This window comes from Oncorhynchus mykiss, chromosome 20 (genome assembly GCF_013265735.2).
Source record: "Oncorhynchus mykiss isolate Arlee chromosome 20, USDA_OmykA_1.1, whole genome shotgun sequence".
In the NCBI taxonomy this organism is placed as follows: Eukaryota; Metazoa; Chordata; class Actinopteri; order Salmoniformes; family Salmonidae; genus Oncorhynchus; species Oncorhynchus mykiss.
The window spans coordinates 25,775,833-25,836,780 of record NC_048584.1 but is presented as its reverse complement, the minus strand read 5'-3'; the positions used below and the strand labels follow the sequence as shown (position 1 = coordinate 25,836,780).

The 60,948-nt window shown below is 43.5% G+C and overlaps 1 protein-coding gene across 1 annotated transcript; it reads left to right on the top strand.

Annotated features, from left to right (window-relative positions):
* The first annotated feature begins 450 nt into the window (after positions 1 to 450).
* On the top strand, positions 451 to 28,806 carry hs3st3b1b (heparan sulfate (glucosamine) 3-O-sulfotransferase 3B1b). The gene is made up of 2 exons (XM_021576251.2): positions 451 to 1,360; positions 24,784 to 28,806. The coding sequence occupies exons 1-2, from the start codon at positions 777 to 779 to the stop codon at positions 25,400 to 25,402; spliced, it is 1,203 nt and encodes a 400-aa protein (XP_021431926.2). The 5' UTR covers positions 451 to 776; the 3' UTR covers positions 25,403 to 28,806.
* Positions 28,807 to 60,948: the final 32,142 nt, after the last annotated feature.

Genomic DNA, 60,948 nt, shown 5'->3' with positions numbered 1-60,948 from the left:
TATAACTTCACAGATATGCGCTTCAGTGATATGCATAATAAATCATTTATTCTCGTAGGCCTATAGGCTATATGACACAGAAGCAGAAAATAGTCCCCTACCCAATCCATTGTGTTAGTTAGTATACACATTAAATAATGCTCAAAGATAAAAAGGGAATAGCACAGCAGGTGGACTTCGCAGCTGCCTCACCAAAAATACAGTTTTAACTATAGAATTTCCCTAGTGATTATATAGAATACCGTTCGTCTCTTCATCCAATAAGAGCGTTTCATCTTTATGGCGAGAATCCCAACGCGAGCGCCCTCCCACACTCACCTGTGATAGGTCCGTTTCTACGAACAAACAACTGATTATTTAGCGTGCGTGAGTCAATTGGCCATGGTGATTGTCAATCAGATGTATCGGTACGCCCCCTCGTGCTGTAAAAGGTCTAGTCCTCGAGAGAAGGCTCAAAACTAGCAGTTGTTCGAAGGTTTGGCAACCGCGATGCGTGTGAAGAGAGACGGCTAGGGTGTGGAGTAGCACCACTGAAGTGCACCAGTCGTTCGTATCATTTTCCGAATTCTTTACTGTGGCTCTGGTGAATGACGATTATAGCATGCAATGACTTTGCACCAGTGGATACATCCGCTTTAGTTTATTTGCTTGCTTTATAAAATTGTCCGCTTTAAATGAATGGCATGTGCATTTTGCGAGGCTCCTTGATGTGCCATCGGGAGTGAGTGGTTTTGGCAATATGTGTCGCTGGAATATGGTATGCACTCGCAGGGCTTATGGAATATAGCCTGGTTTGTCACAATCTGTATGCGTTCTCATTCAGCCCGGTGAAAAATAAACTCTTTCTGCTCGGCATCATGTTTTTACTCTGGGTATATATGCTCTACTCCTGCGTGGGCTACTGTGCCACCATGCCAAGTTTGGTCGTGGACAATTACCGGGGAAAGGAGACAGGGTCTGTGGTCGGCAAAAGGATAGAGAATAACGGCAGAGTGGACCTCATGTCCAGACTGCTCCCTAGACCCCAACCCTGGGTGGATATAGAATCCGATTACGACGAACCCTCTGTCCGGACCTCCTCCAGAGACTTGCTCAATAACGATATAGACGCGTACAGAGGAGCGGAGGACTGGGACGAGATGAGGGGCGAGGGGCAGAGAGCTCCTGAGCCCGGTGCGATGTCAAGTTTCTCCAACGGATCAGGGAGCAAGAAGCTTCCCCAGGCGATCATCATCGGTGTAAAGAAAGGAGGGACGCGCGCGCTGCTCGAGTTCCTCCGCGTGCATCCAGACATCCGAGCTGTGGGAGCCGAACCGCACTTCTTCGACCGCAACTACGAGAATGGACTGGAGTGGTACAGGTAAATTAATCTACATTATATGCTCTCACATTCAATGTGCATTAAAGATGATAGGTTATCATACATACATCAATGATTCCCATAGATGAACCAGCGCTATACAAGAAACGGTGAGAGAATATGTATGACAGTCAAAGCTACTCATCCAGTTACTAGACGTTGACGTTCCAATAGTTGTCCATAGCAGCCTATTCCTTTCGTTTCGTTGTCTATATCTTCCACAAACATTATATTGGATGGCAAACGGTGGAGGGTTTCTTTGCATTATAACAGTCTAAAATGCACTTAGACTAGCATAGTTGATCATATTAAAATCACAGGAAAAGTTGTATCATCTTATATATCATAAAGCTAAAACCAGTACATAATTAAACAATGCAGTGTATGTAAAATTATTCGATAGTATAATTCAGGATAATTATATCTCTACGTTTTTATAATACGATTTGTATTAATCACATATCAAATAAAACGAAATATGTTCAAAAAGTCATTTTAGTTAGTTCCATAATGCATATTAATATGCCTAGATCATATCCTATTCGCTATTTGCCACATACGTTTATTCTGCATAAATGTTTAGAGGTAACGTCAGTGACCATATTTACGGTAAGGTCAATAGAAAATATGATATCTATAATCTACAGTACAGACTATTATTCTAATAGATTTTTAGTTATGTATAATGGTATGGTGCTTTTCCAAACTCCAATCAGTTTTGGGGTCAACGTGGACATATAATCGAATATTCAAACATGCGTAAAACTGTGGGGTCATTGAATAGCATTAAGAGATAACAAATGCATATGTTTGTATTTTTATTTCTTCAGTTTATGATCCAGTAGTAGGCTAGAATATACCTTGAATGAACATGCACTGTCTTAGTATCGCCTGGGCTGAGCCGTTTCCACGTCGTACAGTGGTCTCTATTGGACACAGTGCAATACTGCAAGTTAACGGGTTACTTTTCATAAATAATTAATTAAATAATTAGTGATTATAAACTGAATATAAGTTACTAATATGTCTATTATACTACAGTCTGAAAAGGTCAGGTAATGTGCAAGTTGTGAATTCGAGATCGATTAATTATTATTAGCCTTTTATTGGATGCCATATAGGCCCTAATATATTAGAAATAAGATGTGCTTGATTACTTTAATGATCAATTAAATTTGTTTGTATATTTCAAACTTTCAAATGTAAATAAATATGCAACGTACTTACTATTATAATTAGGCCTATTTGAGTTGGGAAAAAAATGATGTTAAGCTTAAATACATTCTAAGCTAAGCGGATTTGTCCTAGCACTCTCCTTCAAAATGTATACATAATAAATGCACTCGAAAGTAACAGTAATCTACAACACAATAGCGCTGGGCTACTCGGAGAACAACAGTAAAAAAAAAAAAACGATTCAAACGTTTCTTAAGAGGGTATACTACCAACTAACCTTTATACCAGTCATTTACATTTTGAACGGATAATGAGTGGGAGGAGGACTAATACACTAGGCTAAGTAGGCTACTGTAGGATAATGAAAGAAAAACGTACCCCAGAATTAATTCAAAAGTAAATCAAACAAAATCCCACCAACAGTATATGAGCTATTCCTTGATCAACATTTGGAAATACATGACAAACCCCCTCCTATATAAGTCATGCATAATTAAACGTTATAAACAACGTGCTCTACCTCACGTTGGATTCTCTTAACTTAGCCTAGAAAAGTAATAGGGCCTATTAACATAATTTAGATGTCATATTCAGTATCATATTCAGCAACGACGACTGAGCAATGGCAACTCATATCGAATTCATATGAGTGGAACATTATGTAGCCTAATCCGTTTACCTGAATGAATTAGTCAAATGAAAACTTTAAAATAATGAAGTCAGTGCATGAAATGCAGCCAGCCTATGTGCGTTTTTAATTCCAGTTTAACATCGCAGTAAAATGCCGAAAATAGCGTAGCTGTTGAAGGTCTTTGCAGGAAAATCAGGGACCATGCATAGTGGTTGGTTTTCTCCTTGCTTAAACCCCGGGGACATTGCTTTAGTTTAAGGAGAGTTTCTCCATCTCTTTTCCCTGGACGGCGAGCAGAACTAATAGCTCATCTGACAAGTTGATAAAAACAATTGCATGCCCCTCTGAATAATCGGATTTGGTGCTGTGTGTAAAGAGCCGGGCTGTTAAATATGCGAGGCAGTTGAGGGCCCCCAACTAAAGTAGAGCAGTGAAATGAAAGAAAAGCGGAATGAGAAACCTGTGTGTATGGAGTGGGTGTCCGGCTATATGGATTTGATTCAAATAAAGACACTGTCTTTATGTTGAATTTATTATTCAGAGATCCAACATGAGCATTTGAATTGGCTTTGATAGCCTACAATTATTTATTAAACTTTGCACACTTTGAAATAAGTTATCCAAATGGTAAGCGCTAATTCTAGCTCATTTTATTTAGATTTCCCATGAACCCAATTTCCTCTTCATCATTGCATACTTTTAGAAAGAACAAACACGAGCAAAACGGAACATTGAGCAGTTAATGATAATGGTAATGAGGAAAATAGCTGCGGTGAATTCCTTTGGGTCGATGTTTCAACCCTCTCTCTGGCCGTTGTTTACAGAGAAAACACGACGCGAAGGTTGCCTGCTGGCGGGCACCGTGTGAGGAACGGATAGAATAAACACACATGACCCAGCGTTTTATCTGCGGTTCTGGCTGTGTGGCCCATAAACCCGTATCTGTACCTAGAATGAGGCTGGTTCTTAATTTAGTATTCTCCAGGCTTTTCTCAGGCCTCCGGTTATCCTTCAAATCTGCTCAAGAAATCATACCCTCCAGCCAAGCCTCTCTTTTGGCTTATCATTTGATGGGACAAGAGTAACAATATTGGAACACAGTGTAGTTTGATCTGTGGACAAATGTATGTTTAATATATCGGCCAACACACACACACACACACACACACACACACACACACACACACACACACACACACACACACACACACACACACACACACACACACACACACACACACACACACACACACACACTGTTCAGCTGAGCTTTTCCATCTAACCCAGTTTGTCAGAAAGCATCTCATGTTTTAGTAAGCTGTACTGACTTCCCCTCTCATGCAGTCACACATGTTGTGTGTCAAACACACCATGCCACGCTCAAATTCTATATCTGGGCACTGGTGTTTTTGCCCGAGACACAAACGCCACGCAAACAAAGTGAAGAGTTGTTTTGTTGCTTTCCCTCTGTCTGTCCTGCTCTTATATAACTTTATTATGTGAAACTCACACACATGTGGATGCTTTAACAGTAAGATAAGCAGGGTCAGTAAAACTGACCCAACCCCTACTGAAGTAAAGGAGAGTGTGTGTCAGAGTGAACCGGCTGGCTGTAGTTCTGAATGTAGTTCTCCCTGCATGCTGCTCATGGAGCGTTTTGATAAGCTTTCTTTTTTTGTCTTCAAGGAGAAGATCAACTAAATAAATGAAATCATACTTCATGATTACTACTCCTAACTTTCCCATTAGTGTCACATACTGGACTTTCCAAATGAGAGAGAGCTCACACCGGATGTATTTTGAAAGTCATAGATCTTGAAAACTTGATTGCTGACATATATCAACAATGGACTAATGAAACACATACCAAAAAAAATAGTTTTTGGGTGGAGTTTTCCGTTAAATCGTAGTTTATTGTTGCGTTATGTGTGGGCCATTTACAAAGTCTTTTGCAATAGTGTAAAGCGATCTTCTGACGCCACGATGTTTATTGACACAGTACTACTGTGCCTTCCACTCTTCTTCTCTGGCTAGTTTGCACCATCTTTGTCTCCGCGGGCTAATGGTCACACAAACGTAGCCTTGGAATTCACCAACTAAATGCAGCCCGGGAGAGAATAGAAAAGGAAAGAGAGTGGGAAGGAGAGGGCGCTGCAAAAGTAAAAGAGAATAGAGCAGTGATAACAGGATTATTGTGATTCTCTGATGTACTTTGACAGTTTTTATTTGGTGTCAAAGACAAAACACAAGGCTTGTGCAAGGGGGGCGCTTTGTATCAGGAGGTACACATTTCCACTGTGAGGTCATGCATGAACAGCCCCTAAGGAGTGTTTGTGAGAGAGAGAGAGAGCAGGTCAGGGCAGTCTGTGCTGTGTGGACCAACCAGTTCAATTGAGAACGAAGATACTGTATGCCCTGTCAGTTGAAAGTATCAGTGTTATACTTTCTGGAATAGAACATGGATCACTCATTGTTGTTCTACCCATAGATATCCTTCATTCCTAATTCTATGGTTCTGCCTTATTAGTTCCAAAGGTACTGTTAGCACCTGCTACAGTGTGATCGGAATGCCGATGAGTTGGCCGGTCCTTTCAGTTGGACTGTTTTCATTAGCTACTCAATGAATTCTTCACACTTTTTCAGTCTCTATTTCTTGCCATTTTACTGCACTGAACTCCCTGTTGCCTCCATCATGTCAACGTTTTTACATATTTTGTTATTTACAACAGCCTTTTTGTCGAGTTGATTTTAAATCTCCGTCATTCTGACAGTTTGCGGTGGTGTTACCTCCCTTTCTGTGTTCATATTCCATATAGATGTATTGGTCATGATGGGGCTCTGATATATCATTTATGGTTCTGTGGTTTGCTTATGGGTGATGGGCTTTCGTCTCAGCTGCCTGTCAGATCCATGCAGTAATGTACTGTGCTCGTTCACTGCTCCTCCCTAAGAGTGTTTTTATGGTTTAAGGAGTAGTTCTGAACACTTCTGGTCGCAAGGCTCCTAACTTTCACGCTCTCTATTTGGAGTCTGTCACTCTTGTGTGAATAACTGAGGAATGATCGATCTGTGCTTGTTCACTACATAATCACCATTCTCCCCAGAATCTCCCCATGAGAAAGATAATTGTTGAGCTTTGTTTGAACAAGATTTTCTCTTGAGTTTCTGGCAAACTTTTTGTCATGAAGAAATGTGGAGCCTTGCCTTGAACTGAAGTGCTTGGGGAAAGTTCAGCACTCCTTTGTTGACATGTACTATATTTGGTTAATGATTGTGCTTATGATACACTACATGGTCAAAAGTATGTGAACGCCCCTTCAAATTAGTGGATTAGGCTATTTCAGCCACACCCATTGCTGACAGGTGTATACATTTGAGCACACGCCCATGCAATCTCCATAGACAAACATTGGTTGTAGAATGGCCTGCATTGATGAGCTCAGTGACTTTCAACGTGGCACCTTCATAGGATGCCACCTTTCCATCAAGTCAGTTCGTCAAATTTCTGCCCTGCTCGAGCTGCCCCGGTCAACTGTCGGTGCTGTTATTGTGATGTGGAAATGACTAGGAGCAACAACAGCTCAGTCACAAAGGGGTGGGGTATACAAACTCACAAAATGGGAACAGAGTGCTGAAGCGTGTATGGTGTAAAAATCACCTGTCCTTGGTCGCCACACTTACTACAGAGTTCCAAACTGCCTCTGGAAGCAATGTCAGCACAAGAACAGTCAGTCGGGAGCTTCATGAAAGCAGCCACACACAAGCCTAAGATCATCATACGCAATGCCAAGCGTCAGATGGAGTGGTGTAAAGCTCGCCGCCATTGGACTCTGGAGCAGTGGAAATGCATTCTCTGGAGTGATGAATCAAGCTTCACCATCTGACAGTCCGATGGACACATCTGGGTTTGGCGGACACCAGGAGAATGCTACCTGCCCCTATGCATAGTGCCAACTGTAAAGTTTGGTGGAGGAATAATGGTCTGGGGCTGTTTTTCATGGTTTGGGCTAGGCCCCTTAGTTCCAGTGAAGGGAAATCTTAATGCCACAGCATGACATTCTACATGATTATGTGTTTCCATCTTTGTGGCAACAGTTTGGGGAAGGACCTTTCCTGTTTCAGTATTACAATGCCGCCGTGCACAAAACGATGTCCATACAGAAATGGTTTGTCGAGATCAGTGTGGAAGAACTTGACTGGCTTGAACAGAGCCTTGACCTCAACATCATTGAACACCTTTGGGATGAATTGGAATGCCGACTGCGAGCCAGGCCTAATCGCCTAACATCAGTGCACGACCTCACTAAGGCTCTTGTGGCTGAATGGAAGCAAGTCCCTGCATCAATGTTCCAACTAGTGGAAAGCCTTCCCAGAAGAGTGGAGGCTGTTATCGCAGCAAAGGGGGTACCAACTCCATATTAATGCCCATGGTTTTGGAATTAGCTGTTCGACGAGGTGTCCACATACTTTTGGCTATGTAGTGTGCTTGTAAAATGTCACTTTTATTATTGCACATTATGAAATTAGGGCTGTTTAATGTGATATATAAGCTGAAATAGTTGATCCTTGAGACCGCAAAAGATCACCAACATGGATGGGCTTTCTCAGCCATGCCAAGTTAATCTGGCTGCTGTTTTGTTTGCAGTGGTTGATCAAAGGTTATGCTTCAGTCTTCTGTTAAAGGAGTAGTTGGACTGAAATGGCGCCATCCCTGAGTGGGGTGTCTTTGTGGGCCGGTGAACCTTTGTATCCCTCCACCCTGTGATAAAGAACCAAAGAAAAAAACGCACTTAATGGCAGCTAGTGTCGGTTAGCTAGCTAGGGCCTGCTTAGAAGCTCCACCACAACAAATGGACAAGTGGAGCATTGTTCAAAAGGGGAGTTTCAGAGGGGGTCAAAAAATCCTGTTGCGCTATCAAACTGGAGATGGCTGCGAAAGGAAGTCAGTCAGTGTAAAGTTGTTATCTATGGGCCTGCCGGTCCCCCCCCCCCCCCAGCTCCCTGCTTCCAGAGACCAGACAGGGGCTTCTGTCCGTGTCAACGACAGTTCTGGTTGGATGCCTCTTCTTTTTAACTCCTCACCCCAGGAGCACCCCTGTTTCCATATAGGTGACGTGACCCTACACATCTGCTCTCCACTGACCTTTCCCTCCTTCCTCTCACTGGCAGGCAGAATGTAAGAAAGGCCACCTGGTTGTAGTGCCACACTGGCAAAGTTCAAAATAACATCATCAACAACAAAATGTCAATTGAATGTGTGCTGTCCAAAAAATAAAGACTAAATGGAGAATGAAGGAGTCAACCAGTTTCACAGAGTCTTCTCCTGTAATGACTTACAGTAGGGCTTTTATATTCAGCTGTATACTCTTCTTCTCAAGTCAAAAGAATGCTCAACACACACAGAGATGGACACCATACACACACAGATGACACAGAGCCTTGTCCCTGGGTCCTTAGGGAGTGGTGTGTATTGATTAGTCAGGCCTGATTGGAGGTAAAGCGTGTGGAAAGGTTAGATGGGTTAAGGGCCTTTGACTGGGGTTTAGTGTGGCTGTGTGCTGACTGACAGGGTCTGTGTGCTGACCATCTGCAGAGCAGGAAAACGCTTCTGTACCCTACAGGGCTACTGGACCCTACAGGGCTACAGGTCCACACAGGGAAATACAGTTAGTTATGTTGATTTAGAGACTAACCTGCTAAGAGCATCCCCTGTCAACACAGGAAAACATGATTTGTTATGTCGATGTATAAACCAACATGCTGATTTAAGGAACCCGACTTTTCAACTGTCCAACTGTGAGATAGGAAATATATTCACTATAAGAGTTTTGTCTGATAAAGTCATTGACAGACAGTACAATATCTGAAATCTTCTGTGAAACCTCCCAACTGGAGATGGATGCTATTATGTTGTAGTTATAGCTAGAGAGGAATGTTGACTCTGTGGCGATCTGATACTTTGGCGCTGTGATGGCTTCCTGTATCCTTGCCCTGGCCTTCCCTACCTCCACAGCTCCCCTCTTCAGGGGCCAACATGGCCGACCAGCCAACCGTACCGCTGACAGCAGGTTGACATCCCCTCCTCAAAGAGCGGGAGCCGCAAACATAAAAACAAGTCGCTCGAAACCATTCCTCTGTGTTGGGTAAGCTTCCCCAGCGGTCCCAAATGAGAGCAGATTATTTTCTTTATGGTCAGGCTTCAACCCTCAGCCCTGGCTGCCCACCCCCCGTTCTTCTCCCCCACCACCCCAAAACAACCTCTTTTATGAACCTCCTTTCTCCATTCTTCAGCTGTGCGCTCCGCCTATTGGCAAATAAGAATAGTGTCACATGTCGTGCTCTGTTCGCCCGATCCTGGGCGGGTCTCCCTGCAGGCCTCAGTGACCACGAGTGGTCAGCACGGAAGGGGAGAAGAGGCCCTCGCTCCCCGCTGCCTAAGCTGGCATGGCCCTACCGAATGGAGGGGAGAATAGGGAGAGACTGGGGGTGGATGAGGTGGAGGTGGGGGCTGGATGCTGGAGAAAGGCAGCTTTGAGCATTCATCCCCAAATTACCACCAGCTAATTGTGAAAGGGGTGACCTGTGGAAAGGGGAGTGGCAGCTAGCTAGCGCAGCACTGTGGTGGCCTAGTGGCCCATGTGAGTGGCCCATTCAGCACTTCCCACAAAAGTGGGGGGAAGATGGCCGCCGCAGCAGGAACCTACTGCTAGAACTATGGATACAGGAACTCAGTGTCACACACACACACACACACACACACACACACACACACACACACACACACACACACACACACACACACACACACACACACACACACACACACACACACACACACACACACACACACACACAAAATTAAGTTTGAAAAACTCTGACTATTGTATACGCTCATTCATTCACTCTGGCGGAGGAGAGGAGACACTTGTGTGTCTGTCTGTTGATGCCATTTTTGTTCTCCCTTTTGAGAAATAATTTATGTATTCCCCCCAGAGCTGGAGTCAAAGCAAGACAAGGAAGGCAATGATGAAAAGAGTTGGGAGAAGAAGAAATAATCCAAAAAGAAGAAGAAAAGAAGCTATGGTCTTCTGAGATAGTGATGTTTTCCCCCTCTCTCTTTCTCTCTCCTATAGGCCCTTGTGTACTGACCCTCCTTCTGTGCCACTAGTGAATTGGGTCCTATTTAACGAGGTGATAATTTGGATGTGGGAACACATGTCAGAGCAATACCAGACCTCCCTCCTGAGTTAACGCTCATTCATTGCTGCTAAATAAACACTGTTTGGCACATTAAAAGAGCCCAGGGGCTTGGAATTAGAGAAAAAACACACACAAGCGTTCCTATGCGTTGTTAATCATTAGCCTCCTTCTTACTCAATTTTCCTTCCAACACCATGGTCAGTCAGTGTTCTGTTGGTATCGCTCCCCCAGATATTGAGAGATGAGAGAGTGGTAGGTGAGAAAGGGGTGGGCGTAAAGTGGAGGAGGGTGAGGAGAAGGAGAAAGCGATGACATTAGACCTGGACTTGTCCCAGGTATTAAGTCTCGGTTGTCCCCATTAAGGTGTGGGTAGGTGTGGCAGTGGATGGGGCTGCGTCTGGTGCTCAAACCAGGGCTGGGGCTGTGAGAGAGAAAGTAAGAGTTGGGTAGTGGAGACTAGGAGGCCCCCTGAGGTGTTCTATTAACCCTTGGCCATAAAAGAGCACAGCTCATTAGGAGCCCTGAGTGGTCTCCCTCTCTCTCACTCTCTCTCACTCTCACTCTCTCTGTATGTCAATGGGCCTCAGAGGAGAACAGTGAGAATAGCTCAGCTCCAAGGCAACCCAGCAAGCCAAACCCAGGGGACAAACTCCCTCTGGCTCTCTCTCATTCTTTTCCACTCTGTCTATTTTGTCTCTATCTTGTCTTTCCTACTGATCGAAGGTACTGGGTGTTTGGAGCTTGTACTCTTCGCTTGTGGAATTATAAAGCTATACAATAGCAGTTGTCCAAACTGAACATTTCACGTAAAAAGTTCAGAGAAATCATTTTACGCTGCAGCCAGGTGTGCACCTTTTATCTGCAAATCTCCACCAGAACAATTTGATTATGTCAGCTATGCGTAAATGGCTGTAAAGGAGTCAGGTGCAGGAGAGCAGATGTGGTGTAGCCTTTTATTTAGGCGAACCAAAAACACACGGCAAAGTGAACACGGAATAACAATATGGGTTAACATAACCCAGCGCAACAGACTAACCTGCGCAATACATGAAACAGAATAAACAATAGCACACAAAGACATGAGGGAAACAGAGGGTTAAATACACAACACATAATGAGGGAAATGAGAACCAGGTGTGTGGGAAAACAAGACAAGACAAATGGAAAATGAAAAATTGTTCAGCTATGGCTAGAAGACCGTCGACGTCGACCGCCGAGCATCGGCCAAACAAGGAGAGGCATCGAGTTCTGTAGAAGTCGTTACAGATTATGTGTTAAAGAAATACACAAATAAGATATGGCATGGGTATTAAACCGGGGGTCCGCTTAGATATTGCAGGGGGTCCGCAATTTATATATATATATATATATATATATATATATATATATATATATATATATACAGTACCAGTTAAAAGTTTGGACACACCTACTTATTCCAGGGTTTTTCTTTATTTTTACTTATTTTATTTTTACTAAATAACACAAATGGAATCATGTTGTAACCAAAAAAGTGTAAAATAAAAAGATATTTTATATCTTAGATTCTTCAAAGTAGCCACCCTTTGCCTTGATGACAGCTTTGCACACTCTTGGCATTTTCTCAACCAGCTTCACGAGGTAGTCACCTGGAATGCATTTCAATTAACAGGTGTGCCTTGTTAAAAGTGGATTTGTGGAATTTATGTCTTTCTTAATGCGTTTGAGCCAATGAGTTGTGTTGTGACAAGGTAGGGTTGGTATACATAAGATAGCCCTATTTGGAAAAAGACCAAGTCCGTATTATGGCAAGAACAGCTCAAATAAGCAAAGAGAAATGACAATCCATCATTACTTTAAGACATGAAGGTCAGTCAATCTGAGAAATTTCAAGAACTTTGAATGTTTCTTCAAGTGCAGTCAAGCGCTATGATACAACTGGCTCTCATGAGGACTGCCACAGGAAAGGAATACCTACAGTTACCTCTGGAGCAGAGGATAAGTTCATTAGAGTTAACTGCACCTCAGATTGCAGGCCAAATAAATGCTTCACAGAGTTCAAGTAACGAATGCATCTCAACATCAACTGTTCAGAGGAGAATGTGTGAATCAGGCCTTCATGATCAAATTGCTGCAAAGAAACCACTACTAAAGGACACCATAAGAAGAAGAGACGTGCTTGAGTCAAGAAACACGAGAAATGGACATTAGGCTGATGGAACTCAGTCCTTTGGTCTGATGAGTCCAAATTTGAGATTTTTGGTTCCAACCACCGTGTCTTTGGGAGACGCAGAGTAAGTGAACAGATGATCTCCACATGTATGGTTCCCACCGTGAAGCATGGAGGAGGAGGTGTGATGGTGTGGAGGTGCTTTGCTGGTGACACTGTCAGTAATTTATTTAGAATTCAAGGCGCACTTAACCAGTATGGCTACCACAGCATTAGGCAGCGATACGCCATCCCATCTGGTGTGCGCTTAGTGGGACTATCATCGTTTTTCAACAGGACAATGACCCAAAACACACCTCCAGGCTGTGTAATGGCTATTTGACCACTGAGAGTGATGGAGTACTGCATCAGATGACCTGGCCTCCACAATCCCTCGACCTCAACCCAATCGAGATGGTTTGGGATGAGCTGGACTGCAGAGTGAAGGAAAAGCAGCCAACAAGTGCTCAGCATATGTGGGAACTCCTTCAAGACTGTTGGAAAAGCATTCCAGGTGAAGCTGGTTGAGAGAATGCAAAGAGTGTACAATGCTGTCATCAATGTAAAGGTTGGCTACTTTGAAGAATCAAAAATCTAAAATAGATTTTGATTTGTTTAAGACTTTTTTGGTTACTACATGATTCCATGTGTGTTATTTCATAGTTTTGATGTCTTCAATTTTATTCTACAGTGTAGAAAATGAAAAAATAAAGAAAAGCCTTTGAATGAGTAGGTGTCTCCAAACTTTTGACTGGTACTGTATATGTATTTATTTAAATGTTTTAATGAATATAGCTAGCAACAACAGAATCAACACATTTGGATTTTCATATCTACAGTAGCAAAGAGGAGAATAACGAAGTGTTCTGGCTAAGGCTGACATATTTCCCTGGCTGGGCCCATTTCTCAAATGTCTTTTTAAAATCTGCCTCTTTCTCTTTTTTTCTCTCAAACGACTTGTCTTTCTGGCGAGTGGAGAGCGAGTGGATAGAGTTTCGTTGCAAACCATGAGGCCCTCGCTAGAGACAGCGGAGGGCCAAAAGTGAAAACATTTGTCATCTTGCTCCCAACGTTTCTCCGACATCCAAATGAAATAATGAAACCTTGAAATTGCACTCCACCTTGGACATCAATGCTGGGCGGTAACTTGAACTAGCAGCAGTAGAAAGGGTTAACAACGTGGGTCCCGGCTCGCTCACTGTACTTTCAGCAATTATCTTGTCTTCGAGATGCACTGAGATATCAAAGCAGACAATATCTAGGCTATCATCCAAGACAGAGCTTTAGAATTGCCTGAGGATGCAGGAGCACAACAACACTGCTGTCATTCTTCTCCTCACAAATGAACAGTTTAATTTCACTACTGGAACTATCGCTACACAATTTTGCTAATTATACGTTAGCCAGAAAGACGGCTTGTCTTAAGGATTTTGTAAACCATTAACCTACACCACAGCTGTACTGTCTGGGAATAAGGGAGGAGAGACATGTAATGGTACACACACACACGCACGCACGCACACACACACACACGCACAAGCACGCACACACACGCACACACGCACGCACGCACACACACACACGCACACACACACGCACGCATGCACGCACGCACACACACACACACACACAAACACACAAACACGAATATAGATCCGTGTACACTGACTGACGGGAGGAAATCCCCTCTTTGTAGCTCACCTGCCTTCAAAAAGTCCTCAGGCAGTTACGGATGACAGGCAATTCAAACAAGATGCAAAGTAGCTTTGTGTGTATATATATATATATATATATATATATATATATATATATATATATATATATATATATATATATACTATACTTTTGACTGTTACTATATATATATATATAGTAACAGTCAAAAGTTTGGACACACCTTTTCATTCAAGGGTTTTTCTTTATACAATTGTATACATTGTACACTGATAGTGAAGACATTAAAACTATGAAATAACACAAATGGAATAATGTTGTAACCAAAAAAAATGTTAAATAAAAATATATTTTATATCTGAGAGTCTTCAAAGTTGCCACCCTTTGCCTTGATGACAGCTTTGCACACTCTTGACATTTTCCCAACCAGCTTCATGAGGTAGTCACCTGGAATGCATTTCAATTAACAGGTGTGCCTTGTTAATTTGTGGAATTTCTTTCCGTCTTAATGCGTTTAAGCCAATCAGTTTTAAGCAAAGAGAAACGACAATCCATCATTCCTTTAAGACATGAAGGTCAGTCAATGTGGAAAATTTCTTCAAGTGCAGTCACAAAAGCCATCAAGCGCTATGATGAAAATGTCTCTCATGAAGATCCCCACAGGATTGGAAGACCAGCACTTCTGCCATAGAGGATAAGTTAATTAGAGTTACCAGCCTCAGAAATTGCAGACCAATAATTGTTTCACAGAGTTCAAGTAACAGACACATCTCATCATCAACTGTTCAGAGAATATTGCATGAATTAGCCCATGGTCGAATTCCTGCAAAGAAACCACTACTAAAGGAGAGACTTGCTTGGGCCAAGAAACACGAGCAATTGTCATTAGACCGGTGGAAATCTGTCCTTTGGTCTGATGAGTCCAAATTTGAACATTTTGGTTCCAACCGCCGTGCCTTTGTGAGACACAGAGTAAGTGAACAGATGATCTCTGCATGTGTGGTTCCCACCGTGAAGCATGGAGGAGGAGGTGTGATGGTGTGGGGATGCTTTGCTGGTGACACGGTCAGTGATTTATTTAGAATTCAAGGCACACAATCAGAATGGCTACCACAGCATTCTGCAGCGATACGCCACCCCATCTGGTTTGTGCATAGTTGGACTATCATTTGTTTTTCAACAGGACAGTGACCCGAAACACATCTCCAGGCTTAGTAGTGGCTATTTGACCAAGAAAAAGAGTGATGGAGTGCTGCATCAGTTGACCTCTCCTCCACAATCACCTGACCTCAACCCAATTGAGATGGTTTGGGATGAGTTGGACCACAGATTGAAGGAAAAGCACCCAACAAGTGCTCAACATGTGTGGTAACTCCTTTAAGACTGTTGGAAAAGCATTCCAGGTGAAGCTGGTTGAGAGAATGCCAAGAGTGGGCAAAGCTGCCATCAATGCAAAGGGTGGCTACTTTGAAGAATCAAAAATCAAAAATAGATTTTTGGTTACTTCATGATTCCCTATGTGTTATTTCATAGTGTTGATGTCTTCACTATTATTCTAAAGTGTATTCTAAAGTGTAGAACCCTTGAATCAGTATGTGTGTCCAAACCTTTGTCTGGAACTGTTTATATGTGTATTGTATATATGTGTGTGTCTCTAGGGGATGGTGGTGGTGACATGTATGTTCTTCTATAGTCCGTTTCATCTTTTGTTCATCCTAGCTGTATCTAGATCAGAGAGTCATATCTGTATCTAGATCAGAGAGTCATATCTGTATCTAGATCAGAGAGTCTTATCTGTATCTAGATCAGAGAGTAAAATGTTCTTTGGAGCATGTCAAATACCTTCAAAAACTGCTTCTGGTGCGGCACGCACGCAAACACACATCTGAACGACCCCATGATACTGATGAGGCCTGAGTCTACAAGGTGACTGGTGATGGTGATGCTGGAGTTTGTGGCTGCCTCAGGGGTCACCAGCGGGTCTGCTAACACCTTTAACAAACACCCACAGCAAACACAACATAACACACTGATCACAGAGGATTACCAGCACTAAGCAAACTCGGGGTCGGGCTCCTGAGTGGCTGCAGCGGTCTAAGGCACTGCATCTCAGTGCAAGAGACATCACTACAGTCCCTGGTTCGAATCCAGGCTGTATCACATCTGGCCGTGATTGGGAGTACATTAGGGCGGCGCACAATTGGCCCAGCGTCATTGTAAATAAGAATTTGTTCTTAACTGACTTGAATAAAGGTTAAATTAAAAAAATAATAATACAGACCCAGCACTGGATTACAGCTAGTGTTTGTGTGTGTGTACCTGCAGTGGAACCCTGTGTGCCCAGAGTAGATGTACTTGTTGTCATGGCCCACTCCCGAAGTGTACACCTTGTGTTGTATCTCGTCAATCCAAGTGTTGAGGTGTCGCGTTGCCATTCTAAAAGGAATTGTGAAATACAATGACCCTTTTGGCATAGCTAGTCTTCATTCCTCCCTCTTCAGTGGAAAGTACTACTGAAAATGGCAGCAGCTCAGGGTAGGGACTAGGGTTGCATCCCAAGTGGCATCCTATTCCCTATGGCATCCTATTCCCTATGTAGTTCACTACTTATGACCAGGGTCAATAATATTCCCAATGTAGTGCACTACGTATTTGACCAGAGCCCTATGGCCCCTGGTCAAAAGAAGTGCCCTACATTGGGAATAGAATGCTATTTGGTACATAACCTCGGTGGGCAGAATGTGTAAAGCATGAGAGGAGGAAGTGAAGGCAGCACTTTCTACCCCCACCCCCCCGCCACCCTGTTCCCCCACCATCTTAACTGTTTTATTTATACCACATGGAGAGCTGCCTCTCCTTGCACCATGGTCTTGTTATTAACACTCAGTAATTCCGCTCAGCCTGCATGGCCACAGGCATGTACCTCGATGCGGGCCCTCCAAGCAGAAAGATGTCACATTCTCACTGTTATTTGTCCTTTCAGAGGTACTGAATAGCAACAAATAAACCCAAAACAGACCGTGTAGCAAATCTTGAGTTATAGAATTGAGTGATTTGTGTGTGTCATGCTGCAGGGATGGTAACCCATCACAAAGGAACCACTGTGGTTGTGAGAGAGGTTTCTGGAGCACTCTAACCTCATTTAAGTGTTTTCAGTTCAAAAACAGAGATTCCAAATGGCACACTATTCCCTTTATAGTGCACTGCTTCTGAGCAGTCCATGATCAAAAGAGGTGCATTATAAAGGGAATAGGGTGCCATTTGGAATGCAACCAAGTATCTGAAGCTGGCGGTTACAGTAGTACAGTGTTGGCGTGTCGTTTTGACACTTTGCCTGACATACAATACCTAACTCTGTATGGGTCGTTTAGTTTCTGTTTATTTACTCTTCTCTGCTGGTGTCCGATGTTCCCTCCAAGAACCAGGCTGGTCCTTAGCCTAAACTAAAACCATGGAGTTGGACCAAACCAAACCGCATGGCCTGGGCCAAACTCACACACACACTAGCAGTAAAACATTTTTTTATAAGATTGCAACTTTGTTGGCATATTTCTCCCAGTGAGTACAGTGATGTATGGGGCCATTTAGGTTAACTGTTTGTTAACGTTGAAGCCAAAATGATATTATTTATATGGGATGCTCTGAGAGTCTGACTCCTGAAAGACGAAAGAGGGTTGAGAGAGGCTGGGCTCAGCCACCCAGGTCAGTGTGTCTGGGACGATTCGCCTATCTACATTATTCATCTCCCCTCTTCAGTAGACAGCTCAGACGGCCTCTTCCAGGGGCTTCCACGCTCCATCAGTGTGTGTGTCTGTGTGTTTGTGTGTGTGTATGTGTGTATCCAACCCGACATCTTACAGGGATCCAGTGGCTCCATTTATTCAGTGAGGTCTGTTAATGTGTAACTCCAGGCCTGGATGGAAAGCACCTTGACAATCTGAAGAGGGGCTTCTTCTCAAGGCTTAATGGTCCTTTAGTATCAAATAGGATTCATCCCACAGTCAGCATGAGTTATTTACTAACAAACAGTCACAAATAGAGACAGCACACACACACACAATCAAGAGAATGCACACATGCACACACACACAATCAAGAGAATGCACACATGCACATTCACTCCTGGCCCTTAGGTTAAGAGGAGATCCCTGGATCTTTTCATACAGGAAATGAGCTGTCAAGAAACTCTAAGTGGCCACATACCAGAACCTACCATCCACGCCTCTCCCCTACTCTCCTCTCCTCTCCTCTCACTCTCTCAGTATGGATCTAGTGCCTCTGCCATAAACCGTCACTTTATTATTTTGAATTTATAGCCAAAGCCTTGCTCTGCGGTTAAATACTCTGGGCTCAGTGGGGTATATTTCATAACGTCTGGCTTCTGTGTGTGTGTCTCAACACTGCTTTGGGAATATGTATGTAGTGGGCCAGGAGTGTTGTGCATGCCTGCCTGTCTGCTCAGTCTGTGGCATCCACAGTATGTGTGTGTGTGTGTTTATATTTCAATCTCATTTCATAGACAGACTAGCTTCTCCTGCTGGACAATTACAAACAGACTGTAGTACATTACTTTCAGCACCCTATAGAGGCTTCATAATGTGCTTATTTACCAGTCAGAGATTCACAAGCTGTTGAATTTGTTCAAATTAGACTTGGAAGAAAATATACTTTCCATTGTTGAATGGATCCTTCATCATCCTTGCATTGATAAATGGTGTTTTTGAAAACAACCAGTCTAACTATGCAGAATGAGTATCTGGTATGCATTCAGAACAGAGGGAGGGGCTCCAACAGAGTACTCAATAGACCACTTGAAGCGTAGACTTAATTGCTAGTCAGCCAGTTGTTGAGAACAGGGGTTAAACCTCCAAACTTTGTGGCCAGTCAAGGAACAAGTGGGCCTCAAGATGTCTATCTTACACCGCAGAAGAGTCTTTGTTTTTTAGCCGACGACTTTGTAGCCACATCTCTCCTCTACTCCCGTTCATCTGAAGACCTTGGGTGAGAGGTTGGAAGAAAAGAAAGAGAGTCTTTCAAGTGCTTCTTTCCTTCATTTTCTCCATCTCTCCCTGTCTCCTCCTGTGAAGTGTCACTTAGCTTCTCTCAGATCTCCAGGCTGGTCTCTGAGCGGTTTGGGGACTGCTACTGATCAATAGCCTATTAGAGTATTGGGAGAGGAGGTAAGTGTTTGTAGTGGCTATCCAGGAAGTAATTAATAAGTTCAGAAAGCATTACAAGGAAGTATTACCAAGTGGGAGGACTCAGTGCTCTAAATGGGCAGAAGTTTTTCACCTGAAAAGCTGCAACAGTAGAATTCTGAGAATAATTATAATTATTTGATTATATATATTTTTTTAAATGTTATTTTCTTTAACTAGGCAAGTCAGTTAAGAACAAATTCTTATTTACATTGACGGCCTACCCCGACCAAACCCGGACGACACTGGGCCAATTGTGTACCACCCTATGGGACTCCCAATCACGGCCGGATGTGATACAGCCTGGATAGGTGACTCAGCGTTGGTGAGCCATCTTGAGGTGAATCACATGGAGAGTAGACTGTCTTTGGTTTTAGCTATCACCTAGCTTTAGTACTCAAAGTCTGGAAATTATTGGGCGATTAGCTTTGATTTGTTTTGACTTCGGGTCTTCGGGTTAATTTAAACAGCTCTACAGCTACTTAGAGCCTAAGCTGTTTGTGTGTGTCTTGTGTTGGTGTTATCTCTATGGGGAGCAGGTCTAATCAACAACTTAAGGTGTGCATCAGTCTCTCCTGTCCTTAGTGGACGAGAACTATCTCTCTTGATTTGCCTTCACACAAATGATCCTACAAGGGATGGACACCTTGACTAACAAAGACTTCACATGCAGTGACATACAACCAATGCCACCTGTATCATATAGACACCAAATAGGGAACACCAAGACAGGGCAACTTTTCTCTCTTCTGTCAATTAAACAGACCGGTGGTCATTTTGTTGCGGCTGTTACAGATGCACTCGTTCAATGGAAACAGAGGCAGCCTCTTATCGTCCAATCAAACGTGACAGAAGATAGAGAGACAGAAATAACCCCTGTCTTGTCTGCATTTATCTGTGTGTGTGTGTGTGTGTGTGTGTGTGTGTGTGTGTGTGTGTGTGTGTGTGTGTGTGTGTGTGTGTGTGTGTGTGTGTGTGTGTGTGTGTGTGTGTGTGTGTGTGTGTGTGTGTGTGCGCGCGCGTGCGAGTGTGTTTACTGTATCTGTGATGGGTTGTGGGCCGTTAAACGCAGGCCACAGGGCCACTCCAGTCCCCCGTTTGAAGTTGGCATGCAAAGAGGGCTTCTGCTTTGTGTCTTATCACTGTTTGGCGTCCCTTTCAACTTGGAAAGAAAACCCTTCGACGGAGGACAGAGAGAGAGAGAAAGGGGAGAGATAGAGAGAGGGGAGAGATAGGGAAAGGGGAGAAAAAGAGAGGGGGAGAGAGAAAGGAGTAGAACCAGCAGCTGAACCGCTTTGTAAAGTGAACATCCTCAGCTCTAGAAAGGAAAACCCATACAAACCTGGTGTTTTGTTGTGTGTTCCGATGTGAAGAACAAGGGCAGTTCACCCTAATGGTAAATGTCTGTCATGCAATTTTAAGATATCTAATATTTTTGGAATATCGTAATGCACTCTCAAACGTTTGCATAATTTCAGCCAGTAGTTTTGAAAGTGGTGCTCATGAGCCAGAAGTGTCCCTGTTTTTTGAGTACTACGTCATCAAATTGAGTACTACGTCATCAAATTGAGTACTACGTCATTCATTTCGTATGATATGTTTATTTTTATTTGTATGGTATGTTACGAATCAAATTCGTACTGTATGTTACGAATCAAATTCGTACTGTATGTTACGAATTTGTTGTGCTTAAGGTCCTGGAGTGCATCTTTAAGTCGTTATGTATTGCAAGGAACCAACAACGTAGATGGATGTTGGTTTCTTAGTGAAGACATTTGTCCCATGTGTCATTGAGCAGAGAGAAGCGGAGGCAGTGGAAGGCCCCTAGAGCTTGTGGAACTTCTGGAGTCTTTAGGGGGGGCAGCTGAGTGTTCCAGGGGACAATCTCTAGGCACACGTTCCACTCTAGAGCTCTCCAAAAGCTCCTCTCACTCAAAGCTGAGAGTGATCGAGAAGTGCTTCCAATCAGTCCTCAATAGGCACCTAGCCCCCCACCTCACCCCTCCACCCTTACCCCAGTCCTTACCCCCGCCCCGATGGCCCGGCCACTGCCTCGTTCACCCCGCCGCCAAAGGACAATGCTCTCGATTTGAAAGGAAAGCAGGGAAAAAGAGGGTCTCGTTGTCACAGAATTGCCTGTTTGCTGACAGAACCTTTAAAAGCACTACCTCATAAATCAAAACAGAGCATAATAGGCATTGTTCCTCCCAAGACCTACTCTTCCCACTGAACTGAGCCCCCCTCCTCCTCTTCTCTTTTATTCTACTCCCCCCTTTTCTGCTTCTTTGGCACCCTTCTCAGAGAGAAGTGGGTAAAGTCAGAGGGGGAGGTTTTTATTGAAGGCCTTCTCTTCTTCTCTTGTGGTGGATTTGGCAGGTCTGTTTAGAGGGTCTCGTCTTCCCGCTCCCTCTCTCTCTGTCCAGCCTCACCCTCCTTTTACCCTCTCCCTCCCTCCATCCCAACCCCCTACACTTGATTCACAAGAGGGATTCCCTGAGCTAGGATCACCATAATCTATCAGCATGCACATTCTACCTCGATCTCCCTCCCTATCCCTCCCTATCGCCAGGCCCCATTGTCACTTAGAAATCGGATTAGAAGGAGAGCTGTGTGCTGGTTCTGTGTTGGTTTGCTTCTAGGGAGTTTATGCAGCATGTTAGCACTATCTAATGCAAAAAGGTTGCCTGCAGTATCACCATTATTTCTAGAGAGAATTAGTGACTAATGCTTTGTATTTTGAGGCTGACATGTTTGGTTTATATTCCTCGAAGACATTCGAGAAGCCTGTGTAAACACTTTAAGTGGGATCAACGCTCTTGAAGAAACAGTAGTATGTGTGTGAGCATGCGTGTGTTTGTGTGCAAATGCTTGTGCGTGTGTGTGTGTGCATGTGTTTGCTTGCACTGCTTTCTTCCTGCATGCGTGCCTCCGTGTGTATGTGTGTGTGCTTGTGTGTGTGTGTGTGTGTATAATCAGTCTGTTTGGCTTACACTCCTTTCTTCTCTATCTAATAATGGTTTTGCTTAAGGAGAGATCTGTCATGCTCTTGCAGAGAGATTCGGTGCATCTCCCTGTTTTGATTTCAATAGGCAGTTAATGAGCTTTTGGAAGAAGCCTTGGTTCTCTTTCCCCTGCTCCCTTCTCCTCTTCTGTGTCAGCAATCAAGCTGATATGATCCTAATTAGATCACTGGCTGGCTCTTGAAAGACTCTGTTGATACTACACATACATATCTGTCAAGAAATGTCCATGAACCATTTCATTAGTTACCTCACATCACCCTGGGCTTTCTCTCTTTCATTTCCTCTTTCTCTCTCTCTCTCTCTCTCTCTCTCTCTCTCTCTCTCTCTCTCTCTTTCACTCTCTCGCTCTCTCTCTCTCTCTCTCTCTCTCTCTCTCTCTCTCTCTTTCACTCTCTCTCTCTTTCTCTCTCCCAGAAAGTTATTTTTTACTCACAATTTCCACTATAAAACGTGACCACTAGTGCATTAAAGGAGAGCCAGCCAGTAGTACATGTCAATGAATTAACCATGAGGTTCAGTAGTTTTACATGAACTAGATTCTAGAGCAGAACTGAGGAGGACATAGAACTGAAGGAACTGTAGGACAAAGAATGGTAAGCCTAGGTCTATATGGCAGCCCCAGTGCCTCTTACAGCAGACATGGTGTGTAAACACTCACGGTGGGATTACACAGTGCCTGGACAGGGACTTTTACAATGGTTGTGTAACTCTGGCCCTGCACAACAACACAGCCTCCTACATAGGGGACAATAGGCTAACGGGAACCCTTATCTCCGTGTGCACCCTGATAGCCTGTCTGCCTGGGTTATCTCTCTCTCTCTCTCTCTCCCTCTCTCTCTCTCTCTCTCTCTCTCTCTCTCTCTCTCTCTCTCTCTCTCTCTCTCTCTCTCTCCTTCCTCTATCTGTCTTTCTTTCTCTCCCTCTCTTACTATCTTCCTCCTCCTTGCTTTCTCACTAACTGTCTGCCTTGTTTGCACTGGGGTTCAAGCAAGATAGTATCAGTATTCTAGTGTGTATTTCTACATGTGTCCTGCAGGGTTGTATGTATCAAGACTGTGTGTGCATGTGTGTGTTAAGGAGTGTGCCTAAGCACAGACGAGTGCAAGTTCCTGTAATCTTCAGTTTATAATAGTACCCCTCACCTCCAGCTAGCGAGTATCAGAACCAGAATCACATGAAGACATCAGAGACGTACAGGGTTTCCTGCCAGAGGCTCCAGGGGCTCTCCGCCAGGGAGGGAAAGGGGATCCGTGTCCCGGTGTCCGTCAAAGCCCCTCTTATTGCCTCGCCATAATCCACTCTCTATGATTGTCCACCATTTCTGAAACCCGAAACCGTCTTGGCAGCGGAGAACATGTTCACTTTTCATTCAAATGCCTCTTGATCATAGGTTCTGTATGTAACTGATACGTCTCACTCCCTCTACCACAGCCGTACTGGTTGGCCCTGGTCCTGTTAGAAACATTGGGTAAAGTGAAACATGTTGAGTCTCCTTTCAGACAGCTCGAGGGCTTATTGTTGAAGCACTCCGCCATGGGCACGCCACAGAGAGCTCTAGCTAAATCAGTGAAAGGCAAATTAGGCTGTGCTTTGCTGCCTAAGCGGTTAATGGTGTAAAGAGGCAGGGTGGATTAAGATTTAAGCCCAGCCTCACTGGACCATTAGAGTGGTTGGCAGAGCCAGAAGAGACAGACAGAAGGGATGAGACAGTGCACTTCTCTGTGTTGTTGATCAGATGATGAAATAGCCCAGGTTTAATAGAAAAAATGGTTCTTCATAGAATTTGATTGTAAATTCTACGCTACACAGAATTTTCTTGTAGGTGGATATTTACTGAGGAATATAGCTGTATGACTACAAGCAATGTGAGGGCCTCTAGCCTGTGTGTATGTTTTTAGTGAGTGGTGTTTATGTTGGAAGGCTGCCTATAGTAATAGGTTGGGAGCCCTGTAATAAGGCCAAGCGGCCTACACTAACTGACTGACTGACTCATTGATTGTAGAACACAATGCTCTCCATCTGGTTGATTACATTATGCAAGATAGATTACATTATGCAAGTTTCTCCTCCTAACCACTCTCTCCCTCGCCTCTCTCTTTCTCTCTCTCTCTCTCTCCTCCCCCTCTCTCCCTCCCTCTCTCTCTTTTCCTTTCTCTCTCCTACCCCCTCTCTCTCCATCCCCCTCTCTCTCTCTTTCTCTCTCTCTCCTAGTCCCCCCCCTCTCTCTCAAGCAAAGTGTATTTCTGGCTGCTTTAAAAATGTAATAGTTCCTAGTTCTAAGAGTCATGAGTGATAGATTTTCTTCTAACACGGTCCTCTTTTCTTCTCCTCAGGGAGCTGATGCCCAAGACCCTGGAGGGCCAGATCACCATGGAGAAGACCCCCAGCTACTTTGTGACCAGAGAGGCCCCGGCCCGGATCTCCGCCATGTCCCGGGACACCAAGCTTATTGTCGTGGTGCGGGACCCCGTCACCAGGGCCATCTCTGACTACACACAGACGCTGTCTAAGAACCCCGATATTCCCACCTTCGAGAGCCTGACCTTCAAAAACAGGACTACGGGGCTCATCGACACATCCTGGAGCGCCATCCAGATCGGCATCTATGCCAAGCACCTGGACAACTGGCTGCAGTACTTCCCCATGGGTCAGATCCTGTTTGTGAGCGGAGAGCGTCTGATAAGCGACCCGGCCGGAGAGCTGGGCCGGGTGCAGGACTTCCTGGGACTCAAGAGGATCATCACAGACAAACACTTCTACTTCAACCAGACCAAGGGCTTCCCCTGCCTCAAGAAGGCTGAGGGCAGCAGCAAGCCCCACTGCCTGGGCAAAACCAAAGGGCGGACCCACCCCAACATCCACCCAGAGGTGGTGCAGAGGCTACGGGACTTCTACAGACCTTTCAACATGAAGTTCTACCAGATGACAGGACATAACTTTGGTTGGGATTGATGGATGTGAATTTGGGAAGACACCTTGTTTTTTTTTCTCTCTCTGTAATTCAATGAATGGCAAAAAAAAGACATGCGAGATATTGCTATATATATATGTAAAATGTACAGAAATCTATTTTATAATAATTTATTTTTATTTCTAAGCAATTAATTCACTAAGCTGCCTAACCATATTGTACATACATAGCATCTGGCCCACATTTATTTCCTTGTTTTTTTTTTTACATTCCACATTTTATTTTGTTTCTTTATTCTTCCCTTAATGGTCCCTCATGTCAATTCAGCAGAGTTAAAATGGTCCCTCATGTCAACTCAGCAGAGTTAAAATGGTCCCTCATGTCAACTCAGTAGAGTTAAAATGGTCCCTCATGTCAACTCAGTAGAGTTAAAATGGTCCCTCATGTCAACTCGGCACAGTTAAAATGGTCCCTCATGTCAACTCAGTAGAGTTAAAATGGTCCCTCATGTCAACTCAGTAGAGTTAAAATGGTCCCTCATGTCAACTCAGTAGAGTTAAAATGGTCCCTCATGTCAACTCAGCAGAGTTAAAATGGTCCCTCATGTCAACTCAGCAGAGTTAAAATGGTCCCTCATGTCAACTCAGCAGAGTTAAAATGGTCCCTCATGTCAACTCAGCACAGTTAAAATGGTCCCTCATGTCAACTCAGCAGAGTTAAATTGGTCCCTCATGTCAACTCAGTAGAGTTAAAATGGTCCCTCATGTCAACTCAGTAGAGTTAACATGTCAACTCAGCACAGTTAAAATGGTCCCTCATGTCAACTCAGCAGAGTTCAAATGGTCCCTCATGTCAACTCAGTAGAGTTAAAATGGTCCCTCATGTCAACTCAGTAGAATTAAAAAGCAGATAAGTAATAATTGGTAACTGAAATAAGAATATAAGGATATTGATAAAGGCACCATTTCACAGGTATAGTGTTCACAGAACAGTGATGAAAAACCCATTCATGTGCATTCTGATTTAAACATTCATAATCACTTTCACGTTCAATAGCCATAATTAACCCCCCCCCCCACACACATTGTTCCTTGTCTAGTTACCCCTATGAGTTTCTGTTCCATCCATTCAAAATGTTGTGCTTCAAATTGTGAGTTACCCCCATCCACATCCCATTATTCTACCGTCCCATTGGTCAAACCAGCTGATCTCCTGCCCTGTCATTGGCCTAACCAGCTGATCTGATGTCCCTTTCATTCAATAACAGGTGGATCAATTGGCCTAATTGCTCCTCATTGTGTCAGACATGGTTAAAGGGTACGTCTGGCCTCCCTCTTGTAGGGCTCCTACAGCCTGTTCTAATGAATCCACCAAAGGCCTAAATCCTATTTCTGACAGCATCACTTTGATAGGGCTCCATGTTGACATGATGCTAATGGAATAACGTTACTGAGGTCCATCGATTCAGGTCTCCTCTACACTATACTCTTGCTCTCATTACAAGACACTGTTGGCTCAGAGCCAAAGGTCATACAAAGTCCCAATTAAATTAGCTCTGAGAGACGTTTGATTTGTCGAAGAGACAGAGAGGGGAGGACACTCTGGGTCAGGGGAGGACTGTAGTATTGTCCTTGAATGCATCCCAATTGGCACACTCATTCCCTATATAGTGCACTGCTTTTGACCAGAGCCCAGTGACCCTTGCTCAAAAGTAACGCAATATACAGGAAATAGGGTGCAATATACAGGAAATATGGTGCCATCTGGGACACAGTGCATGCGCTTGGCCTGAGTTGAGGTAGGAGCTAGCAGTGGCCTATACATCTGTCTGATACAGAGCATAACGATAGAGATGATAGAAAAACCACTGAGCGCTCTGCTTCACTGGAACACATCATCCTCAAACAGGATCGTCAGGCCTCAGATCAGATCTTGAAATGCGTCCCAAATGGCACCCTATTCCCTATATGGTGCACTGCTTTTTACCAGATGTCAAATGACAATACTTTTGGGCCTTTGGTCTAAAGTAGTGGACTATGTAGGGAGTAGGGTGCCGTTTGGAGCGCCTACACAGATCAAAGGGAGAGTTTCTGAAGTACTCTCTGCGGGAACGGCCTCGGGCGAAGATACAGAACATCACTGTTCATTATGGAAAGTCTATGGTCTATATAGTTTGCCTTATTCAACCCTTCATCCTAACATTGTTTCTTTCATAGTTTCATATTGGATCTCAATTCGCTCCTACTTGTTGCCAAAAAAATACTTTTTCAGAGTATGGAGCTCAGATAACAAGTTACCTAGGCTACACTCTAGCTTGAGTCACTATCTTTATCTTTTGAGCTTTTCTTTTTTTTGTTATTTGTTTTTCTCAATGCTTCTTTGTTATTGTTTGTCTTTCTGTCTGAATTCTTGATATGCAAGAGACAGTCTGGCGTTATCATTCAGCGATGTACATGCTGGCCCATACCCTCGCAGGTAGTGTCTACTTCAAAGTCATACTATGCTCTTTAGAGGATAAGAGGGCTGATTCTGCTTCTCAAATGGTACCCTACACCCCATAGTGCATTACTTGTGACCAGGGCCCATGGTGTTTACCTCAAACTAGTGGATGGTAGCATACTTTGGTAGGTGGATGGTAGGGCTTGTCCTAACATTGTACTGTCCCTTATTCACATATAGTGGCTTTTTTCCACCAAGGAATTGACACTTATTTTCAATTATCATGCCTATATGGATAACGCCTCAATCTCTCCTTCTCTCCTTATAGTGCAATGGTTGTGGAAAGCATTTAAAATGGTCTTTATATAGAGCAGGGAAACCATGTGAATACAAGCTATCACATTCTGAATTGGAATAATGTTGATCTTTCTCCCTGTAATGGCTGGATTAGGGGAGGCTGGGGCAGTTACCCCCTGTTAGATTTGCCTCCGGTCTCCCCTAATGCACTTGAATTCTGATCTTGGTCATGTTACTAAGAGAAAAGGGGCTACGTCCCAAATGGCGCTCTATTCCCTATTTACTGCACTACTTTTGACCAGGGCCTTTAGGGATCTGGTCAAAAGTAGTGCACTTTTATTGGGAATAGGGTTCCACTTGGGACGCATTCTATCTTAAAAATGTGCACTCATGTTCATGGTCCACGCGGCTGCATCCATTCTGGTTGACTTTTATTCAACCCTTTTAGAGCTCTACAAATGTTAGTGATGTTTGTCTTATTCCCATCCGCATATAATATGGTTAAAACTTAGACGTTTAGCAGATTGTGTATGTATAAAAAATGAAAAAGAACATGTAAATCAAGTATTTTGTGGTATCATGTACATCAAATGAATTAATTTTACACAGTGAAAGAGCAAAATGGAACAGATGTTTCTAGATAATTCAATACTGAACATTCATACTATTTCTTTGTATGAAGAAATAAATAAAAAAAGTATATATTTTACCACGTTCTTAGTTCCATCTTTTGAATTTCAATGTGAAAACATGAAAATAATATGGAATTGTCAATGTCAGAGTATGAAAATGTAAAATGTAAAACATTTACAATATGGAATCTTTGCACATCAAAAGAACACACAAGAAAGTAATGATCTGTATTTTTCGCCACACGAAATGCAAAAAGTGCTCGTCTAGCTGTCTAGCAATTAGAGTAAATATGCTAGTAAATACTTGTTAGTAGTGCACTCAGACAGTAAATAGTTGTTCCTAGAGCACTCAGACATTGCACAATTGGATCAATGGTACTTTTCCTGTGGTGTACCTTTTCTCTAAAATGGAGGCTTTCTGGGAAATGTCTCATTACTGGTAGTCAGAGGAGGTCTGAAGCAGACCAAGGGCATGCTGTGTCATCCACAATGGTTGGGAGGTGTGTGTGTGTGTATGTGTACGTGCATCAGCGTGTGGGGTGTGTGTACATGAGAATGTGTGTTTTTGTGTGTGTATGTTATTCTGTTTTGTGGTTGTGGGTTGACACAGAGCAGCGTGGGAGGTTTGGGTATAGTGGTGGGTCTTATTCCTGATGTCGGAAATGCCCCCCTCTTCCACACCCCCACCCCCTGTGAAAGAGACACACTGTGTCCTAGTTCCTAGTGTGGACTAATGAGATACACCTCTACCTCCCTGACTGTTTATCTACGCGCGTGTGTGCGTGTGTATGGAACACCTCCATGTTTTAACAGGGCCCTATTTACCCTTTCAGAGGTGCTGTGTTCTGACGGGGATGCTGACATGCTGGAACTATGTTCCAAACCAGGAGTGTTCTTTACGCTCCGTCACACTTTCCCATGAAATCCCACATAGAAACATACTGCAGTTTACTATAGAATACTACTATACTTACTATAGAATTATGCAGTAAACTGTAGTATACTGTACAATACTATACTAAACACTGTAGTATCCCTCTAACATGTGTATAACTTACTATACAATGGTGTAGTACGACAGTATTGTCTACTAAATAATCTGGGGAAGCTACTCTGAAAATATAGTTCTCCAAGCTACTAATTACTTCACACTGAAAGAAGTTAAGCTACACTAAAACTATCCTTAAGAAAAATATAGTTCACTCAGTGGTGGAAAAAGTGCCCAATTGTCATACTTGAGTAAAAGTAAAGATACCTTCGTAAAAGTGAAAGTCACCCAATAAAATACTACTTGAGTAAAAGTCTAAACGCATTTGCTTTTAAATATACTTATGTATCAAAAGTAAATACTATAAATCATTTAAAATTCCTTATATTAAGCAAACCAGACAGCATGATTTTCTTGTTTTTAAAATTACGGATACCCAACATTCAGACATAATTTACAAACAAAGCATTTGTGTTTTGTGAATCCACCAGATCAGAGGCAGTAGGGATGACCACGTGTTAAGTGTGTCAGTTGGACCATTTTCCTGTCCTGCTAGGCATTTGAAATATAACAAGTACTTTTGGGTGTCAGGGAAAATGTATGGGAGTAAAAAGTACATACAGTATTTTCTTCAGGAATGTAGTGGAGTAAAAGTAAAAGTTGTCAAAAATGTAAATAGTAAAGTACAGATACCCAAAATACTGCTTAAGTAGTACTTCTATCAGGTTTGAGGTATGAGCCAGATGCAGACAGTGTCGAAGAAACAAAAGTTATTTTCTAAAACAGTGGCAGGCAAACAACAGGTCAAAGGCAGGCAGAGGTCAGTAATTCAGAGAGGGTGTAAAAGGTCCAGAATGGCAGGCAGTCTCAGGGTCAGGGCAGGCAGTGGTCAATCATCCAGTGAGGTGGGGCAAGATATAGAACGACAGGCAGGGAAGGACCGGGAAGGACTAGAAAACAGGAGCAAGACACAGACAGGAGCAGGGGAACAAATGCTGGTAGGTTTCATGACACAAAACTAATTAGCAACAAACAGACAACACAGGTATAAATACACAGGGGATAATGGGGAAGGTGGGCGACGCCTGGAAAGGGGTGAAGACAAGCACAAAGACAGGTGAAACAGATCAGGATGTGAAAACTGCAAAAGTATTTTTATTCGTTACTTTGCAGCACTGAGTTTAGTTATCTAAAGTTACATTGAAAAATGAGTTCACTACATACATCCAAACTACTTCATGAAAAAGTGTTATACTGTATGTAAATCTCAAATGTCAAGGACTACAAATTGCAAGACAGATCACTTTGGGGTCATATGTTAACAGAATGTGTAATTTAGCCCATTAAACACAAAAACAATGTTTCAAGTGAAAATTAGGTAGGTCTGATGCCGAAAAAGAAAGAACATTATTGCCTACTTCACCAAAATTTTATTTTAGCAAAAAAAGTAGTGTGTAGTTCCAGTAGTTAGCTACACTGGTACATAGCAAAAAAAAGTAATTCACTACTGAAAACACTGTAAATAATACAGTAATGTCTGCAGAAATACTACAGTCCGCAAAATTCACTACATTTTTCTTTTTAGCTATTACAGTACTTCATTTGCATAGACACTGCCCATTACCCTACCCCCATATCCCAATTTGTGACACCCATAAGTGAGAAACTACATGCCAAGTATAGACCATACATATATTGTGTACCCTACAGGATATAGAAATGAGCAGAAGCTCTAAACTATCTGTTCAGATCCCAGTCCTACCTACCAACAGGTTATGAAAAATTGGCTCTTTTATATTTCTCCAGTAAGTTTCCTCAAGGAGAAAGCCACCACTTCTACGTATATCAAATTTAATAAAACTACGGTAAATACTACAGTATACTGCAATCTGCAAAAACACTACAATAATTACTACAGTATATAGTACAGTTTTCTTTTACTACAGTATTTACAGTATTCACTGTAGTTTTTTTCTGACTTTATTCCGCAAAAACACTACAGTGAATACTACACTTGAGTATACTATAGTAGACTATACTATTTTTTCATGTGGGCACCTAGAATATGTACTGTACAGGTCTGGCCCAGGGATGTGTGGATGAGTCAACCTTGCCCAAGACCTTACAGGTAGACAATGATGGTGTTCTTGTTTGGGTCAGGTGGAATATGGATGCCAATTCTGCATCCCAAATGCACCATATTCCATATTTAGTGCACTTCTTTTGACCAGCGCCCATAAGGAATAAGGTGCCATTTGGGACACAGACCACCTGCTGAAGAGCAGGTGGCAACAATCACAGCTCCTCTTTGCTCAGGAGAGTTGCATCGCTTCAGGCTATTGTTCCACATGGAAAGCTAAACCCATATTACCCACCATGGTGGAACAAAACTGTACTTTCCTCTGCACTGTTCCACTGAAGCACTTAGTCTCACTGGAAAACATATTCAGATGAGTAGCATATAAACCAACAGTAGGTGACACAATGTAAACCAATCTAGGAGCAAAGCAGCAGCACTGCTTTCCCAACCCCTTATCCCCCCCCTACTCATCTCCTCCTCCCCTCCTCATCTCCTCCTCCCCATCCTCCCCCCTCCTCCTCCTCCTCCTCCTCTCCTCCACTCCTCATCTCCTCCTCCCCTCCTCATCTCCTCCTCCCCATCCTCCCCCCTCCTCCTCCTCTTCCTCCTCCTCTCCTCCCCTCCTCATCTCCTCCTCCCCATCCTCCCCCTCCTCCTCCTCTTCCTCCTCCTCTCCTCCACTCCTCATCTCCTACTCCTTCTCCTTCTCCTCCTCCTTTTCCTACTCCTCTCCTCCTCCTCCCCCTCCCCTCCTCATCTCCTCCTCATCTCCTCCTCCTCCTCCTCCTCCTCCTCTCCTCCACTCCTCATCTCCTCCTCCTTCTCCTTCTCCTCCTCCTTTTCCTACTCCTCTCCTCCTCCTCCTCCTCCTCCTCCTCCTCTTCCTCCTCCTCCTCCTCCTCCTCTCATCCTCTCCTCCCCTCTTCCTCTCCTCTCCTCCTCTTCTCCTCCCCTCCTCCCCTCCTCTTCTCCCCCAGTCCCCAAGTAGTGACATGTCACAAGCAGAGCTAGACCTCTCATCAACACCATCATAAACACTAACAAGTCTGGATCTGGATAATTGCTCGGGCTGACAAGGGGAGCAGTGAAAGACTTGAGAGAGAGAGGTGAGAAAGAGAAACAGGATGTGGGGGGTGTTGGAGTGGAGCAGCAATAGAGCTCTGTCTGTTTGTTGGCACGCAACCAGTATCCTCCAGCTGAATCACAGCCGTCAGTATGATTAAACAAATGGTTACCAACCTGATTAACCTGTTGTTCACAGGTGACAGAGAGAGTGAGAACTTTGGACAGGGACTTCTTCCCTATATTCCCTATAGAGTCCCATCTTGGACAAAAGTAGTGGACTATAAAAGCAATAGAATACCAAAAGTAGTGGACTATAAAAGCAATAGAATACCAAAAGTAGTGGACTATAAAAGCAATACAATACCAAAAGTAGTGGACTATAAAGTGGATATTTATTTCAGACTTGGCCTGGGAATGTCAGACATCATCAGGGCAGGGCAGGCTGCCAGGTCATCATCTTTGTAGAGGAAACGGTTTGACTGGTGTAATTAACGTTGGCGCTGGAGCAGCAGAAAACGCAGTGTGTGTAATTGCTGTGTTCCTCTGGCGGCTGATGGCTGATACTAGCTTGCTGTTGTCACCGCTGCCCTCTGGGCTGTATCCCTCCAGGGTTCTGCTGATAGGCTGCTGCTGCTGCTGCTGCTGTTGTTGTGAGGTTTGGAGGTTTGGATCTTAAGCGCTCAGCTAGACAAGCCAAGCCCCCATTGTCTCTCTACCTCTCTCCACTGTCTTTTTTTGTCCATTTTTCTCACTTCTCTCTCAAACCCCTCCTCCCCCTTTCCCAATTCCCTCACTCCCGCCTTCCCCCCTCCCTGTCCCCCTCCCTCAATCTCTTATCCCCTCCACACCACCCCAACTCGTCTCCAGAGCGGGTTACTATCTGCTCTGTGTTTGATCTTATTAACTTCAAGCTGCAAAGCAATTGCACAATATCCAAACAGTCTTGTCACAATGGATGGAACACAGCCATGGGGCTACAGGGGGGCCATCAATAATTTAGCCCACTGGCCCCGCTATCCTTTTAGAGCTCAACATGGAGCCACTATCCATACGAAGGGAAATGGGGGCTGGAAGGGGGATGGTTTTCCTCACACACATGCAAGGCAAGCCCACCTCAACTGCTTGCTTGGAAGCATTTGCGCCTCCTTTGGTAAAGAAAGAGTGGATTGGTATTGTCTACCATTACATTTTTAAATCGTTTTTCAGATATGTGATACACGTTATGATTATAAATAAATGCATTTCCATTTCAATTGCGGGAGAGTGAATGAGAGAGAGAAAAGTGATAGAGAGGCTGTTATAGAGTGAATGGGTGAAGAGAAAGAAAGGGAGAGTCATATCCAATGAGACAGAAACATCTGTATGATGTTGGGTTCCGCCTCTTCCTGGAAGAACAAGCTTCTTGCTCTCTAGGAACAAACAGGCTGAATGATACCTGCTCACTGCGAATCTACCCACCAGCCATGCAGGCACCCATACAGACAGTTTCCTCACTATTTACTAAAACACCCTTTATATCTGGAGGCCTCATTGGCACACTGAGCCCCCTCTACTCCTCCACCCTTCCAGTGGCCCCTTTTCAGGCTGACAGATGTCAAACATGCTGGGACCGGCTGGTCCACAGCTGTCAGAGAAACAGGTAGACTAACAGGAAAAGAGGACACGGAGGGAGCAGGAGGAGAGGAAGTCTATTTTATCATCTTATCACCGCAGGTATTGGAGGAGATTAGCTGGCACACCTGCCATGCAGGGTTAATGAACAACACCGTATCCAGTTTGGCATCTACAAGATAATTCAATTACACTTTGCCTCCGCTGGCCTCAAGCCCCAGCTAACCCCTGGTCTTGTCCCTCTTCCAGGTATTCTCCTTCCCCCTCTGTCCGTCTGTCTGTTTGTCAGTCAGTCAGTCAGTCTGACACGTGTACTGAAAGATGTAGTGTACTATATTGTTACTGTACCCACTGGTGCAGCCTGCTGATATGAAAGGATGTGTCTCTGTTACACTCAGACTCAGGAAGTGGCAAGCCCCATCACGCAGCTGCCTTTCACATGGTGGCAAAGTGAAGCCGTCCCATCATCCTTTAGAGGGGGACATTAGAGGAAACATAAATATAAGTTTGTGCCAGGTGGGCACTGCTGAACAAAGAGAAGGCTTTAGGAGAAAAAAGGGTTTGAAGAAAAGATAGGTCAAAGTGGACACTTACAGTAACAAGACAGGACGTCAAACTTAGCTGTTGATACACCTGCCAGTCCTGTCTTCAGCTGCTAGTGTGATCAGAACATCAGTGTTCTTTTCATGTGTGTCTGTGTTAGTGTGTGTTTGTGTGTGTAAGTAAGTGTGTACTGCATGTGTGTGTCTATATAATACTTTCCCATGTTTCCTCCAGTGAACCGTAAGTGTACGTCTCAGTGGTGATGGTTGGCTGAATAGCTGAATAGATGAAGGTACTTGGTCAATGTCGAGCACAGGAGCTGTAAGCTCCACAAAGCTTTGAGCCATCACAGGTTACTGAGATAGAAGATAGAACAAGGCTTTGAGCCATCACAGGTTACTGAGATAGAAGACAGAACAAGGCTTTGAGCCATCACAGGTTACTGAGACAGAAGACAGAACAAGGCTTTGAGCCATCACAGGTTACTGAGATAGAAGACAGAACAAGGCTTTGAGCCATCACAGGATACTGAGACAGAAGACAGAACAAGGCTTTGAGCCATCACAGGTTACTGAGATAGAAGACAGAACAAGGCTTTGAGCCATCACAGGTTACTGAGACAGAAGACAGAACAAGGCTTTGAGCCATCACAGGTTACTGAGATAGAAGACAGAACAAGGCTTTGAGCCATCACAGGATACTGAGACAGAAGACAGAACAAGGCTTTGAGCCATCACAGGTTACTGAGATAGAAGACAGAACAAGGCTTTGAGCCATCACAGGTTACTGAGATAGAAGACAGAACAAGGCTTTGAGCCATCACAGGTTACTGAGACAGAAGACAGAACAAGGCTTTGAGCCATCACAGGTTACTGAGATAGAAGACAGAACAAACCCAGACAATAAACACGTAGTACATACTGGAAAGAAGATAAACAGTAGGAGTCGTTGAGCCACCACCTGCCTGTGGTGTGTGTGTGTGTGTGTGTGTTTGATGAGAGTCAGCGTGGGTGAAGAGTGTGGATAAGTATGTGTATGTGTTGTGATTCCTGTGAGACCCCCCGTGGAGACACTTAAATGTGGTCAGAGACACACTGACTGACGTCCATCAATAATGTAGAATGCACAAGGATCTAGCCACACACATACACGCACCAGCACACACACACACACACACACACACACACACACACGCACGCACGCACGCACGCACGCACGCACACACACACACACACACACACACACACACACACACACACACACACACACACACTATCACCAGGGATAGACAATCTACTGTCTCTCCCTGTTGGATGCCACATCTTCCACAGATGGATGGATGGCTTCAATCTTCAATCTGATGAGAAACCCTCCCTGAGAACAGTTGATTGTAGCCTAGTGTGGCACATGAGCGAGTATCATCTAATATAATGTGTGATTATTAGCATTAGACCCCTGCATGAGTCTGTATGTGTATGTGAGGGAGAAACAGAGGGTATCTAGCCTAATGGTTAAAACATTCACATACAGATGAGGCAATATCTCATGCTTCGTCAATGGGGGTTCAGTCCAGCTGTTACGAGTATGTGTGTGAGAGACAGTCAGAGAAAAAAACATCTCTCTCCCTCTATTTCAATTTCATCAGTTAATTTCAGCTCCAACAGTGGTTTTTGTCCAATGGTTATTATTCTGTCACCAGGCATTAGAGTATCATCAAATTTGGTAGAAGATAGACAAAATAACATTTTGAAGTAAGGTTCCCTAAGTCTCTGGGAGTGTTTAGGCTGTACCTTCTTTCTCAATTAATTTATCGTCTCAAGCTCTCTACTCCTCTCCTGTGTGTCTGTCTGTGTGAGTCTGTGTGTGTTTGTGTGTCTGTGTGTGTCCATGTGGGTGTCTATGTATGTCTATGTGTGTATGTGAGTGCGTGTTCCATGATAATATTCTGTATCGAATCCCTGGGGGAAATAGACCATCTTTCCTTCCATGTTTGGGTGATGTCAGAGTGAGATGACCCTCCAGTCTTCTTCTACTACAGACCTCTTCACCGAACAGTGAACAGACACTATCCTCTCCTCAAGTCTGGAAATCATCACCCTGCCTTCCCACTTCCTCTAGCCCATCCAGGACCCACACTGAGTCCAATCAAGCTTGATGAGAGCAGCCCTGCATGGCTTATAGGGCCTGCCTCCCTCTGCCCCTTCCCCTGTCCCTGGGGCGAAGCTTGGGTGTGGGTCTGTTTGAGGTGGTTTAGTGGTGTAAACTCCCAAGCCCTCCTTCTAACGGCCCTGGCATGGACATCAGGCCTGTTCTGGGGTTTTCTCTGAGGCAGGATGAAGATGGACATGGCTTAGGTTCTAAAATTGATAATATTATAATCTACACACAATATCCCATAATGACAAAGCAAAAACAGGTTTTTAGAAATGTTTGCAAATGTATTAAAAATATAATTCTGAAATATCACATTTATTACATAAATATTCAGACCCTTTATTCAGTACTTTGTTGAAGCACCTTTGGCAGCAATTACAGCCTTGAGTCTTCTTAGGTATGATAATACAAACTTGGCAAAACTGTATTTTGGGAGATTCTCACATTCTTCTCTGCAGATCCTCTCAAGCTCTGTCAGGTTGGATGGGGAGCGTAGATGCAAAGCTATTTTCAGGTCTCTCCAAAGATGTTAGATCGGGTTCAAGTCCGTACTCTGGCTGGGCCACTCAAGGACATTCAGAGACTTGTCCCGAAGCCACTCCTGCATTGTCTTGGCTATGTGCTTAGGCTCGCTGTCCTGTTGGAAGGTGAACCTTCACCCCAGTCTGAGGTCCTGAGCTTGTCCTCATCAAGTACCTCTCTGAACCTTGCTCTGTTCATCTTTCCCTCGATCCTGACTAGTCTCACAGTCCCTGCCGCTGAAAAAATCCCCACAGCATGACGCTGCTACCACCATGCTTCACCGTAGGGATGGTACCAGGTTTCCTCCAGACGTGATGCTTGGCATTCAGGCCAAAGAGTTCAATCTTGGTTCCATCAGACCAGAGAATCTTGTTTCACATGGTCAGAGAGTCTTTAGGCGCCTTTTGGCAAACTCCAAGCGGGTTGTCATGTGCCTTTTACTGAGGAGTGGCTTCCGTCTGGCCACTCTACCATAAAGGCCTGATTGGTGGAGTGCTGCAGATATGGTTGTCCTTCTGGAAGGTTCTCCCATCTCCACAGAGGAACTCTAGAGCTCTGTCAGACTGACCATTGGGTTCTTGGTCACCTCCCCCGATTACTAAGTTTGGCCGGGTGGCCAGCTATAGGAAGAGTCTTGGTGGATCCAAACTTATTCCAATTAAGAATGATGGAGGCCACTGTGTTCTTGGAGACCATCAATGCTACAGACATTTTTTGGTACCCTTCCCCAGATCTGTACCTCGACACAATCCTGTCTCGGAGTTCTACGGACAATTCCTTTGACAACATGACTTGGATTTTGCTCAGACATACACTGTTAACTGTGGGACCTTATATAGACAGGTGTGTGCCTTTGCAAATCATTAAATTTACCACATGTGGATTCTAATTAAGTTGAAGAAACATCTCAAGGATCATCAATGGAAACAGGATGCACCTGAGCTCAATTTTGAGTCTCATAGCGAATGGTCTGAATTAATTATTTCAATAATTTATTTCTGTTTATTATTTTTAATAAATTGGCATAAATTTGACAACAAAATGTTTTCTCTTTGTCATTATGGGTTATTGCGTGTGGATTGATGAGGAGAAAAATGATTTAATACATTTTAGAATAAGGCTGTAATGTAACAAAATGTGGAACAAGTCAAGGGGTCTGAATACTTTCCGAATGCCCTGTATGTCGGGGGTGGGGTGTAATTTGAGAGACAACTAAGTCCGTGGTGATGGCTAGTGGCTGGGTGGGTGATTCTGAATGGGGGAAGGGATGGATTTTTAAGACTGAGGCAAGTTCTCCAGTATTTTTAAAATTTATTTTTTTAAATCCATTGCCTGCTTCAGTGCAATGTTTGAACTGTTCAGCATCACTTACAGTTGTAAGGTCAGTGCATTAGTGCAATAATTTTATTCATAGCCTTTCTATAGCCCTGGGGGTTGCTGGCTGTCATCAGTAATAAGCTGCTGACATCTGTCTAGCGTATATTGCCCATCGAGACTCATCTCCCACAAATGGGGGGCAGAGACCCTGTGTGTGTGTGTGTGTGTGTGTGTCCCACACCTCACATACTGCATATGTGTGTGTTTGCATGTGAGTGACATGCTATGAACACAACGTAAACACGGGAGTGAAATGAGCACTTTAGCTCGAGTCATTGGGCAGCCTCATGCCCATTCCTAGTCCTACCTGTCTGAAGCCATAACAATAATGTGACTGCCAATTCAGTATGATGTGCTAAAATGTGCCTTATATGATTATCGTAGAGTGTCAATAATGCTTCATGAGTGAAAATTAGTCCAGTGTTTCCAAACCTGGTTCAAACATTCATCTCAATCTTTAAGCTTGTTCTGGCTTTGTCATGCTCGTTGGAAGAACACAATCAAATCAAACGTTTTTTGTCACATGCGCCGAAATACAACAGACCTTACTGTGAAATACTTGCTTACAAGCCCTTAACCATCTATGCACTTTCAAGAAAATACCTTAAAAAAATTAAGAGATAAGAATAACAAATAATTAAAGATAATTATTTAATCTGGCTTTTATTTCTTTCATCACATTCCCAGTGGGACAGAAGTGTACATACACTCAATTAGTGTTTGGTAGCATTGCATTTAAATGTTTTAATAACTTGGGTCAAATGTTTTGGGTAGCCTTCCACAAGCTTCCCACAATAGTTGGGTGAATTTTGGCCCATTCCCCCTGACAGAGCTGGTGTAACTGAGTCAGGTTTGTAGGCCTCCTTTCTCACACATACTTTTTCAGTTCTGCCCACACATTGTCTATAGGACTGAAGTCAGGGCTTTGTGATGGTCACTCCAATACCTTGACTTTGTTGGCCTTAATAAGCCATTTTGCAACAACTTTGGAAGTATGCTTGGGGTCATTGTTTATTTGGAAGACCGATTTGCGACCAAGCTTTAACTTCCTGATTGATGTCTTGAGGTGTTGCTTTAATATATCCACATCATTTTCCATCCTCATGATGCCATCTATTTTATGAAGTGCACCAGTCCCTCGTGCTGCAAAACACCCACAAAACATGATGCTGCCACCCCCGTGCTTCATGGTTGGGATGGTGTTCTCCGGTTTGCAAGCCTCCCCCTTTTTCCTCCAAACATAACGATGGTCATTATGACCAAACAGTTGTATTTTTGTTTAATCAGACCAGTGGACATTTCTCCTAAAAGTATGATCTTTGTCCCCATGTGCAGTTGCAAACCGTAGTCTGGCTCTTTTATGGCAGTTTTAGAGCAGTGGCTTCTTCCTTGCTGAGCGGCCTTTCAGGTTATGTCGATATAGGACTCATTTAATTGTTGAAATAGATACTTTTGTACCTGTTTCCTCCAGCATCTTCACAAGGTCCTTTTCTGTTATTCTGGGATTGATTTGCACTTTTCGCACCAAAGTACGTTAATCTCCAGGAGACAGAAGGCCTCTCCTTCCTGAGTGGTATGACACCTGCGTGGTATGACACCTGTGTGGTGCTTATACTTGCGTACAATTGCTTGTACAGATGAACGTGGTACCTTCAGGGGTTTGGAAATTGCTCCAAAGGATGAACCAGACTTGTGGAGACCTACAATGTTTTTTCTGAGGTCTTGGCTGATTTCTTTTGATTTTCCCATGATGTCAATCAAAGAGGCACTGAGTTTGAAGGTAGGCATTGAAAAACAATAACAGGTACACATCTAATTGACGCAAATTATGTCAATTAGCCTATCAGAAGCTTCTAAAGCCGTGATATCATTTTCTGGAATTTTCCAAGCTGTTAAAAGGCACAGGCAACTTAGTGTATGTAAACTTCTGACCCACTGGAATTGTGATACAGTGAATTATAAGTGAAATAATCTGTCTTTAAACAATTGTTGGAAAAATACTTGTGCCATTCACAAAGTAGATGTCCTTCCTGACTTGCCAAAACTATAGTTTGCTAACAAATTTGTGGAGTGGTTGTAAAACTAGTTTTACAGATTATTTCACTTATTATTCACTCTCACACTTCCAGTGGGTTTACATACACTAAGTGGACGGTGCCTTCAAACAGCTTAAAAATTCCAGAAAATGTTGTCATGGCATTAGTAGCTAGTGTATACCCCTCCAGCTGTATGTTCTTAATGTCGTTGTTCAGCCACGACGTGGTGAAACACAAGATAATACAGTTTTTAATGTCCTGTTGGTAGGATATACGTGCTTTCAGCTCATCCAATTATTTTCCAGCGATTGAACGTTAGCTAGCAGGACGGAAGACAAGGGGCAGATTAGACACTCATCACCTGATCCTCACAAGGCACACTGATCTTTTTCCTTCTCCATAATAATATAATAATAATCAATCATTTTGCTCTTTATTTAGCCATTTTACATATAAAACCTTATTTGTTCATAAAAAATTGTGAATAACTCACCACAGTTTAATGGGAAGCGTGTGCTTGAAAGGATGCACATAACATGCAATGTTTGGTTGTGTTGGAGAGAGTCTCAGTCTTAAATCATTTCCCACACACAGTCTGTGCCTGTATTTAGTTTTCATGCTATTGAGGGCCGAGAATCCACTCTTACACAGGTACGTGGTTGCAAAGGGCATCAGTGTTTTAACAGCGCGATTTGCCAAGGCAAGAAACTTTGAGCGCAGCCCTATCCAGAAATCTGGTAGTGGCTTCTGATTAAATTCAATTTTCACAGAACCGCTTGTTGTAATTCCGAAGAGATATCGGTAAGTGGACTGGAGGCAGGGCATGAAAGGGATAACGAATCCAGTTGTTTGTGTCGTACGTTTCGTGAAAGTACCTGGGTAATTGCGTACCGAGCTCACTCAGGTGCTTTGCTATATCACATTTGACATGGTCCGTAAGCTTGAGTTTATTTCCACACAAAACATCTTACAATGATGGAAAGACCCGTGTGTTGTCCTTGTTAATGCAGGCAGAGAAGAGCTCCAACTCCTTAATCATAGCCTCAATTTTGTCCAAACACATTGAATATAGTTGTGGAGAGTCCCTGTAATCCTAGGTTCAGATCAGGCGAGAAAAAACATCACCCAGATAGGCCAGTTGTGTGAGAAACTCATCATAATGCAAGAAGTCAGACAAGTTAAAATTATGGTCAGTAAAGAAAACTTTAAGCTCATCTCTCAATTTAAAAAAATGTGTCAATACTTTGCCCCTTGAAAACCAGCACACAGTATGTTGTAAAAGTGTTACATGGTCGCTGCCCATATCATTGCATAATGCAGAAAATACACAAGAGTTCAGGGGCCTTGCTTTAACAAAGTTAACCATTTTCACTGTAGTGTCTAAAACATCTTTCAAGCTGTCAGGCATTCCCTTGGCCTCTCGGTGGATGCTGCAGTGTACCCAAAATGGCGTCCAGAGCAGCTGCTTGCACGCGCGTTACCACTCCATTATGTCTCACTGTCATGGCTTTTGCGCCATCAGTACAGATACCAACACATCTTGACCAACAAAGTTCATTTGATGTCACAAAGCTGTCCAGTACTTTAAAAATATAATTTCATGTTGTCCTGGTATCCAGTGGTTTGCAGAAGAGAATGTCCTCCTTATTTGACCACCCATAAACGTAACGGACATATACCAGGAGCTGTGGCTGGTCGTTACGTCTGTTGACTCATCCAGCTGTAACGCATATAATTCGATGGCTTGTATGCGAAGCAGTAATTGATTCAAAATATCTTTGTGTGTTATTAGTCTAAACACACTATGTTTGTCTGTTATTGTGACTTAGATGAAGATCAGATCAAATTTGATGACCAATTTATGCAGAAATCCTGGTAATTCCAAAGGGTTCATATACTTTTTCTTGCGTTGTGAAACTGTTGGTTTTTTTTGTTGTTGAAAACTCTGTTTATTAAGTTTTACACACACAAGACAACACAATGCTATATAAATAATATACTCAACTAGAAAAAATACAAATAACACATAAATTAGCTTTAAAGGTACCATACTTTAGACAAGTTAAACACACCAAGTTAAACACACCAGGCAGAAGGCTACAAAGGTTAAAGGGCAATCTATAGTACAGGGACAGAGCAAACACCTCACCATTGTTCCTATAAACAGTCAAGGGATAGGGGTGGAGAAATTCAACCACTCACAGACAGTCATGGCCACAGACCGACCATCCACTGGACCAAAAATAAAACGTTTAAAATGCTTTAACATTTAAAAAAATGAATAATAATCATTTTATGTAAGGTGAACAAAATTTACAAATAAAAAACTGGGAAAAACAAGCTCACATTTTAGTCTCTGACCGGGCAAGATGAACAAGGCATCCGTAGGTCACAATCAACCCCCCCCCCCCCATAAAAAAAACTAAATAAATGCTCATCCAACCCTTAAGTCACAGGGGGGTCAAATACAGACTTATTTTTGTTTTAATATGAATGCCATCAGAGGATGGACTGTTTAAAGTAAGACCGGAATGGAGCCCAAGCCTCATTAAACAGTTTGGGGTTCCCACGTGTATTGAATGAATTTTTTTCTAGTTTCAGAGAGCACAACACATCTCTCACCCAATATTTATAAGATGGGGGAACTGCCATCTTTCAGTTCTGTAGTATTAGCCGTCTAGCTAAAAGAGTTGTATAAGCAACAGTGTCCGACTGGATTCTTGATAGGGGGGTACCCATGGGCAGTACTCCAAAAAGGGCTGAAAGGGGAGACGGATCTATAACAGTGTCATATATATCAGAGAAACATTTAAATATTAATTCCCAGAAACCTGACAGTTTATGACAGCCCCAAAACATATGCAACAGTGTGGCTGGTTCCACCTTACATCTAACACAGGTAGGATCAAAATCAGAGAATATTCTTCCAAGTTTGGCCCCCGACCAGTGGATACAGTGAACCACCTTGAATTGAGTAAGGCTGTGTCTAGTGCTAAAAGAGGACGAGTGCACCCTGGGCAGCACAGATTCCCAGGCGTCTTCCCCAAGTTCCTCCCCCAAATCCTTTTCCCATCGAGTCTTTAAAGGCACCAAAGAAGGGTTCTGTAAGTCATGAATGATAGCATATACATCTGAGATTGTGCCCCTAGGAAGTTTGTTCAGCTCAAAGATGCTCTCTATAGCTGTATTCACAAGCCTGTGGGGAAATTCAGGTGTGTTAGCTCTGACAAAGTTCCTAGTCTGGAGATAGCAGAAAAAGTGGGATTGGGGGATGTTGACCTTTTCCTGTAGCTGAGCAAAAGAGGCAAATGTATCATCAAAGAATAATTGGGCTAGTGAGGAGAGGCTTAGTGAGTGCCAGATGGCAAAAGCCCAATCATTCAAAGATGGAGGAAATAAAATGTTCTGATTGATTGGGCCTGATAGAGAAAAGCCTCGGAGACTAAAGGCCAAACGGAACTGATTCCAAACTTTAAGTGACTGCTTTACAATGGGTTGACATACCTTTTGCCTAGGGACACTAGGAGAGACGAGCACAACACAGAAGAAAGTGCAGCAGGTTGACACGATTCAGACTCCATCTGGACCCAGAGTGGTCTAGGACCAGCAGGATCAGTCTGCAGCCAGTACAGAAGGGCTCTGAAATCTGCAGCCCAGTAGTATGTCTGAAAATTTGGTAGTGCTAAACCCCCCAACGCCTTAGGCTTCTGTAAATGTTTTCTACCAATCTGTGGTACCTTGCCATCCCAAATAAAATACATGAATGTTTGATCCAGTGAATTAAAAAAAGATTTTGGAATAAAAATGGGTAAACATTGAAACAAATATAAACATGTGGGCAACACATTCATTTTAATGACATTAATCCTTCCGATAAGAGAAAGAGGTAGCGAATTCCAAAAAGTAAAAGATTGTTTCAAACTGTCTGCTGGAGCAACAAAGTTTTCCTGAAACAAATTTGAGTATTTCCTTCTCACTTTAACTCCCAAGTAGGTAAATTGATCCTGGACATTCCTAAACTGAAAACTTGTAAAATAGCACTTTAAAGCAGCCTTATTTACAGGAAAAAAATATTGCCTAGGTGCAGCTTGTACCCTGAGATTGATCCAAACTTTTTAAGAACAGATAAGGCAAGTGGCAATGAGGTATCAACAATTCAAAAATATTTTGAGTCACTGAGACACTATGTAAACAAACTGAATAGGTGAACGAGACAGCCTAGAAACACAGGAGTTAAGTGAAACCTTAATACAATGAAATTAAAATGACTGCTTGTATGGCAAGCACACTAGATGATCAAAACATTAGATCACATCAAATAAGCCTGAATGGGATCGCCAACTCCCCAACTATACAAGACTAGTATGTTATAACTAAACATAATTGTACCACAGGTGGGCTACTTACTATCCACAGTTCGCAAGCAACAGTTGCTGATCTATGAGCAAGTTCAAGACTTCTTGATGTGACGTTGAATGTGAGCCATAGCCTCATCCGGAGACTCAAATGTGTAGTCTTTACCATCATGAGATAGCCATAAACGGGCCGGGAATCGCAGTCCATAGTTCACACTTGGATGGTCCCGTAGTAATCTTTTGGCCTGTCCGAAAGCTGCGCGCTGCCCTGGAAACAGTGGGGGAGTAGTCCTGGTAGATGGAGAAGCTCTGTCCTTGAAAGCTCAGAGTGGTATTGCGGGCTCGTCTGAGAATCTCCATCTTCTCATGGTAAAAGTGCACTCAAATAATTATGTCACAGGGCCTCTCCCCATCCCGGGGCTTTGGGCGCAGCGACCGGTGGGCTCAATCAATCAGGGGCTTATCATCTAATGCAAGAACATGCTTCAGCAGCCCAGGAACAAAATCTGTGGCGCGAGGCATTTCCGCTGACTCTGGAAGCGATACAAGTCTTAGGTTATTGCAGCGAGAGAATCCCTCTAAACTCACACAGCTCTCCTTCACCTTTTTCAAATCCTCAGCCAGGCGTTTCACGTCAGCCTCCAGGGATGTAGTTAAGTCGGAGACATTGGTAGCGGAGTTCTCCAGTGCTGCGATCGTTGTAGTGTGTGACGCAGTTATTGTTTTGAGTGATGTGATTGTTGGCACCGTCTGCTTTTAAAGTATCAGAAACCTCCTGTATTCGGGCCTCAATCATAGCAACTACCTCCGTTTTCATTTCAACTATCTCAGAGCGTAGTAGTTTGATGGCCTCGAGAATGTTCATTTCAGCGCCGCCAGGCCAAGTCGCACCCACGGGTAAAGTGTGAGTCCCCGGGCCCTCAGACTCAGGAGAGGGCGGTGATGAGAGTGGGTCTTGAAGGCCGGGTTTGTTCGACACGTCAGTCGAACATGGCGTCCCTCCAACCCCCCGTGAAACTGTTGTTTGATGAAGGTATTGTCTATAGTTTTTTGGGCCTTTTCCCCCACCATTGTACCAGCCATATCTGTGGCAGCAGGAATAATTAAGTCATCCACAATAGAATGGTGCTTGTCTATCTTAGCCACTCGGTAGCTCACCATATAAGACGCTTCTAGCCCCTTCTTATTAATTGTATCTGTTGCTTTAATACTTGTCTTACTGCTCTAAAGTCGTCTTTATTCTCGCTCAAAAAACTCCCGTGGCTTATTTTTCAAATTGTCATGTTTCGTTTCTAAATGTCTCCGCAAGAGTGAAGGTTTCCCGTGAGAGAGTAACGGTTAATGTGATTGGATGTTCATTTTTTGACAAGGCTACCTGTATTTGACATTGTGTTGTTATTTTGCTGAACACTAGATGGTTTAATGAGATTTTTGGCAGTGAAATGAGGCTACTCAGGCGAGAGAAAAAAACTCAGCCAAATGTATAGCCCCGTTGGAAAATATAAATGTACTGTTTGAAAATGTGAAAAAAAGAAGAAAAAAACACATTTTATTTTAAATGTGAAGCACATTTTTATTTGGCGTACCCCCGATGTCATTGTACCCCAGTTTGGGAATACCTGTACGACAACATATACTGTATGCATGGAGAAACAGTAGTGATGTGTCTGACATTATAAAATGGCTTTTAGATCTGGTAGTGTTGTGGATTGGTATGATGTAGCATTGCAAGCAACTGTCTGCACTGAGTCGTCCCCTAAAGTTACATGAGCTTGACAGGGACAAACACAGACACACTGAGAGCGTAGTGTGAACATGCATGTACTCTGCATACTGAGCCATAAAAGCAAATGCACAGTCTGGTGTTACAGCATTCATCGTCCTTTAAGCGTAGGTTTACTGTCATGAATCTTGCTCTGGAGGTAGAACTGAACCATTTCCACTAGATGGGCCAGCTACAAAGTCAAAATTGTCTATATCGTAAAAATATAATTTAAGTTTAGGGTTAGGCATTAGGGTTAGCAGTACGGTTAGGTTTAAAATAGATGTTATAACTTCAAATCAAATCAAATTTTATTTGTCACATACTCATGGTTAGCAGATGTTAATGCGAGTGTAGCGAAATGCTTGTGATTCTAGTTCCGACAATGGAGAAATAACCAGAGAGTAATCTAACCTAACAATTCACAACTACCACCTTATACACACAAGTGTAAAGGGATAAAGAATATGTACATAAAGATATATGAATGAGTGATGCTACAGAACGGCATCGGCAAGATGCAGTAGATAGTACAGTACAGTATGTACATATGAGATGAGTGATGTAGGGTATGTAAACATATAAAAGTGACATTGTTTAAAGTGGCTAGTGATACATGTATTACATAAAGATGGCAAGATGCAGTAGATGGTATAGAGTACAGTATATACATATGAGATGAGTAATGTAGGGTATGTAAACATTATATTAAGTGGCATTGTTTAAAGTGGCTAGTGATACATTTTTTACATCTATTTTTCCAATATTAAAGTGGCTGGAGTTGAGTCAGTATGTTGGCAGCAGCCACTCAATGTTAGTGGTGGCTGTTTAACAGTCTGATGGCCTTGAGATTGAAGCTGTTTTTCAGTCTCTCGCTCCCTTCTTTGATGCACCTGTACTGATCTCGCCTTCTGGATGATAACGGGGTGAACAGGCAGTGGCTCGGGTGGTTGTTGTCCTTGATAATCTTTTTGGCCTTCCTGTGACATTGGGTGGTGTAGGTGTCCTGGAGGGCAGGTAGTTTTCCCCCGGTGAAGTGTTGTGCAGACCTCACTACCCTCTGGAGAGCCTTACGGTTGTGGGCCAGGCAGTTTCCGTACCAGGCGGCGATACAGCCTGACAGGAGGCTCTCGATTGTGCATCTGTAAAAGTTTGTGAGTGCTTTTGGTGACAAGCCAAATTTCTTCAGCCTCCTGAGGCTGTCTGTGTGGGTGGACCAATTCAGTTTGTCCGTGATGTGTACGCCAAGGAACTTAAAACTTACTACCGTCTCCACTACTGTCCCATCGATGTGGATAAGGGGGTGCTCCCTCTGCTGTTTCCTGAAGTCCACAATCATCTCCTTTGTTTTGTTGACGTTGAGTGTGAGGTTATTTTCCTGACACCACACTCCGAGGGCCCTCACCTCCTCCCTGTAGGCCGTCTCGTTGTTGATGGTAATCAAGCCTACCACTGAAGTGTCGTCCGCAAACTTGATGATTGAGTTGGAGGCGTGCTGGCCACGCAGTCGTGGGTGAGCAGGGAGTACAGGAGAGGGAACGCACCCTTGTGGGGCCCCAGTGTTGAGGATCAGCGGGGTGGAGATGTTGTTACCTACCCTCACCACCTGGGGGCGGCCCGTCAGGAAGTCCAGTACCCAGTTGCACAGGGCGGGGTCGAGACCCAGGGTCTCGAGCTTGATGACGAGTTTGCAGGGTACTATGGTGTTAAATGCTGAGCTGTAGTCGATGAACAGCATTCTCACATAGGTATTCCTCTTGTCCAGATGGGTTAGGGCAGTGTGCAGTGTGGTTGCGATTGTGTCGTCTGTGGGCCTATTGGGGCAGTAAGCAATTTGGAGTTGGTCTAGGGTGTCGGGTAGGGTGGAGGTGATATGGTCCTTGACTAGTCTCTCAAAACACTTCATGATGACTGACGTGAGTGCTACGGGGCGGTAGTAATTTAGCTCAGTTACCCTAGCTTTCTTGGGAACAGGAACAATGGTGGCCCTCTTGAAGCATGTGGGAACAGCAGACTGGAGATAAGGATTGATTGAATATGTCCGTGAACACACCAGACAGCTGGTCTGCGCATGCTCTGAGGACGCGGCTGGGGATGCCGTCTGGGCCTGTAGCCTTGCGAGGGTTAACATGTTTAAATGTTTTACTCACGTCGGCTGCAGTGAAGGAGAGTACGCAGGTTTTGCTAGCGGGCCATGTCAGTGGCACTGTATTGTCCTCAAAGCGAGCAAAGAAGTTGTTTAGTCTGTCTGGGAGCAAGACAACCTGGTCCGCGACGGGGCTGGGTTTCTTTTTGTAATCCGTGATTGACTGTAGACCCTGCCACATACCTCTTGTGTCTGAGCCGTTTAATTGCAACTCTACTTTGTCTCTATACTAATGCTTAGCTTGTTTGTTTGCCTTGCAGGGGGAATAGCTATACTGTTTGTATTCGGTCATGTTTCCGGTCACCTTGCCATGGAAAAAAGCAGTGGTTCGCGCTTTCAGTTTTGTGCGAATGCTGCCATCAATCCACGGTTTCTGCTTTGGGAATGTTTTAATCGTTGCTGTGGGTACGACATCGCCGATGCACTTGCTAATAAACTCGCTACCCGAATCAGCGTATTCATCATTGTTGTTGTTTGACGCAATGCGGAACATATCCCAATCCACGTGATCGAAGCAATCTTAAAGCGTGGAGTCAGATTGGTCGGACCAGCGCTGAACAGACCTGTTTTATTCTCTGTCTATAGGCAGGGAGCAACAAAATGGAGTTGTGGTCAGCTTTTCCGAAAGGAGGGCGGGCACAGCCTCACCTCCCTGTGCCAGGTAGGAGGGCAGGCACAGCCTCACCTCCCTGTGCCAGCTAGTGAACACTGCATATCTGCCTCCAGTACATGAGTCATCTCAATAAATGCCAACCTGCCCTTTAAGCAGGGCTAACAAGTGTGGAGGAGAGATAGGAGACAAGGTTGAGGCTATTCATGGGTGTCAAAGGGTTGGTTGGTTAGTAACCTGTATAAAAGGATCACTGTGAGAGAAAAAAAGCCACACATCAATGACTGAAGATGTGCTGCTATGCATATTTTACAGGTTAAGGAGAAAGAAGTTTACAAGAGTGTAAGTGGATGTTAGGGGGAGGACAGGAAGGTGGGGGATGGGGAGGCAGGGGAGGATAGGGAGGTGAGGGATGGGGGAGAGAGGGGAGGACAGGGAGGTGAGGGATGGAGAGGTAAGGGTGGACAGGGAGGTGGTGGATGGGGCAGGCGGTGAAGGACAGGGAGGTGAGGGATGGGGAGGCAGGGGAGGACAGGGAGGTGAGGGATGGGAGAGGCAAGGGAGGACAGGGAGGTGAGGGATGGAAGAGGCAGGGGAGGAGAGGGAGGTGAGGGATAGGGGAGGTAGTGGAGGACAGGGAGGTGTGGGTTCCACATAGAGCAGTCAAGGATGGGCCAAGGAGGGAGGAGAGACAGAGAGAAGCAGAAAGAAAGAGAGAGAGAACACAAGATATGGAGGGTGTGAGAGATGTGGAGGGTGTGAGAGAGATTTACTGTAGATGGAGGGAGCAAGAGAGAGATAGAGGGAAAAGGTGGAACAAGAAAAAGAGAGCAAAACATTGAGAGAGATAAGAAAAGAGGAAGAAGCCTTAAAAACATCTCCCGCCCATCCATGAGTGTAAGTACTGTTCTCCTTCCTGTGGTTCAGGCCCTCTTCATGTTGACTTCTCCCTGGTGAAGCACACTAGAGTGGGGAAGGAGGAGGCAGAGGAAGAGAGGCAGGTGGAGAAGGATTAGGTGAATGAGGAATGGGAGGAAAAGGAATAGGAATAAAAGAAGGTAATAAATGATTTTATTTTTCTCTTGTTTCTCTTGTAAACAGAGGTATCAGCCAGTCTGTGACTCCCGGCTTGCCTGACCGCCCACCTCCCTCCCTCCCTCCCTCCCTCCCTCCCTCCCTCCCTCCCTCCCTCCCTCCCTCCCTCCCTCCCTCCCTCCCTCCCTCCCTCCTTCCCTGTCCGCCTCCCTCTCTGCCTCCCTCTCTGCCTCCCTCCCTGTCCGCCTCCCTCCCTGTCCGCCTCCCTCCCTCCCTCCCTGCCTCCCTCCCTCCCTGTCCGCCTCCCTCCCTGTCCGCCTCCCTCCCTGCCTCCCTCCCTGTCTGCCTCGCTCCCTGTCCGCCTCCCTCCCTGTCCGCCTCCCTCCCTGTCTGCCTCCCTCTCTGTCTGCCTCCCTCCCGCCCTCCTTGATACTACTGGAGCTTCACAGAGAAATCACCCTGACAGCCAATTAAAGAGCCTTTCTCTCTCTCTCCCTGATAAGGAGGTTGTTTATATAGCCTGTTAATACTGCTACAGTGGCTGGCACTTAACGCGTGATGAATCTACGTCGATGAGCATTGAAAGTTGATCAACCCCCTCTCCCCTCTGCCCCTGCTCCTTTCTCATCAAGCCAGAGAGAATTAACAGATACGGAGGCCGGGGCCATGCCAAAAGCGCCTTATCGCCAGATTACTCACTAGAATGGTTCAGTGGGTTTTTAATTGAACTAGAAGGATTGTTTTCTGTGTAGTCGCTTAAATTTGAAGGAAAAATGCCGTAGGGAAAGAAGAATACCAGCACTGTCATACAATAAATGAGCACATTGCAAAGTCATTATCTGGTTCTTCCTCCATACAAATGGCTGGTTTGAGGGAGTAGGAGTGAGTGACGAGTGTACTGCATGAAGTGTTTTTGTCTCCCTCCAATATTTTTTTACATTTTTCCCTCAGTCTCTCTCTCTCTCTCTCTATCTCTCTCTCTCTCTCTCTCTCTCTCTCTCTCTCTCTCTATCTCTCTCTCTCTCTCTCTCTCTCTCTCTCTCTCTCTCTCTCCCTCTCTCTCTCTCTCCCTTCCCACAGGCCATGATGATTATTTTCCATTATGGCTTTCCCCTCTGTGCTGGTCGGTCCTGGCCGTCGGCAAGGCAGCTGCTTGTGTGGTATATTCTCCGGCAGGATAAGCTTAATGTCGCTAAATGTTAATAGCATAATCATCAAACGAGGATGAGGATGTCAGGGGGAACCTGCGTGAATGAATAGGACATATTGTACCATAAGACTGATTTGATCAGAATGGACAAGGAAACAAGGAAACAAATGGTTGTCCTTTAGGCTCACTAAAATCAAGTCTGACAGTGTAATCCAGGGCCCAGACAGACAGGCCTCACCATACTAAAATGTTACATATCTTGTTCATTATTTTGTCATTTTGTTTTGTATTTTTTTCATGTGTAAATTGATAAAAATGTGAGTACCAGCCTGGAGACAGTGAAACAAACAGTCATCTCCTTGACATGTGGCGGTTAGTGCTATCCTGGTTCATTGGGACGTCCCTACCCTAACCCTAACCTTTACCCTGTACCCTTCCCCTAACCCTAACCTTTACCCTGTACCCTTCCCCTAACCCTAACCTTTACCCTGTACCCTTCCCCTAACCCTACCCTTAACAATAGCCATAACCCTTACCTAACCATAATCGTAACCCTTACCATAACCCTTACCATAAACCATTTTACATTTCAACTTCAATGGGATAGGGATGTCCCAAGGATCCCAGATAGCACGGACCCAAGTGTTGCCCACAGGATTCCGAGGAAGAGAGAGGACAAAACAGTTCCAGGGTGAAATGTCTTGTTAGTGAGTGTGGACAGCAGCTGATGTGTGTTCAACTGGTGACTTCTCCCCCACCTTCCTCCTCAACTACTGTATCCATTGACCCGTCGGCCTGAGCGGCACGTCCGTCTGGCCAGCGTAGAGCACAGAGTCTAGAGGTGTCTCAGTAAACACACCCATCAGCCCAGATGGCAGGAGGATGTACACCATTTCGTGAACTGTGTACGTGTGAGGGGAAGGGAATAGAGCTAGCAGAATCCTGATGGAAAGTGCTGAGAGAGAGCTGGAGACTGAGCGAGAGAAAGAAAACGAAAGTGAGAGTGAGAAGGCGAGAGAGTTCGACTGTACATTTAATGATGAAAGTTTCATGACGCTAAATCTACACAGACTTTTAGTGTCAGTCAGGATTACTGCTGTAGCCTGAGCAGACATGAATAATAGAATAGAGAGAGAGAGATCCCTGAACACTGTGAAACCAGGAGAGGAGAGTACGGAGAGAAGAGAAGACAGGAGTGAGTGTGCGTCCCAAACGGCACCCAATTCTCTACATAGTTCACTACTCTGGTCTAAAGTAGTGCACTATTTATTATAATAATAGGGAATAGGGTGTCATTTTGGATGCAAACGTACGGAGAGATGAGAGAAGAAATCATCAGGCCCAGATAGATAAATAAATAAGACAATAAATAAGTGAAGAGTAAAACGCCAAGGCTGCAGCTCACACCTGAGAGGGAGGTGACAGAAGTCGTAGTGTAAGGTAAGCCAAGGGTGAGCGACGGAGCAAGTGTCAATGTCTGTGTGTGTTGTGTTAGTGTCTCAGACTGAGATGATGACGAGGGGCATGGGAGGATACATCTCCTTGTGTGAGTAACTTTTGTAAACCTGGCTCATCTTTAAAAAAAATTAACGCTAGGCTACCTGCCTCCCTAACACTGTAACAGACTACACTGCGGCTGAATGAACTGTATACTAGAGGTATACTACTAGAGGTATACTTTCCCACCCGACCCGACATGGATAAATGATTTAATAGAGACCCGTTCCGAATGGACCCACGGATAGACCCGTGCTGGTTCGGATCGGAGAGACCCATTCAGTTTAGAGAGTAGAAAGAAACCTCCAACTGGGCGCTGCCAGCTCCATCAATAAGCAAGCGATATTGGCCAAATGATCCACAGTTACGTGTCCTTAACCAGTTAGAGCTCTAGGGGCGCTATTTCATTTTTGGATAAAAAACGTTCCCGTTTTAAGCGCAATATTTTGTTACGAAAAGATGCTCGACTATGCATATTCTTGGCATTTGATTCAGGGGAGAAAGCATGTGTCCAAGAACGATGTATCAATGAAGAGATATGTGAAAAACACCTTGATGATTGATTCTAAACAACGTTTGCCATGTTTTCAGTCGATATTATGGAGTTAATTTGGAAAAAAGTTTGCGTTTTGAGGACTGAATTTATGGATTTTTTTTGGTAGCCAAATGTGATGTATAAAACGGAGCTATTTCTAATACACAAGGAATCTTTTTGGAAAAACTGAGCATCTGCTATCTAACTGAGAGTATCCTCATTGAAAACATCAGAAGTTCTTCAAAGGTAAATGATTTTATTTGAAGGCTTTTATGTTTTTGTTAATGTTGCGTGCTGGATGCTAACGCTAATGCTAACGCTAAATGCTAACGCGAAATGCTAACTCTAGCTAGCTACTTTTACACAAATTATTGTTTTCCTATGGTTGAGAAGCATATTTTGAAAATCTGAGATGACAGTGTTGTTTACAAAAGGCTAAGCTTGAGAGATGGCATATTTATTTCATTTCATTTGCGATTTTCATAAATAGTTAACGTTGTGTTATGCTAATGAGCTTGCTGATAGATTTACACAATCCTGGATACAGGGGTTTTTTCATAGCTAAACGTGACGCAGAAAACGGAGCGATTTGTCCTAAACAAATAATCTTTCAGGAAAAACTGAACATTTGCTATCTGAGAGTCTCCTCATTGAAAACATCTGAAGTTCTTCAAAGGTAAATGATTTTTTTGAATGCTTTTCTGTTTTTTTGTGTAAATGTTGCCAGCTGAATGCTAATGCTAAATGCTACGTTAGCCATCAATACTGTTACACAAATGCTTGTTTTGCAATGGTTGAGAAGCATATTTTGAAAATCTGAGATGACAGTGTTGTTAACAAAAGGCTAAGCTTGAGAGCTAGCATATTTATTTCATTTCATTTGCGATTTTCATGAATAGTTAACGTTGCGTTATGGTAATGAGCTTGAGTCTGTATTCACGAACCCGGATCCGGGATGGGGAGATCAGAAAGGTTAAAAACTGCCTGTAACAAATTACAAAAAAAACCATTTCATTTCAATGTGTAGCATCTTCAAAACTTGAGTCTACTGTTTTATTGGTTTATACTTTCCTGAAACATGAATGGTCTTTCCTCACAGCTTAGCTGTTGGAGATTTGAGAGCTAAATGCCTCAGGGCATTGCATACATGTAGACCTATAGTCTTAGGTGCCCACTGTATGATATCACTATTGAAAAAAATGAATATGAAGGGAGGCGAGCTTAGGCCTAGCCCTAGACAGACCGAGGGGCAGATAGAGAGATGCCGGCGGCATGTTCCCAACATCGACTTCTTTATACATGTCAGATAAGCTACTACTGCTATACAGATATTTTTTCACATACGTTTATTTCGTAAATATTTTCTTAAATCTATTTTCTCAAAACGGCATTGTTGGTTACGGGCTTGTAAGTAAGCATTTCACGGTAAGGTCTACACCTGTCGTATTCAGTGCATGTGAAAAGTAAACTTTGTTTTGATTTGATATCATCCTACAAGGCAAAAGTTTTAGAACACCTACTCATTAAAAGTTTTTTCTTTACTTTTACTATGTTCTACATTGTACAATAATAGTGAAGACATCAAACTATGAATCATGTATTAACCAAAAAAGTGTTAAACAAATCAAATATATTTTATATTCTTCAAATATCCACCCTTTGCAATGATGACAGCATTTGGACACCTTTGGCATTCTCTCAACCAGTTTCACGAGGTAGTGTTACGCGGAGCGCAGCAGGTGAACCCAAGACCAGACTCAGACGAGGAGACTGGGATGAAGAAACCAAGGTATTTATTGAAACACAGGGGGAAGATGGGGTGGGTTGCAGGAAACCAGGTGCGGAGGCTGATTCTGGAGTGAGGGGAGTTGGGACAGGGTAATCAGGTCCGGAGAGGAATCCAAGGAAGCAGTAGAGCGGGGTTTCCAGGACAGAGTAGGAGGACTGATGAGATGGGTGACTGGAAACGGGGACCAGAGTCAGAACGGGAACAACTGTAGCGGAGAGTTAAACAGCGTAAGGCAAGGGAAAACCGGCATAACACGAAAACAGGATCTAAGCTGGAACAAAAGGCTAAAACAATGCACACTGACTGAGCAGAGATTATGATCTGGCAGCGTGGAAGTGGCAGGGCTCAGTATTTGTAGAGGTCTTGATTATGGAACAGGTTACAGCTAGTGGGGATCTGCTCTGCCTCCAGCACACCTGTCTCCGTCCACACAATCACACACACACAAAGAGAAAAAAGGAAAAGAGAGCACTGGGGGAGTGGCGGCAGGTTAAGGAGACACAGGATAAGCAGTAGAGGGCGTGGCAGGTGCAGATGTAACCTGGAATGCATTTCAATTAACAGGTGTGCCTTCTTAAAAGTTCATTTGTAAATCAGTTGTGTTATGACAAGGTAGGGGGAGGGTATACAGAATATAGCCCTATTTGGTAAAAGACCAAGTCCATATTATGGCAAGAACAGCTCAAATAAGCAAAGAGAAATGACAGTCCATCATTACTTTAAGACAGTCAATATGGAAAACGTCAAGAACTTTGAAAATTTCTTCAAGTGCAGTCACAAAAACTATCAAGCGCTATATTGAAAATGGCTCTCATGAGGACCGTCACAGGAATGGAAGACCCAGAGTTACAGTGCCTTGCGAAAGTATTCGGCCCCCTTGAACTTTGCGACCTTTTGCCACATTTCAGGCTTCAAACATAAAGATATAAAACTGTATTTTTTTGTGAAGAATCAACAACAAGTGGGACACAATCATGAAGTGGAACGACATTTATTGGATATTTCAAACTTTTTTAACAAATCAAAAACTTAAAAATTGGGCGTGCAAAATTATTCAGCCCCCTTAAGTTAATACTTTGCAGCGCCACCTTTTGCTGCGATTACAGCTGTCAGTCGCTTGGGGTATGTCTCTATCAGTTTTGCACATCGAGAGACTGACATTTTTACCCATTCCTCCTTGCAAAACAGCTCGAGCTCAGCGAGGTTGGATGGAGAGCATTTGTGAACAGCAGTTTTCAGTTCTTTCCACAGATTCTCGATTGGATTCAGGTCTGGACTTTGACTTGGCCATTCTAACACCTGGATATGTTTATTTTTGAACCATTCCATTGTAGATTTTGCTTTATGTTTTGGATCATTGTCTTGTTGGAAGACAAATCTCCGTCCCAGTCTCAGGTCTTTTGCAGACTCCATCAGGTTTTCTTCCAGAATGGTCCTGTATTTGGCTCCATCCATCTTCCCATCAATTTTAACCATCTTCCCTGTCCCTGCTGAATAAAAGCAGGCCCAAACCATGATGCTGCCACCACCATGTTTGACAGTGGGGATGGTGTGTTCAGGGTGATGAGCTGTGTTGCTTTTACGCCAAACATAACGTTTTGCATTGTTGTCAAAAAGTTCAATTTTGGTTTCATCTGACCAGAGCACCTTCTTCCACATGTTTGGTGTGTCTCCCAGGTGGCTTGTGGCAAACTTTAAACGACACTTTTTATGGATATCTTTAAGAAATGGCTTTCTTCTTGCCACTCTTCCATAAAGGCCAGATTTGTGAAATATACGACTGATTGTTGTCCTATGGACAGAGTCTCCCACCTCAGCTGTAGATCTCTGCAGTTCATCCAGAGTGATCATGGGCCTCTTGGCTGCATCTCTGATCAGTCTTCTCCTTGTATGAGCTGAAAGTTTAGAGGGACGGCCAGGTCTTGGTAGATTTGCAGTGGTCTGATACTCCTTCCATTTCAATATTATCGCTTGCACAGTGCTCCTTGGGATGTTTAAAGCTTGGGAAATCTTTTTGTATCCAAATCCGGCTTTAAACTTCTCCACAACAGTATCTCGGACCTGCCTGGTGTGTTCCTTGTTCTTCATGATGCTCTCTGCGCTTTTAACGGACCTCTGAGACTATCACAGTGCAGGTACATTTATACGGAGACTTGATTACACACAGGTGGATTGTATTTATCATCATTAGTCATTTAGGTCAACATTGGATCATTCAGAGATCCTCACTGAACTTCTGGAGAGAGTTTGCTGCACTGAAAGTAAAGGGGCTGAATAATTTTGCACGCCCAATTTTTCCGTTTTTGATTTGTTAAAAAAGTTTTAAATATCCAATAAATGTTGTTCCACTTCATGATTGTGTCCCACTTGTTGTTGATTCTTCACAAAAAAATACAGTTTTATATCTTTATGTTTGAAGCCTGAAATGTGGCAAAAGGTCGCAAAGTTCAAGGGGGCCGAATACTTTCGCAAGGCACTGTACATATGCTGCAGAGGATAAGTTCAGTAGAGATACCAATCTCAGAAATTGCAGCACAAATAAATGCTTCACAGAATTCAAGTAACAGACACATCACAATGTCAATTTTTCAGAGGAGACTGTGTGAATCAGGCCTTCATGGTCAAAATACTGCAAAGAAACCACTACTAAAGGACACCAATAATAATAAGAGATTTGCTTGGGAGAAGAAACACGAGCAATGGACATTAGACTGGTGGAAATGTGTCCTTTGGTCTGGAGTCCAAATGTAAGATTTTTGGTTCCAACCGCCATGTCTTTGTGAGACCCGGTGTGGGTGAACGGATGATCACTGAATGTCTAGAACCAAATTGGGATGGTTTGGGCTGAATTGGACCGCAGAATGAAGGAAAAGCAGCCAACAAGTGCTCAGCATATGTGGGAACCCCTTCAAGACTGTTGGAAAATCATTCCAGGTGAAACTGGTTGAGAGAATGCCAAGAATGTGCAAAGCTGTCATCAAGGCAAAGGCTGGCTATTTGAAGAATCTCAAATATATTTTTGATTTGTTTTACACTTTTTTGGTTACTACATTATTCCATATGTGTTATTTCATAGTTTTGATGTCTTCACTATTATTCTACACTGTAGAAAATAGTACAAATAAAGAAAACCCTTGAATGAGTAGGTGTTATAAAACTTTTGACCGGTAGTGTAGGTGTACAGAAGGAGGATATTTCATAGGTGTTCTATCAGAATGTTTTTTATAAAGAGAAGTATTGCATTGTCAGATTAAAGGAGTAACTCTGGTAGGCCTAAAACATTCTTCATTGCCTCAAGTTCAACTGTTGAAGTCAGTTGGAGTGGCGGTGCACACTGCCTTCATAGGCCTGCAGTTGCCTAGCTAAGCTTAAAAATAGCCACACAACACCTAACCTTAAAAAGTTGCTGAAAACTGGGTAATATCAAAAGTGAGTTAAGTTACTGTTTATTGGGAAAATATGAACAGGTTATTATATTGCAGCATTAAATGAAGCTTAGCATTTTGCCCTCTTTGGTTTTTTCTATTTATGGTTTGAGTGTGAGTAGCATAGTAGGACTAACTTAAATTATATTATATTGTGGCAAAGACAACATTACAGTTTTGAACAACCTTATATTGCAGCTATTACCAACAAAGATGACTGCCTACCATAGCCCTACCCAGCAAATGACAGCAACAGGCGAATGCTATTTCTATTACAACAAGCCTACTTTTAACCTTAATCTAAATACGGAGCACAAAATGTAAAAGACAGTTCAATCTTAATTTAACCAACGAAGATTTCTCAACAAAATGAAACAAAACACTTTTTGCATTTGCTATTTAAAGAACTGGTTTAGATTATTAAATAGGCCTACAGTAATAATAATAATAATTATAATAATGATTTACAATAATAATGACTAAGCAATTAATAATAAAATCAAAAATAAACAAATTAAAGGGAGAAATAATTTCATCAAACATGAATAACGAGTTGCACACAGTCCATTTGTTCACGCCAAAGTTCTTCTCATCTTTGTCTACTACTATATTAAAACTTGTCCTCGAGGACATTCCCTTTGTCGACTTCTTTTCACTCTACTCTTTCTCCATTAACTTTCATTTTTACCTCTCTCTCACTCTCTTTCTCCTCAGCAGCAGGCGAACATGAGGTGAGCAGCCGGGACCAATTTCTGCTGGATTTAAGTTATACGTTTTATGGAATTGCAATTTGCTGACACAGATAACAAGCTCGCACAGTTCTCATCACACAAGCTAAATTAACAGAGGACTGATCCAATCGTCTCCAGGAGGTAAAAACATTTTAATTACACATACCAGAGACCCAAGGTAAAAATATAAGACCCAACCCAGATCCAAGACAAAAGTCAAAATTTAGGACCTGAACCCCCTCTGTTCTAGGTTCGGATCTCGGAATTTTGGATCTGTTGAAACCATGAAGACCTCTCTTGTATACCACCAAACCCCCAGCTAGGTCCTGGTAGCACCTGTCTCTGGGGTCCCATAGCCACGGGGGGAGCAGCTGTCGAAGACCAGAGGATGTAAAGATATGGACAGAAGACCCGGGACTTCCAGACCTTCTTCCCCTTGAATGACAGCCCAGTCTGGGTCAACATTGTGATTGTACACCCTAACATTCCTGGGGAGAGAGACGGTGGAGGGGGTGTTCTCTCTCACCTGGCTCGGCTGGCTGGCTAGCTTGGTTGGGCCAAGGGGACCTAAGCACTGTAAACTTTAGTTTAGCTTCTCTGGTCAGTCAGTGGTGTCATAATTTACTCCTGTGTTGACAGAGACAAGGCTGCATGGGGACTCAACTCCAACCAAAACAACACTCCTAAAAAAACAACACTCCTTGGATGTATGTAGCAGATACACTACATTACCAAAGGTATGTGGACACGTGCATATTCAACATCTCATTCCAATATCATGGACATTCATATGGAGTTGGTCCCTCAA

Coding starts and splice junctions, on each gene's coding strand:
- hs3st3b1b (XM_021576251.2), top strand. CDS start 777: ATGGAATATAGCCTGGTTTGTCACAATCTGTATGCGTTCTCATTCAGC. Junction 1,361..24,783: donor AATGGACTGGAGTGGTACAG/GTAAATTAATCT, acceptor TCTTCTCCTCAG/GGAGCTGATGCCCAAGACCC.